The following is a 72,089-nucleotide window of genomic DNA, read 5'->3' on the forward strand; positions in this document are numbered from 1 at the left end:
ATCAGCATGTTTCATGGAATTCAGAAACAAGTTTGCACAATGTGCGGAATGAAATTATAACTGCAACTAAGCATAATATGTCTCTTTCACATTTTCTAACCCATTAAGTGCTGATTTGGATAAATACGAATGTATGTATCACATTACAGTTTGAGGAAAACAAGACAACAATGTTCTATTGATCATATGTTTCACAAACCCGCTCGGACCAACAGAGGGATTGCTCACAGAGCCTTTATTTAACTGTGTAGACAGAACCATGACTGGGAGCGGGCAGAGACGTGGTCATGCAGGCAGGGTCGAAAACCAGGAGATCGGGAACAAGCGGCAGGCCAGGATCCGGATCCGTAGTCGAGGTCACAGGCAAAGGGGTCGATCACTGGGGGGTCCGTCCGAAGACACAGACAAGGCACACGGGGGACTCACGAGGAGGAAGATCGAGGGGAGGAAGGGCAGGAGGGAGGTTGAGACGGGTTGCAGGGAGAGTCGGGCAGGGCAAGCAGAGCGGAACGGAGCTATACGGGAGACAGGGAAATGAACGCTCAGTATGTCTCTTTGCATCAACAATACCTCGCACCGGGCTGCAGTGTTGTCGGGCTTTTATCTAATGTGGAGTCCCAGTATTGGTTGGGGGCAGCCGCCTCCCATTGTCGGTCCACTGGCGGGGCGAGACAATATGTCTGTGATAAACATTCTGGGTACATTATGGTATGTATTTTCCCTGGAAGACTCTGAATCCAAGTAATGTCTGCTGAACTGCACATGGAAATGTATAAGCCAGTGTTTCTCAAGCCAGTCCTCTGGGAGCCCCAGATGCTTCACATTTTTGCTCCATCCCAGCTCCCTGCCAGACAGTCCACATTTTTGTGAGGGAGCGAAAATGTGGACTGTCTGGAGATCCCCAAAAACTGGGCTGAGAAACACTGGTTTGTGTTTGTGTTCCACCTTCGATTACTAACATCTGGATAAACCTGGTGAACGTGCACTTACCGCCCTGTTTCCACTCTGGAACACACCTAGCGATATGTCAAAATTACAGTTCTCCTGGTTCAAGCATGAGGCAGCTATTGATATGGATAAGGTCACATATCGTAGGGATCAAGGCAAAGCACATGCATACACTGCAAGCAATTTATAGATTCCAGTTAAATTGAGTGGTTTTGAATTTTATATATATATATATATCTGAAGACAAGAAGACAAGACCACGTATTCTATATGAACCGGTCACTCAGAAAAAAATGGTTAATTCTTGAGTGCGTAGCACAAATTCAAACAACATGCAATGGTTTTTGATGCAAAAAAGTTCTCAAAGAAAGCTGTGCTTGAAGGATATCTCTGATGGCTGCCTTAGGCAATGAATCCATGCCCAGCTTGGTGTCTAGTGCCTGTGTCTGGTGAGCACCAGTACCTTTCAAGGAAAAGGAGAAACTTATTTAGCATCCTATGAAGTGTTAATAACAAACTGTTTCACAAAAGAGAGGATAGAGGCCCTGCAGTGGGTTGGTGGCCCTGCAGTGGGTTGGCGGCCCTGCAGTGGGTTTGGCGGCCCTGCAGTGGGTTGGTGGCCCTGCAGTGGGTTGGTGGCCCTGCAGTGGGTTGGCGGCCCTGCAGTGGGTTAGTGGCCCTGCAGTGGGTTGGTGGCCCTGCAGTGGGTTGGCGGCCCTGCAGTGGGTTGGCGGCCCTGCAGTGGGTTAGTGGCCCTGCAGTGAGTTGGCGGTCCTGCAGTGGGTTGGTGGCCCTGCAGTGGGTTGGTGGCCCTGCAGTGGGTTGGTGGCCCATCTTGGTTTACTCCCTGCTTGGTAGCTCCGCACCCCCATAACCCTGCAAGGAGGTGTAGAAATGGATGGATGGATGGGTGGGTGGATGGATGGATGGATTAAGGCCTTCCTAATAAAATTACATGGCAGCTCTGAACTAATTTTGTTAGTTTATTTCTTAGGCTTTTAGCTGACTTTTACTTACTGTGATTCTTTATAAATTAAAATCAGTCTTTTTCTTTGAGTCCTTGTAAACCTCTTGGTATTATACTGTACTGTATGTTACTTTTTAGGATTGTGGCTATTGCCAGCTAGTTATAATGAGAAGATGAAAATATGTCTTCATAAAAAGCCCATTTGGTTCTCTTGCTGAATCCTCTTACAATCTCTTGTCCTGTGTTGATGATTAGTAAAGAGAAAATGTATGTAGATATAAACATCGCATTGGTGATGATGCTGCTTAAGTCTTTGTGTGGGTGTTTTATATATTTTGCTTATATTTTCTATATTTGCTTCTTTACTCACCTGCCACCAAACACATGTGGTGTCTCCAAAACAGCCACTGTGAGGCTGTACCCAGAAAATGGCCATGTTATTTCATTCTGTTTGCCCCCTGCCATGTGCCCCGTGATTCCAAAGATACGGTCCAGGGTCACTGTGACCGAGTACAAAGTGGGTAAGAAAATGAATAGCAATATGACATTTATTTTTTGTTTTTCTGCCACCCATGGATATTCACTAAAGACAGCATTATTTGAACTACTATGTAAAGCAAATTAGACAATGTGATATTGTTACACGTGATGCAGCACATTCACTTTGTACTATTCACATGCGTCTTCAAATCACAACTGGTGGCTTCATAAAATTTTGTTGGATACTTAACCTTTTCTCTTAACCTCATAATGTAAGCTTTCCTTATTTAACGCTGCTGAAATATGTGAAGTTCTATGTGTCATGAGAAATATAAAATGACAAAAATAGCAAGTGAGATTTTACTCCTCACTGATCTAAAAATTAACTGTGAAGATTTCTCTCTACAGAAACTGTTTCTGCAAAACAGTAATGAGAATAAACTGGTAATTAATTTTAATTGCCACAGTTCTACACTGGATCAGACAGTGCATACATTTATAGTGCACACATTGATATTATATTTCCATCTTGGCTGACACTGCTAGTGCCCATAATTGCACATGAAGAACTGTGGTGGATGAAAAAAGCTCTCTGGAATTGCTGCAACAAGGGCATGTGCTTCAAAGAAGAGCCTGAGACCAAGTTTAGAAAAAAATTAAATTGCCAAATATGTAGTTAAATTACAGCAATTGTACAGCAAACAGATAATGTTTAAAGAAATGTATACTGTTCTGGAAAGACATACATTTCAGCTATAATAACCTAAGTTTGCTACTCGAGATGATACTGAAGTGTGACATTTGCTGTGAGGGAAAGTCCTACCAACCCGCGTAGTATTTTCCCATAACCAAACCAGCTTTTGAGGTGTCTGATCTCTGTGCACTCGCTGAACTGCTATTTAATTTATATCCTTTGGGTGGCAGGTCCACTCAGATTAACTCCACATGCATGCCTGGCTAAGAGCAACAGGCACTCTTGTAGGTTAAAAGCAGGTCCAGAACAAAATACTCACGTCAAACAAAAGGAATCTTATGTTACTCCATAGGTGGGTCTAGAACCTACTTAGGGGGGCTTCAACCCCCCTATTTTTTGTCTCAGCCCCCCTGAAAAATATTTTTTCTAAAACCATTTAGCAGTTTCTCCCATGTTTTCTTTTATATTTGTTCCTCTTGCTTCGGCAAACTTTATCGGGGGGATCTGTCATGCCTAATCTCTTCCCCTGTCCTAATTCCTTCCCCCATCTCTTGGTAAATTTAATAATGGGGGGGGGGGGGGGTGACATCCCATATACTGCAAGATTATCTAAAAATGAAAGAAAAAAATAGCATATTATACTGAAAGAAAAGTACATTAATTAATTGCCCTGCTTCCACTGCATGCTTTTTCTCCATTTACTGTATTTTTTATTTAATATTAAATCTAAAATTTATATGGGTATTACTGTGAAGGTCCCTGACATACGACTGCATTATTGTGCTTAATTTGACCCTGCTGGAGGTGTTTCTCTCATCCCGCTTTCATCTCCACAAGGTCCTAATGAAAAGTTGTTCCTTTCAGGCTTGCATAAATCCATATAAATAATCTGATTAAGATGCAACCTCTGGCAAGCACTTCGTGTCTCTCGGTAAAGCGGAATATTCATTTGCAAACTTCCTTCCCTAACTAAAAGAACAATACATTCTATAGTTTTTAAATCAAATTAATTGAAGTTTATTATGAAATTTAGTGAGGCAGGAACAGTTTAGGTCCTTGTGAGGTACTTTATTGATTTAGTTGGATTGCATTTCATGTTCTGCTCTCCATGCAGGTGTGAAAGAGAGAAGACACATTTAGTGCATGGTGTTGGTGTGAATGGGTGGTGATCATGACAAGGAGATGGTGCAAGAGAGAAACAGGTTATTGGAAACTAACAAACATAGCAGAATACTTTATTTGGGTCTGGGATATAATCAAGCAAGATACATTTATAATAATACTGAAGTTTCCAGTAAATGGTGTCTACTGGGCATTCCAGTTTCCTGTCACAGAAATCCTAGTAAATGTAGTAAGCCAATTAAAAAACCTTTGCTTTGTTGCAAATTATAGTATAGCTAGCAAAAGAGGCATACGATCTAATTATAATGTGCCAACTAAAAACACTCCATTTAAAACTCGAGGCTCTGTGTCCTACTGGAAAACCTATCAAAAAGATAAACTGTGCACATAATGCAGTTACTGGAAATTGGTGTCCCAGAGAATGCAAAGCGTTCATCTATACAACTTTCAACAACTGCAAAAACTAAATAGATGGAGAGCATATTGTAATGCAATCTCAGAGACTAAACCCCGGAAGAACCTCACCTACATCACTGTATAATCTGTAGCCAGTCTTCTAGAGTCAGCAATATTCAACTTAATGCTTCTTTCACTGATCGGAAATGATAGTGTAAAATCATTTTTACAGTAAGTGTTATGCTATTACAACACTGATTCTATACTTAATCCAACAAAATATGGTGATGTGCAGTTGATCTGAAGATTTGTTCATGCATTGTTTTGGTAGATTTACAGCCATGGGACACAAGTCTGCCTATCAGACTTTTTCCTTTTTAACAGGTTAGTCTCTGCGTACTCAGTCCTGATGGGTGTGTAGTATGCAGGTGAGATGGCTGTGTTGGACTCATTTGCCACATTTAACAGGAATAACCAAGGATGTATGTCGATCTCATATTAGAGATTGGAGTGAGTATGACGGTGATTCAGTGGGCAGCACTGTTGCTTTTTACCTCCAGGGTCAAATCCCACCCCCGCCGTGTGTGGGTGAAGTTTGCATATTCTTCCTTTGTTACAGAGGTTTCCTCCTGGGTCTCCAGTTTCCTCCCACAGTTTAAGTAATTGGTGCTCTATGTTGCACATAGTGGATGTTTGAGTGTGTTTGTGTCCAGTGATGAATGGAAACCATTCATTACCACAGGGTCAGCAGAGCAACAGCAAACAGAACCCAAGACACTAAGTGAAACCGTTCCACAGCTCAGAACCAATCCAGGTGCAACCAGGAACCAGGAAAACTACCAAAGGCTGGAAAACCAGACCAAGAAACCAGCCCACATACAGTAGGTGAATATGACTGAACCCAAGACTGAGCAGACATGCACTGAGCAGAGCAGTGACAGATTGATAGATTAACTTAAGATGTGATTTTTCAGTGGAAGCATCCAGGGAAGTGGATATGATAATAGAAGACAACCATGAATGTGTCGGGTAACAAGCACTGGACATTGAACTGGATTTGAGACGTAGCGATATAGATGTTTCAGGAGGTTTTTATAGAAGCAAGTCCTTTGTAAAAGTATCTTCGAAAAATGGTTATGAAAATTAGAAAAATGGTTATGATAATTAGGTGAAAAGTACACTGTCATAAACAAAGAGTACAGCCCTGGTACAGTTTTGTTCCCCAAGGTACAAACAACATTAATACCTCAATGGTACAAAAATATTCCTCAGAGTCCATTTCTGTACCTTAAAAGGTATATTTACCTACAGCTAGGGTACAATTGGGAGATACTTAAGGATACAGCCCCAGTGACAAGTGATTGTACCCCCAAAGGTACAAATCGGTATGTTTTTCCGACAATGTATCAGATCTCCTCTATAAGAAGAATATATTCCCTCCATAATCCCAATTATTCCCTTCTCATCTCCTCTCACTGTATATCAGCTGTAACATGGTCATATTACAAATTTTTGCTCAGACACCTAAATTACAAGCAGGAAATGTATACAGTAAAATGTCATTACTGCAAGAAGTTATGTGTGCTTACTAATAACATTTGCAGTGAGTAATTAATAATTGCTTTAAAAATGGCTTAAATTGTATAGCAAGTCATACAATTTTATGTTATAGATATTCATAAATTTCAGCCATAACTATGCAACTGAAATTCTCTTTACATTTTTTATGCAGACAGGTGCTGCACTAACATATGCTTGCAGTCCATTAACATTTGTGTATGTCAGGTTCTTCAGTGCTGGTTATTTCTTTAGTGTGGTTTGAACAGTCTGCACCTAACTGCTTCCCCAGCTGCCAAACTGTAGAATGCAAACAATATCCTGTCAGAACCAGTGGGCCATGAAATTGCATTAATTTCACTGAGCAAACTCAGCACTGTGGCAGTGGTATATTAAAAATACAGAATTCAATCTGACTCACATCTAAGAGAACAATTTGACAGCTACACAGCTGTGTCCTTCTTCTACAATATGGTAGACTGTATTTTTGATGATATGTAACGCTTTTTCATTAAACAAGCTCCTATTATATACCTTACACACACGCACACACACACACATATATATCTTCTTGTAGTATGTTATCCATTTAATCTAGTTCTTCTGCTATCTATGCAGTTATATGAATATAAACGTTATATAAGTTTTACATAAGCACATATTGTAATTTCCATATTTTCTCTCAGATGAAATCTTCATCACTGAGATCCTGACATTTGAATCCATTTAAATACAAGGAGCATTCGTTATTTTAATGGTGTATTCCTTATTCAGAGCAGTGATAAGTGATCACCTTTGCTGTAAATGAAGTGCCATTAAATTAAATTGAAAAGCCAAATCATCATGTGGTTTTGGCAGCTGAGTAGGTGCTCAGAGGGTAGTATCTATAGGACTCTGGGTTCATATGCTACCCCTGACTCTCTGTATGGGGTGTTTGTATTTGTGTAAGCTTCGTCCTGTATTCTAAAAATACATAGTAATGTGTATCAGTGTCTCATGCAGTGTGGGGTCCAGGCTGTGCCTTGCTCTTTCTAGAAGTAGCTCCTAGTTTGCGCTGGATAAGCTATGTGGAGGATAGGTACCTTACTGTAATTGTGAAACGATTTATTTGTTTGCTTGTTTCGTTTTGTTTTTCTTATTAATATGCTCAGCATACTGTTAAGTTGAGAATATTTCATGCAATCACAATGCAAATGAACTGCCCATTGCCAGTCTGCCTCCTATTATTAGGGGGACAATACATCATAATCATAAGCAAACGGTAAAAGTGTCTGGAAGACGTTTGTACATGTCTCTCTGCATTTCAGGCTCCATCTTCGTTCCCCAGCACAGGAAACTGCTCCACTCCCAGAAGATGGGTTTAGGAAAAAGAATAGAAGCCTTACTCTCATTTGTACCGATTCTATTTCACCTGTCATGTGGCAAATCTGGATTATTTTATCACCACTAGAAACCCCAGGTGAAATCTTTTGAATGAAATAGATTACAAAGTGAAACAAAAATATTCTTCGTTTAAGGATCATCATTTTACTTCTTTTTATTCTACAGTTGTAAATAAATGAAGTCGCATTGTGCTTTTGCTGGAGTCTATTATTCATGAGTGAAAGGTTCGTGTGAGTCCTGGGAGCAGAATTGAATTCAGCCCCCCAACTTGCATGTAATTTTACACTCTGTCAGCACTGAGGGGGGCATCTGCCCACCCATCTCCCCGGAAAGATATTCTTCACATTCATTTCACTGCATTAAAACCTGAGGTATCAGCTGTTAAGTCTTACATTAATATTTCAGTTTTAAAATGCAAACATCTAAATATTAATACAATTTAAGTGTTAGTCATTCAGTTAAGTAATATTAGTGTCCCAGAGTGTTGCATACTGGATTTTCAACTGAGTTTGAGTGACAGTGACATATTGCTTATGGTATTTTCCACCCATCCACACCTCCATCTATTCTCCATGAAGATTTTCCAGTACATGTTCAAGGGAGGCCTGGAGTCTCAAGCAGCACTGGGAACACCCGAAACGAAATGCCAGTTAAATATAATCATCTGTTTTCTTAGAATCACTGCAGCTACACTGTGTTTTCCTCATGCCTGCAGACAGAAATTTGCTAAGCAAACTCCGGCATGGCGTGTGTAGGCAGGACACACAACACCTGCCCCATTAGCATATTGTTGGGCCAATCTAGCATTTATCAATAATAAACATGAATTCCTTATTTTTCTCTATAGCTTTGTGCATAAGGACATAATAATCTTTAGCTAATAATACTTTATTTTTTCATGTCACAAAGTCCAAATACTCTTGCTTTTTTAATTACAAAGTTTTTCACTAGACTATGATAAATACTTATAAATATTTTTACTTATATCATCTAACTAATTTCAGATATCAGTTAATTGTCACAGATATCACAGAGGACAATGATGGCCTTTGCAATGCTTTTTATGTTCTGTGATTATTTCTTAGTTGTCATAGTAACAGTGACCTGGCCATAATGACTTTTGTAACAATCTGGGTCTGGCTATGAGATAAATCAATGCATTTCACAATATTTAAAATAACTTGTGTCAAAAACCTTTGTGTTGTCTCCTGTAGGGGTCTCACTCTATATATAATAGATTATAATGTGCATCAATGGGCATCAATGTGGAATCTCTACAGCAGAGTTCCTTACCCGGACCATGTTTATTGACAATAGCATCATCATACTTCTCCAATCGTGGACAGGAATATAGGCATATTACTTGACCTCAGAAATATGAACAATTCCATGTCTGTGTGCGTGAACACACAGTCCACATGCGCAGAAGCATGAACCAGCCATTACTAACTTACTAAAAGATTTTGTGAATGCTCAGACCAGTGTACAACAGCGCTGAACAATTTTGAATCACATGACAGAAGTGGAAAGCCAATTTTTTTTTCTTTTTTGCCAGAAATGACTCCTATGTTGGGTGTCATGCTGGTTCAGTGGGCCTATAGCCTGGAGGGTTGTGAGTTTGGTTCCCAACCAAGTGGAATTAAAGGTGGCAAGGCATAGTACACAAAGCGGCTCTCCAGAAAAGGGGTTTTATTAGAATGACTGGACAAAACAAGAAGACAAAAGAGACCACAAGGGATTTAAACACAGGCAGGTAGAAATCAAGAACTAAATCAGGCAGAAACACAGTTCATATAGCTAAACCAGAGCAACCACAGGTGTCAACACAAAGACTGACTGAAGACTAAAGCAAAGGAAGGCATCTAAATATTTACAGTATATGACGAGGATTAACAAGAGACAGGTGTGGGCAGTAACAAACACAGGTGAGGGCAATCAGCAGATGAAGGATTAAACTAGGATAACAAAGGGTAACTGAACCATACTGCAAACCAGAACACGGAGCAAAACAAGGAACCACAGAGAGAAACACCAATACATAACTGGCACAAAAATAAACCAGGAACCATAATATTGCAAATGTAAACAAAGTAGTCCCCACTGGATGACACAGCTGCCTGCTGAGCCCATATAGCCAAATGGCAGCCCTGGGATGAGAGGACACAGGATGGGTAGCAACCTACTGGCCAAACAGTTGCTGATGCTGCTCTCTGGGCATTTTTGTTACTTTTAGTAGTGCAAAAAAAACATCTGGCGGTTTCGGTAAATTGTTTTGTTTAAAGTGTCCATATCTGTGTCAGTGTATGTTCTGTGGTGGACAAGCATGGTATCCATGGTGTCTTTCACTTACTAAGACAGACTGCAGCCCCGTATTGGAAAAGTGCGTATGGAAGCTGGACAGGTGAATGATTGCTATGATAAGCAATTAACATCTGAAAATTCAGCGAAATGTGCTCAATGACTTACACATTTTGTATTTAATACAATTCTTTTCTGTTACTATACTTTCAATGCATTTACCTGCAAGCCAACAAACTGCACGTCATATATAATTTATATAATTCAGCAGTAAAGTGTATATCAAAAATATGCCTGGTTATCTAATTGTCTCATAAAACCATGGTGTCTTGTACCATTTATTTATTAAATGCATTGTGCGCATTAGATAATATTGTCTTTAGTTGTTTACTCAAGTTTTTGTGTGTTGACTGTAAAAATTGTTTTCACTGGGAGATAAAGTACTTTGTTGAAATGTGCCCCTATTTGAAGTCTACTACCTCATTACCGTACTATATCCTCTATGAATCGTGCAGGTATTTATATCTAAATACTGTAATCAGCATCTCAATGATTAACTGCTGGTAGGGGTGGTTATATGAAGGCACTATACAACTAGTTATTTTGTCAGCATCAAAGTAATAAAAAGTAATATATAAGTAATATGATAAATCTTGCAAATAAAATTATTTACATAGTAAAATATTTTACAGTTATTACAAAAAATACCCTTAGTGTTATATTCACTAGACTCTCTGTAAATTCTTTGTCTGTTCATCTTATTCCATTTCTTAAAGTTTTTATTTTTATTATTTTTTTCCCAAACAAGGTCTTTTCTTGGGAGATTGTAGGTATCATGAAAGTAGCAGTGTAATATACAGACCAATGATGATGTCAGCTTGTTATTGACTTTCCAAGTCTGAATGACTGAGCAAAGGATAGGGGGTGGGGTGGAATTAATCTATTGCAGGCACTGACCTGCCAGGCAAAAATGAGTCCACAAGTCAGTGTGGGGGAAGGGTGGGATCCTAGTTTCCGCTGCTGGCAAAGATAATCTTTCGAATAGCCAAAGATTTACTACAGGTTTAGTATTGAAAAATTCTACTGATTTATTACAGAAAATGACACTCTACTTTTTATGCCAAAGGTGAAACGATTATTCAAATGATGTTTAGTTTCTGTTATTCCACTGGAGCATTAACACAATACATAAAGCTGAGCTTGCTTGGATATGAGAACTGTAGATTTCAGTTAACCTAGAAACTTCATTTTAAAAAATGCATTTTACATAACAGGCTGTGCTAGACATGCCTTTCAGACACTGCCATTCTCAATGCAGACTCAGATGACAGACAAAGGGTTTCATTTTCTCCTCTCTTTCACTACACGGCCTTGTGACTCCGTTTTTTGTGGTTTCAGTTCCTGTCCCTTCTTCTGTGTGTTCTGCTTTGAGTTTGACTGTTCTTCATGTTTGGGTGTGATTCCTCCTACAGTTTTAAGTAAATCGTACGTGTGAATATTCACCACGTGATGGCTAGGAATTCTGTCCAGGTTGTTCCCCTGCCTTGTGTTTCCCAAAAAAGGCCTTTCATGACCCTGTACTGAATAAGTAGTTGATGGATGGATGGATGGATGGAGTTTCTAAATTCCTCATAGTACTTGGCTGCGTGATTGTGCACCTTACCACGGGTTGTCAGCCTATATAAGGTGTCCCCTGCGTTTTGCCCTACACTTGCTGGGATTGGCTCCAAGACACTGCAGTGGGTAAATGTTCATGGAAATGAATGGAATGAAAACGAAGGGATAAATGAATGGATATCATACACAAGCATATATCACTCTGTATAGAGGTGGTTGTTTTCATTCATGTAATTATGTTACTTTGACTGTTTGCTTATGGCATTTGTTATTCAATTAACATTTTCCTAAGAAATACATAGGTCACAGTACAAACTCTATGTATTTTTCAAAAATAAAAAATAACCAAAATAACATTTGTTTCATTTTTAATTTTATTTCATGGATAGGGAGGTATGCAATGACTTGGGATGATGTATTATATCTCAGAGAGTCCACAGATTAAAATGGCTTAGTCAGCTATCAGCACCTTCATAGGCAGAAATCCTATGGAAAAAAAAATGTAAGAGAAAGTATACCTTTCTCTGGGCGGCATGGTACTGCAGTGGTTAGAACTGTTAGAACTCACACTTTCTGTGACCATGGTTCAAATCTCTGCCATGGCTTCACGTGTTTGCATGTTATTCCTGTGTTATTGTGGGGTTTCCTCTGTTTCCTCTCCACAATCCAAAAATACACTAAGGTGAATTGGAGTTACAAATTGCCCTGTAGGTGAGAGTGTGCCCAGCAATGGGTTGGTGCCCCATCCTGGGTTGTTCCCTGCCTTGTGCCCATAGTCCCCTGTCACCTTGAATAGGATGAGGAGTTACAGAAAATGGATGGATGTAATAATCTCTGTTGTGTCAGTTTCTATGCAGTGTAAGGGCACTAAAATTGAAAAGCAAAATTCCCTTGATTTTTTTTTGTTATTTTTGAGATGAAACCGCCAGTGACCTAAAGTCAGACTTCCTCATCATATACAGCAATGGGTACTCACTCAGTCCTCCTGCAATCCAATGAGGAACTTTCGTTAAATATCTGAAACTCAACAACCACACAAAAAAAATTCCTGATAATGTACCCCATAGGCTGAGGCCAGGTGATCCTATAAGCGACATGGATGGCCACTTAGGGCACCAGTTTCTGAGGTTGTGTCAACTTGCCAGCCAATTTTACTCAGACAGGGGGCAACGGTGGTGATGTGACGCTCACCTAGGGTTCCGCATCGGCTAGGACTGAGGGAGTTTTGGAAATGTATTCATCAGCTTTGAATAGCCTAATATGGAGGGAAAAGAATGTGCTTCCTTACATTAATGTGCATCAAGACAAGTGGCTTGACAAATAAGGAAATCAATAACAGAAATATTAACGTCTTAAGTGTCAAAACCATTTGACATCACCTAAAATCAGCTTTAAGGAAGGGTGCAAGAAAATAGGGTTCATTTGAGGAGAATGAACAAAAAAAGTAATTTATTTAAGTATCCTGGCCTTGCAACTGAAATAGGGTGCTATGGTCTGATGAACGATGGAGCTTTCAGGACATGCACATCAATGGATTGTTTGGATCAGAGGAGCTTATGTCAAAATTATCTTAAGTCTGCTGTGAAATATCATGAGGAGTATTAGTTTTGGGGTTGTTTGGCGTAAACCCAAATTTAATAAACTGTTTCTCATTGGAAGTGAGAGAAGCATATCACAAACTGAGGTCTAATGAAGTATCTACTATGAAATCATGTTATAATGATCTAATGTTAAACAGTAAACAGATTTTACAGAGGGAGAAATACTGGCGATGTGTACAGACTGCAATGTGTGAATATAAACCAAAGGTCTTAGATACTTGTGACAGGATTGTTACAACCAGTGTCATTGTTGTGAAAGCATGCATTCTTCTTTTTTTGAAAGAAACTATACTTCAGCTCTCATTTTCTATGTAGTCTTTTGTTCATCTTTTTTCAGTACTATGAAAAAAAACGTGGGAAGTGTAGGAAAGGTCACTGTATTGCAAAAATGAAAATAATAAAATAATATTAGGAATATCTCCATATTCTGTAAAGCACTATATGTAATTATGTAAAAATTACTGGAACAAGGAGAATGGAACTCACTTTTAAATCAATTCTGTAGGATTTCTGAAAATACATTTTAAATAATTCAAAAGATATATCCATCTATTCATGCATCCATCCATACATACATACTGTACATATATACAGGTCCCAGCATCTGGACTTCAATAGAGTTGTGGAGGGATTGAAATGATACTAACTATCTATCTATCTATCTATCTATCTATCTATCTATCTATCTATCTATCTATCTATCTATCATCTATCTATCTATCTATCTATCTATCTATCTATCTATCTATCTATCTTTGAAATAATCACTGCATGCAAAGCTATTGACTTACTGGTCAACCTCCATTCCTGCTCTCACCTATTGTTTACAAGCTTTAAGGTCGTGACCAGAATGACATCATACATACAAACAGCAGAAATGAGTTTCCTTCACATGGTGTCTGGCCTCAGCCTTACAGATAGAGTGAGGAGCTCAGACACTCAGGAGGGGCTCAAAGTAGAGCCGCTGCTCCTCCGCATCGAAAGGAGCCAGTTGAGGTGGTTTGGGAATCTATCTAGGATGCCACCTAGACACCTCCCTGGGGAGGTGCTTTTGGCATATCCAACTGGGAGGAGGCCCCGGGGCAGACCGAGGACACACTAGAGAGACTATTTCTGCTGACTGGTCTGGAAAGCCTTGGTATTCCCCTGGTGGAACAGGAGGAGGTGACTAGGGAGAGGGAGGTCTGGGCAACTCTGCTTAGACTGCTGCCCCCCGCGACCTGGTCCTGGGTAAATGACAGAAAATGGATGGATGGATGGATGGATGATCACTGCAGCTCATTTATTTTCAGTTCTGCATAAACCCTATAATCTGTAATGTCCCCCACGCCCAGGCATATGTCTTAACTGGAGATTTTGCACTTCCTCATTATAGACCATTCAATTCTTTTCTAGATAGCTGGTGACAACCAGGGGTGTGGCATATATCTTACTGCTGGCAGCTAGAAACCTGCAAAGATGTTGCCAATAATGCACCACAGTGGAACTCCCTGTTACAGCTGGCAAATGATATACTGAGAAACTAATTCATCTAGACAGTAGGGATGAGAGTGATTCTCCAATGCAATTGCTCAGTATTTAACTGTACTCTTGAGTTGCTCTGAAATTTACTATAGAATGTCTCATGATACAGTTATTTCTTGTATCTTAATTTCTGCAGCCTATATATGATAACATTATACCCTTGAAATGATTGTACGCGTATATATTTGAACTGAAAACACCAGTTATGAAGAATCATTAATGCAAGCATTTACACTTTGTTAGCAATGCTAACTAGCAACCACTAACTACAGTGTAGCACAATGAAATGAGACCATGCCTTTCACTCCCATTTAATCTTGCTCCCACATTCTCATGATAAGGCAGCTTCATGCTATTTTAGTTTATCAGCATTCTTCAGCCAGTATTCTCAGTTTTTCATTTTTTTTTTTTGCTAAGCTCAAATTCAGGACAAATTACTCACTTTGGCTTTGTATCACTTTCTTCTTCCTAACATTCAATTCCTTGGCCACTGTGATATCTGCTGGTGTCTTTAAAATGACAGATAAGGTTCATAGGCCATTTTATCTGGCGTGGCTGGGTCTTCTCGGATTTTCCTTTTGCTCCTCCTAGATGGAATCACGAAAATGTGTTTTCTCTCCCTACACTATAAAGACTATAGAATACTTACAACTATAACAGATCTCTAGTCACTAGACACCAGGGAGGAACGATGTTTGGTGTCTGTATTTCATAGCAATGTACAGTCAACATACCTCCGCATAATAATGTTTTGGTCAAACACGTACTGCGTATGGGACTGTGGTCCCAAAAGATCCGAAAAAAATAAAAATGAATAATACAAATAAATAGTAAAAAAATAAAAGTTACTGGTTTACATATTTACTATTCTGTAGTTTTTATTGTTATTTTAGAGTGTACTCTTTCTCCTTATAAAAAAGGTTTACTGCAGCCTAGGTGTGTAGCAGGCTGTACCATCTTGGTCTGTATAAGGACACTCTATGATATTCGTGCAAAAACGAAATCACATAACGAGGCATCCGTCAGAATGTGTCCCCGTTGTTAAGCGACGTATGACTGCATATACGTTACAATTGTAGTGATCATGTCAAAATGGGCCCGTTTAACATGGAGTTTCAATCTGCCCCCTTATGGTGCAGTACCTCCGATTATTGCCTGTTTTTTTAAAATATAATTTTCCTTTTAAGTAGTACTTAAACATAATAAGCAAACATATATGGGTATCATATTGCAAATGTGTTATAGCTAAGAGTTGGGTGTACAAATGGACAAAAATGAAGGAATTTTGTTTTTAAAATTTTTCCCCCAATTACAATTACAATATTAATCCGTCTTGCAAATGTTTATCCTGGTCAGGGTGGTAAGAGCATAGAAATAATGAATAATTTATTTACCTTCTTTGTGTTTATTTTTTTATCGTAGGTAATATGGTCATGTTTAGTGATGTTTAGTAATCCAAATCACAATCAGCTGAACTGTGCAATTCTTATTAGAAACAAAATGCATTTTGTGCATTCAAATTGAGGTGTAGTAGATAAAAGCGGAAGTTTCTTTTTGATATAAATTAGACAGCGCTGACAGAATGAGGTTAGGTAACAGTTGAGGTGGTATACGGAGATTATGCACTGTACACAGTGTTCTCTGTACAGCTCGTACGCACCTGCAGAAGTTGCCTGTGCCCGCACCATTTCCGCTTGGAAGGTCACTTTTCTCAGCGCTGGAGTGTCTGAAGCCTTTGGCTGCTACTGAACCGTTTGGCTCTTTCTCTGCTAGCTAACAGCTATACAATGTTCCTCAATCTTTCTCCATTATCTGCCTCTCTTTTTTAAGACTCCTCACATACTTATGATTGTATAAACACGACGCGCGTCTTTTTTTTTTTTTGCTGGAATTTAACGAACGGCCAGACTTATACGGCGTTATTTTCTTGTCATAGTCAAAAAGAATAATCCGAGGAGGAAATTCCACACAAGGAGCAGCGACACGGCGCCCTTCTTACCCGGATTATAAAGTAAGGCCCTTTTTCATCGAATGAAATAATAATTCGCTGGTGAGAAATGCGACTATACAGTCGGACCTCGGGTCCATAGTAGTGTTTTAGTGTATACTTATAGCTGACGGGCTGTTGACAATGTATTACAGCTTTGGAAGTGTGGTGGATGGGGGATGGGCAGCGCGCGCGAGTGTGTGTGTGTGTGTGTGTGTGTATATGTGTGTGAGTGTATAACCTAACCCAGCAGCTTTACAAAAATAAGTAGGTGGCTCCTTAATCGCAAATGGGTTAATATTATGAAGTGTCCGGTAGCCCAACACTAGGGAAGGGCACCCCCCACACCCCCGATACGCTGTGTTTAAACTGGTTGAACCCTGTAAGCATGCATGGCGTGCCCCGGTCGTGGGAAACGTGGAGAGCAACGGCGGAAATTGAAAGGCTCAACTTAAAACTTAACTGCTTGACTCAGTATTTAGTCATCTTGACTAGTATTGAGAGTTTGGCTGTTTCTTTCCTGGGTTAAATGTAGTAGAAACTCGGAAATATGACAGCAATGTGGCAGTGGCAAACTCATGCTTGTGGGGGGAGGGGAGCTCAGAGGCGAAGCCCGGAGATCCTGAACTCATTGACAGACTGGCACGTCTGTACGCCTCTCTCTGTTTGTCATGGTGGCGTATAATAATAATAATAATAATGATAATAATAATAATAATAATAATAATAATGATGATAATGATGATGATGATGCAGCATGCGTAATTATTTCACGTTAGTAGTTGTTCCGTCGTTGCATACGTTTTGGGGATTTTTTAAAAGCATTTTATGAAGCTTGTTGGTTTTGGTTTTTTAGTTTGTAATGGATGTATTTTTAGTAGAACAGTCTCAGTTGTTTTTCATATGGCTGATCTTGAAAATAACAGAAAATAAGTGACATTGTTGGTTTCATTATGGACAAGAATAATTTTGTAAAGGAAAGGAAATTTCAAAAGAGGTTAAAATATAACCTATATATCTAGAAAAAGTTGAGAAATATCTGCCGTTGGTACGGGGTAAATATAGTATAGTATTTGCATGGTGTGGATCTGTAATATTGTCCTACTTAAAAGAAATGCTTCGCATCAGCAAAATTGTAGTTAAATCTGAACATTTAATGTCATTAAAATTGTTTTACTGTTCAAGATGTAAATATATGCAGATTTTAGTGAGCAGGCCTATACCTGATAAAAATACTATTGTCTCCTGAGTGAGAACACCATTGGAGTAAAACATATCTTGGTTCTAAATAATTTATTTCACTAGAGTGTACATCCAGAATCCATGTTGCATTCTTCTAAATTACTGATGGGAAACACAGGGTAGAATGAAGCGTAAGAGAAGGCTGCTTTGACCTGTGATTTTGCTATTCTGAAAAGTACCCCAGTAACACTAAGATCTTTTCTTGCATTCCATGTTTATATACAGTATTGTTTTCTGTTGTATTGGTATGGTTTTGATACTATAGTAGTTCAAAATAAAGGTCTGAACTGCATAGAAATTAGTTGGTATGAAAATGTCATATCACAATTGTAGTGATCATAATTATCATAGTAAAGTGTACTGGAAATGTTTAAAAAGTACAGATAGTACAGATACGTAAACTGAATTTTTCACCAAGTTTTATATTGAAAACCACAAATAAAATTAGTAGCAGAATCCACCTTTTGTTTGGATAAACAATACAATAATAGCATAGTCAGTGCCTTATGTAAACGTATGAAAACCATATCAAATGTGCATTAACATCTCTGGAGTGTTGTCACTGCCTACCGCCATGTTTTCACTGACACAAAACAAACCCACATTGCATGCTGAGCCTGAAAACCAGTGTGTGGGAGACTTTTGCTGAACTTAGTTCATGCTGGACAATATTTAACTAAAGGTTTTCCAAGTGCGGTAATCAACCATAGTGTTATTGATAATTAAAAATTGAAACAGTAATACTAACCGTGGGGAATTTTACCGTGGTTTACAGTGGAACCTGTAGCAGTTTCACCCCTAGGTCTGCAGGCCAATTTTTTTTCAATAATAGAGATTTTTAATTATTAATATTACAGTCACCTTCATGGCAGTCTAGTGTCAGTTTGGGGTGTTTCTATTACAAAAAGAGTATATGGTGTCATCATCTTTAAGAATAGGTGTCTCAACTTCAGGGTTAGGGGGTTGAATTCCTATTGTTCTGCATGTGTGGAGTTCACAGGTTTCATCTACCCGCTCTGGTTTTCTCTGGGAGTTCAAAGACATGTAGTACTGCTAAGTTGTCAGTACTGTGGTGATGTGTGTGGGTGTATGTACATTTGTGTCCCCTAGAATGGACTGGCATTTTGTCTAGAGTGTACTCCTGCTTTTTCCCCTGTTTGTCCTACCCAGCTATTCAAAATGTTATGGTTTCCTAACTGTTTATTTTCACTTTCACAAGTTTATCTAAACAACACCTTTCTAAGAGCTGCCATTGTCACCATCTGTTGCCATTTCTATGGGGTTTGTTCTAGTATTTTGTTTTATGTTTGGAACAATGTTTTTTGTTTAAATTTTTCTGTTTAAGCTCTGTTTTAGTTTTGTGTTTAGTTCATTTTGGTTAATTTTAACAACAGTAACTTTGTGCTAAACCAATTTTGAGGCCCCTAATAGAGCCTTAGAAGTGCTTTATGGAGAGCACCTTATCCTTGCAACAGCATAGGAAAACAATTTACTATTAAGGAATTTTTTGTTTAAATTTTTCTGTTTAAGCTCTGTTTTAGTTTTGTGTTTAGTTCATTTTGGTTAATTTTAACAACAGTAACTTTGTGCTAAACCAATTTTGAGGCCCCTAATAGAGCCTTAGAAGTGCTTTATGGAGAGCACCTTATCCTTGCAACAGCATAGGAAAACAATTTACTATTAAGGAAGAAATATAATGTTAATTGTAACTATATATCATATCTTTGATTGAAACCTGGACATGCAAACTTAAGTCAGGTGATTTATAACTAGCTGACAATTTTTGCATTAATATCTTTGGCAAAGTAGATATATATATTGATTTCCTTGATTTATGTTTGGAATTTGTGCTTTACAAAAACTGGAATTGATATTCAGAATAATTATTTGGGATACACACTGTTTTGTGGTTCTGTGTTCTCTCATTTGTTTGCTAACACGTTCTTGCTTTGTGGATAATATCTGTAAGAATTGCAGGATTTTTAAATGTAGAATACATTAGCAAACAAATGAGAACATATAACCACAAAACAGTGTATCCCAAATAATTATTATTGGTTGGAATTGCTAAAATTCAGTCTAGTATGCAGTTTCAGTAAATGTCTCTGGATCTTGGTAGATGACTTAAGAAGTTGTATGTGGGTAGGGGTGTAAATTGTTGCCCACAAGGCGATGCAGTTTGATTAGGCCTATTTAGGGGAAGGATTTATTGAATTGGAAATTCAATTCGATTAATGCAATTGTATGATTATTTTGATAACCAAAATTTAGAGCTTTAACTTCATCGGAAAAAATTTTACAAATATTACCATGGGATCTTCACACACTGTTAATGGAATACAAATAAAGTAGAATCTCAGAACATACATTTTTATTGTTGTTAATATAAGTGGGAGAACAAATTGGTGTAAATTGTCAAAAAGGTCATCTATTCAATTGTACAGGAAAAACAAACCACATAAATGAAGTGCTATTTCATTGGTAGCTTTCATCTAGGTTAACTAGTGGTGCACCTATTACTTTGTTTCCACCAACACAGAGCTGGTGCCGGTGCTGGGCTGGTTCTCGTTTGGTGCCTTTTGAGAACTAGACTGCATTTTCACCAGTTTCAAAAAAGAATGGAACAGAAATGTTATGTAGGCGGAAGTGAAAGTAAAGGTTAATCTGTATTTCATTTTTTTGATTAATTTTGCCGAACTGAAAAAAAGTTTCCGGAGTAGGCCCTGTCTCTGTAAAGGCTCCCCCGTCCGTGTATATTAGTTTATTCTCGCTTGCTATTTTACCGCTATGCTTTTATGGATCATGCAGTAGTGCTAAAAAGTGAACTTTGCTGTCCGCCTCATGTTTTCTTCTCTACTGAAACCCTATAATATTTTATTTATTTGACCTGCGACATATTTGTACTTTATTATTAAATCTGGCCAACTGATCGATCTTTAGTTTTTCTCAGAATAAAAAACAACCTTATTCTGCTAATAAGCTGGCAAGTTGTTTCACTTGCAGCACTGCCATTATTAGACTAACTATATCGCTTATGGATTGAATTTTTCTGGTATATGGAAGGTTTGGACACCATCGCCCATCCCACTTTCGCTGATGTTATGGTGCCACATTCTGATCCCAGCTTTTCTGTGGTGCCATGCTGGAGTAATTTTTTTCTGGCCCAGGGCCAGTTTTTTGTGGTGGAAACGTGATACCAGTGCCGGATTGGTAAAAATTCTGTAGTAATAAATAACCAAAACTATGGAATTTGCATCAGTACTGAAAATGTATTTAATAGTAGAACTTTAAATAATATAAAATAAAAAAGGGAGTTTTAGTAACATTATAAAACTAAGTGAAACTTAAATTTGAAACTTTAATCTTTTAGTATTCCAAATTAAGCAGCAGCAGGTTGTGGTGAAGAAAACAAAGCTGCTTAGCATGCTTTCCACTTAACCTAGTTCTCTTTCTATCAAAAATTGTTGAGACTAAACTGAAATTAATAGATGCTTTAATACCATGAATAACTTTTGCTTAATTGCATATTAGATTTTGGTAATGCATTTAAATTAACAGTAAGAGACTCCATGTTGTCAGCTAACGTTATACATAACATGAGAACACCATCTCATATGTAATGTAAGTACTGTAATGTAAAGCAAGCTAAGCAGCTTGGAAGCTCAAATAAGTTCCTGTTGCAACCTTAACTGTCGCTGCTACATAACACTGTTGACACCTTGTCATTACAGGTAACATTACTGGCTCATACAGAAGAGTATTGCATTCACTAAAGAAAACATTTGCTCTGTTCTGAATTAACGAGATACACTTTTCATTAAAAATTCGCTTGGATATTTTTTTTTTCTTTAGTGAATGCATTATGCTTCCTAAGGCTCACATTATCACCGCAACAAGGTTAATTTTTCTGACATTTTCAGTACTGTAACTGGGAAAGCGGACAGGCTTTTCATTATGGAAAAAGCTCACAGGAGCTATATGGTGTTTTGCAACTTTAGTGTGTAGGACTGTAATGTTTTAATTTGGGGAAACACTGCTTTACCTTCCATCCTCAGCCACAGTCTACACTCAGTTGAAACTCCCTTCTATCTTCTTTTTTTTACTTCTTGGAGAATCACGTTGAATTTGTGTCTGAGTGTGGGGTGAGCGACAGCAAGGCTTCAGTATTGATTGGCTATTATTCGTGTGACATTAGCTAATCAGAGATTGCTGTGGGCGGGACATTAAATGAAGCACCGGGTTGAGAGCAAACGGAACAGAAGAAGAGACGGCAGCGGAGCCGCAGTAGCATACCTTGTAATTGCTTAATATCGGTGATCATTAAAATAAAATGCTGATACCGATAATTAATTGGCCAAATGCGTAATATCGGCCCCCAATAATTGGCCATGCCGATAATCAGTCGACCATTAATATTATTAGTTCTGTTGTCAGTGGTGGCATAGTGCTTAAATAACTGTGCAGGCTATTAAAGAATGGAGGCCAATGTTTTGTGATGCCTTAATATACAGACACTCCTCACTTAACAACCTACCTGTTACAGCAGCTGCCCGACCTTACGACTTGCTCTCCGGCCAATCGGAATTGTACGCTCATTTCGAATCACCCTTCTTTCAGCAGGCGGACATAGAAGCAGTGGAAAATTTATTTTGTTGACCAATTTGATGAAATCATTGAGGTACACAAATTAAGCCAAAGTTATGAAGTTGAAGTTTCCTTTACACCTTTTCCTTATTCAGAATAAATAAAAAAATGATTTACAGTATGCAAACCAAAGTAATGTATATTACAGTTGATTTCCTCTATTCTGTTTATTGCCATATTCAGTACACTACTGTATTAGCATTTATAAATATACTAAAAATGTTATAAATGCTGCAAAGGTAATATTAAAACAATATCTAAAGATGGTTGACAAAAACCCACTACCAGTACAGTGAGCTTGAAATTTCGGTAAGGGGCGCTTCTTGCTTATTGACCAATTTGTTTAAGGACCTGTTAGTAGGAATGCAACTCTATCGTTAATTAAGGAGAGTCTGTGTTTTTGCCATTTATGTTTTGCTGTATTAGAAAGCAATCTGTCTGTGTAACTGGTGGTGAGTAAATGAATGTGTTTAACTCCCCCAAAAAATTGACTGTTGGATCCATGAAATGATCCACATAAACAAGTATGAGTACAGGTATATAGGAATTCTTTAGTATATCCCATTTGACATACACATGTACAAGAGAGAATGAAGCTAATGTGACTTTTATAACACCACCGAAAATATAACAAATTTCTATTGTCTGTTGTAATAAAAATATGCCTTTTGTTTTTTAAACTTGTGAGCCAGTAGGGACACCCCGTTTCTTGTGAAAGTTGTAAGCTTGTATGTGGTGGTTGGTGTGAAATGGGAAATGAAACACAATCTTATATCACTGTGTTTCAGTCTGCGTACTCTAACATCTCTGCAGTATTTTTTTTTAGTTTTTTTTTTTTTTGCTGCTGTAAGTACAGATATTTTAATTCAAGTCTTGTCTCAGAGTAGTTTTTATTTTTTATGTTTTACAGTCTTGGTTGTTTACTGCTGACTAATGATGAGCCCTCCAGCTGGTCTTTTATGATGTCCTGTATCAATGAATGAATGTGGTGACATAGGGTAAGTTTTGGAGAAGTGCATAAAGGTCTTACGTGGCCTAACTAGATTAAAGATGGCAGTCCTAGATAACTGAACACGTAATTATTCTGTCTTTCCATAGGGTAGAACTTGTTTCATGCTTGATTTATTTTGAGTCCTTAAAATTCCAAATCTGGAACTCACAAATGAATTTGATAATAGAATGTTTTGTTGGCATTGGCAGTTATGGCAGTTATCAACGGACTCTTAGACTTTGACTGTAGCCAGAACCTTGAAGAATCACAGGCACCCTTGTCTCAGGAAAGTTGGGGTTAAAATGTATCATAAGGATTAGATTAAGGGTTTATGTGATTAATTTGTACTTAACAGTCTTGTCATCAGTAATACTTATTACCAATTTGATAAGTAACTGCCTAAGTAACCGAGGAAACAGCAGAAACCTGGTACAACCTTAACCTATAGATGAGTTATGAAGCCTTTGGGACATTGACAGAGAACAAAGACCCAAAATAATCTAGTTGTTTACATAAATTCTGTTCAGGATTTCCACAGTACAGCTGATGTACAATGGGTTGATATTCTCCTGCTCATCTTGGTAGTTAAAACTTTTTTTTTGTTTTGTTTAACTCTTATTCATTCAACTGAATAATTGAAGTTAAGGGTCCAACAGCATGATACCTCTTTGGAATGAAATGAGCATTTTCAGATTATTTTTGCTGTACTTTTCTTTCTAGCTAATGATGATTTAAATGTAAAATGCCATCTGACTGTAAGCTATACTGCCATGTTTAAAATGGTTTATCTATAGTCATTCATAACGATTATAAAGATTTTTATAGAATATTTTTATTGGATCAATATTTTGACTGGCTTTTCAAGCCATACTATCTCAGTGTGTGTTATGTTACTTGTGTATTAGTTATGTAAATGACAATTCTTTCTGCGGCCTGTTTACCAGCAAATGACAGACAGGCTAACTGTAAATGGCATTTTACAATTTTCATATTTGATCAATTTTATATAGCAAAAAAAAAAAAAATTGTAATTTTATAGATGAATTTGGCAATGGAGGCAAACTTGTCAATGTTTCATACCACATATAAATGGAAAAATTTTGCCTTGTATTGTTCAACTCAATCGTTATTTTACTTTGTGTCTGTTTCATTACATTTTTTCAGTGTATGTCATATGTTATTCGACTTTCAAATTCCTTGCGTACATAAGTCGTTAAGCGCAGAAATTACTATTAGCCAGTGTAAAAGGTAGAAATGCATTGCTTATCAAAAGATCAGTCGTGCTCAGACATGTCAATAACATGACAGCTTTTTACTGACCAAGATTTGACCTGTTTGAGAACAATGTTTGCATGCCTTAAGATTGCAGTGGATTTTGTGAAGTCTTTTCTGTTATCAGTATAGACATTTGTTGTTTACGAGAGGTAAAATAAATGAATGAGATTAAATTGAAATTCCTTTTGACTCTGGAAAAAGCTTTCAAGGTTTCTTTTAACTAAGCAGAAGGATAGCCACAGTGGTGGGGAATTAAGCAGAATTGTTAAAAGAAATTGGTGATGCATGGATTTGTTAAATGATGATTTTTTTTCCTTATTCAGAGTCCCCAATTCAACATTTTGTATTTTTATCAGTAAAAAGTACCACACTTGATGTACATTAAAACCAGTCCATCTTAAGACATTCATTAAAATAAAACATCTACAAAAAGTAGAGCTGGGCTGATCCACATTTTTTTCTGTTCCGATCTGATTTCAATACACAACTTCCAATACCGATTCCAATACAAGAGCTCTTTTTACTTTAATATTTTAATATACTTTATATATTAATACTTTTAAACTAGTAAATACAGATGAAAAAATGTATGCCAAAAACATCTTTAATTAGGCTACTAGAAACATACATAACATACTGTACCTCATTTGTGTATCTTGTTTTAAGCGTTTTTGAGGCATTTTGCTGCTCTATGAATATCTTCCAAGGAAGGATATCCAAGTGGCAAATGCTTAAAATGCCCCACAATTGTTCTCCCACTGGCACATCGTCACTTACACTTCGTTGCGATAGCAGCCACCCCTGTGTCACAAGCTGTAGCGAATGCACAAAACAGCCTAAGCTATCAACCCCCAAGTCAGACGTTGCTTTTTTCATATTACTCGCATTCTCGCACAATTCTCGGGATTTTCCACTAAACGGTACTCCCACCTGTCAAAACTTTGTTTTTACAAAGATTGCAAATCACTGTACTACTAGTTGTTAAAAGCGTAACGTACTTCCGTTTCATCACCCTCTTTTCTGATTACGCTCCTTGTACTGCAAAGGGCATGCACATGATGTCACAGCAGGCAGAAGTCACTGTTCTCACATGCACTGAGTACTAAAAAACTGAGTGGCAGTGTTAACGTTCAGCTGAATGTCACAAAAAACACATCTAAAATGGGAACGAGCTGTTGTGTGATCGATTGTACAAATTGATTTAACATGAAAGAGACTGCCAAAAACTAAATAAGTAAGTATCAGACGTGGATCGGTCACATATGGCTGATACCTGATCCGTCATATCGGTCTTTTGTAGAGCTGGGCAATATGGCCTAAAAATAAAATCTCAGATATTTTTTCACAATAAATCCGATTTTCGATTTTAATCGATTTTCCCCTCCCCTACTCAAAATCAAACTACAGGTTCAAAACAAGTTTTAATTTTATTTTGTTTGTTTTTTTTTTTTTTTTACTTTAGAGTTAAAGTGCAATCTGACAAGCCAAAAAAGATGCTTGTAAGTGAGATGGCAGACCACGCCATTGTAAACACTTTTAGAAACCTGTAAAAACTTTTAACATGTTAATGAATCCCGGCTTTTCCACAGTATATATGGGCACCATGTTTTTTGCAATATACACTGCTCAAAAAAATTAAAGGAACACTTTGAAAACGCATCAGATTTCAATGGGGAAAAAATCCTGCTGGATATCTATACTGATATGAACTGGGTGATGTGTTAAGAGTGAATGGATGCCACATCGTTTGATGGAAATGAAAATTACAAACCTACAGAGGGCTGAATTCAAAGAAAAAATGATGCAGCAGGCTAGTCCATTTTGCTGAAAATTCATTGCAGCAACTCAAAATCGTACTCAGTAGTTTGTATGGCTCCCATGTGCTTGTATGCATGCCTAACAATGTCAGGGCATCCTCCTAATGAGATGATGGATGGTGTTCTGGGGGATCTCCTCCCAGATCTGGACCAGGGCATCACTGAGCTCCTGGACAGTCTGAGGTGCAACCTGGTGGCGTCGGATGGACCGAAACATAATGTCCCAGAGGTGTTCTATTGGATTTAGGCCATGTGAACGTGGGGGTCAGTCAATGGTATCAATTCCTTCATCCTCCAGGAACTGCCTGCATACTCTCGCCACATGAGGCCGGGCATTGTCGTGCACCAGGAGGAACCCAGGACCCACTGCTCCAGAGTAGGGTCTGACAATGGGTCCAAGGATTTCATCCTGATACCTAATGGCAGTCAAGGTGCCGTTGTCTAGCCTGTAGGGGTCTGTGTGTCCCTCCATGGATATGCCTCCCCAGACCATCACTGACCCGCCACCAAACCGGTCATGCTGAACAATGTTACAGGCAGCATAACGTTCTCCGCAGCTTCTCCAGACCCTTTCACGTCTGTCACATGTTCTCAGGGTGAACCTGCTCTCATCTGTGGAAAGCACAGGGCGCCAGTGATGGACCTGCTAATTCTGGTATTCTATGGTAAATGCCAATAGAGCTCCACGGTGCCCGGCAGTGAGCACAGGGCCCACTAGAGGATGTCGGGCCCTCAGGCCACCCTCATGAAGTCTGTTTCTGATTGTTTGGTCAGAGACATGCACACCAGTGGCCTGCTGGAGGTCATTTTGTAGGGCTCTGGCAGTGCTCATCCTGTTCCTCCTTGCACAAAGGAGCAGATACCAATCCTGCTAATGGGTTAAGGATCTTCTTTGGCCCTGTCCATCTCTCCTAGAGTAACTGCCTGTCTCATGGAATCTCCTCCATGCCCTTGAGACTGTGCTGGGAGACACAGCAAAACGTCTGGCAATGACACATCCTGGAAGAGTCGGACTGCCTGTGCAACCTCTGTAGGGTCCAGGTATCGCTTCATGCTACCAGTAGTGACACTGACTGTAGCCAAATGCAAAACTAGTGAAAAAAACAGTCAGAAGAGATTAGGACGGAAAAATGTCAGTGGCCCCCACCTGTTAAACCATCCCTGTTTTGGGGGTCGTCTCATTGTTGCCCCTCTAGTGCACCTGTTGTTAATTTCATTAACACCAAGTCAGCTGAAACTGATTAATAACCCCCTCTGCTACTTAACTGACCAGATGAATATCCAAGAAGTTTAGTTTACTTAATGCTATACTCTGATTAATAAGCGTTCCTTTAATTTTTTTGAGCAGTGTACATCGCGACAGCGTTTATCGCCTTCCACCGTGCCCCATTCTTATCATATGGCACACAATTCGAAAACGTGTAAGGGATGGTCGCTTGCTTAACTTTGGATGTTGTGCTGGTGCTGCGGGTATTTTCATTTTGCTGGGAGCTGTACTTCTCCCACTTCGCTGTGTGCCTCTGTTTTAGGTGCTGGAATAAATTTGTTGTGCTGCTTCCTTTGGTTGCAACAGTTTTTAAACAGACTTTGCAACGAGGACTTGTTTGGTCTGTGTCCAACGGCACAAAACCGAACCATTGCCATGTTGTTTGTGAATCCGCTACAGTGTTTGGGTGCGCCGCACTAATGTACCCGTGAAGAACGGTGCGTCGCATTAATTCCGCTTTTGGTGCTCGCTTGTAAAATAAGTAATAAAATCGTTATTCATAAAAACACATTGTCCTGAACTGTAAATTCGAATTAATCGCTAAAATCGATTTATCGCCCACCTCTAGTCTTTTGCTATATTTATAAAATAAAAAAGCAGTTGAAAATGTACCCAAAATGAAGTACAGCCAAGTATAACTTTTCTACTAAAAGAAGTTGGTTGTGTTGTCATGATTTGTACCAACAGACACTAAGCAGTGCCAATGAATCACTTGCTTTTGCTCAATATCGTGTTGATTGAATCCGAAATATTTGCATGTTGCAGAAGATGAATGTCTTTGGTAACCTGTTCTTGTTTGCGTTTCTCCTTCTCACTCATTTTTGTAAAATTTCTCACTGATGTGCCACAGTGTCTATGAATGAGTCCAACGGCAAACATGAAAATATCTGTTTGGCAGAGCATGCAAAAACCTATGTAAACTTTAGACCGTGGGTGTCAAACTCCAGTCCTGGAGGGCCGAAGCCCTGCACATTTTTGGGTTTCCCCTCATTTAACACACCTGATTCAACTTCTTTTGCTAATTACCACACAGCTCTTGAGCTGAATCATCTGTGGTGGAACAGGGAAAGAACTAAGCTACACAGGGCTCCGGCCCTCCAGGACTGCAGTTTGAAACCCCTGCTTTAGACTGATTTTGTTACAATCTAGATAATATCGAAAAGCTGCAAGCATTAAAAATGCAAGTTGATAAATTGACAAAACATAAAAATATTTTGGTGTAATTGATGGTCTCAACCCAACGGACTTTCATGGTGCTTCTGATGTGACAACTGCAAAGTATGGGGTGTTAAAATATGATAATGTGTGCAATGTTGGGATGGTTCACCCACCTGAGAGGCAAGAAACCTAAATTACTTTTGTAGTCATCAGCCTACAGTAATACTTCAGTTGAGAATGCCTGTTAAAATATCAGTGTTTACATGATAGTTGACTCTCATATAAGCTACAAAGATTTCTTTAGCATAGTCTGAATCAGTCTCTTGATAATTAAATGATTTTGTGAAAGAAAGAAAAAAAGCATTTTGTACCTTTCGGTAAACACAATTGCAGTAGTGATGTTAGTTTTTAATGTCACACATATTCGAAGGAAATAGGAATCTAAATATAGTAGGCTTTGCGATTTGATAATATGGGTAATCAACGATAAGTGTCAGTATAGCAATTAGACATGACTGCTAAAGTAATGTAAATTACTGCACTGGATAATCAGCCATTTTCTGTAGTGGAAGTCAAGGGATTATTTTGGATCATTCACCATTCAGAACAGGGTTGCCACTATTTGTCTGGAAAAGTAAAGGGGCTTTGCATGTTGAGATGCTGTGTAGTTTTATCAGGGGTGTAATGATACCGTTTGCGCTTGATTCAGCGCAAACGACGATTCAGGGCCCTCGGTTCGATACACTCATAATATATTCAACAAAACGAGACCAAAAAAACTAAGATCAAAATTCATATTACTTTTTAGGCATGCACATTTACAAAAACTTGCAATCTCCTAAAGTGCTTTTTTAAAAACAAGCTAGTCCCCACTTTCTTGAAACTAAAAGGAAAAAATAATAAATAAGAATGTCCTTAATGTATAACCGATGTTTGAGACTGAAAACAAAGATCTCACTGTTCTTATTTATTCCTTTTCAGGCATGTACATTTACAAAAAAAGTGAAACCATTTATTTTTTTCTTGCTGTTCTTTTACCTAATTTTGTGGATTCTAATGTAAAATTCAAAAATAAAATTTCAAAGCAAAACTGTAGTTATGCCTATTATGCCCTCTCCCATTAATAGCAATGAATTATTTCATGCCACTGTGCATTGTCACACCCCTAACTTTTATTGGTAAGGAAATGGTCCTCTGCTTGTAATGAGTAGTAAGGTAGCAAGCTTTATACTTGTTTATCATGTCACCATTTCACATAATATTGTACTGATAGTTGCCCTTTTAGTCAAAATATTTGCATGTGTATTGATTAATACTGATAAGCGACGGACACTCATACTGTTATTTGACACATCACTTATTACCAAGTTGTCTAGCTACCAGCAAGAATTTTAGTACCTGATGTATTTGTTGGATAATTTTGTTTTTGGCTCAATAGGCTTGTATTTTCAGTGTTTGTAATCCCATTTGTTCCACTGTCAGAAACACCCCTTATAAATATGAAAAAAGCACGGTGCAGCTGTGCCCCTGGATTTTTCAGAGCTGAGGTAAACAAGCTGGCAGATGTCTGCACTTCATTTAATTCATGCTGAGCAAAAGAAGTGTACAAAACAGATTTTCTGAGAATTTCATACACCTGGATGATGGGCATAGAGCTATTGTCATATCTAGAGTTTCATAATTAGTGACCAGTTATGTACCACTCTGCTGTGAGTTCTGCAGTGGTTTCCACCTGTTCCAGTTCTTTATTATGAGTGTGAGAACATCTTTGTTTGAGGTTAGATCGGGATGGGGCCGGGATAGTAGGGGCATGATAAATGGCTCATGGGATGGAGCCATTGAGTCTGAATCATTTGAACAGGCAAGATTACAGGTTTTGGGAATGGCTTCAAAATGGGGTCCAAATTACTGCCTGTGAAACAACATATATAAACACTGGCGTGAATGAGAGGCAGGTGGACCAAACCTATATCAACCTCAGTCATATGACTCTCCCTCCCAAAACAAATGGTAGCTGTGTATTTTCATCTGTAGATGCAGTTGTCTGCGATTCTGGATGCTGCTTCAAAATGGAGTAGTTACAGCAGTCAAATTTACATTTACTAACTTTTTTTTGCTGAAAGCTGTAAAGTGTGCCTTACATTAAACAAAATGTATATTTTTGAATCCCTAGGTTACATTTACTTGACTGATTAGAAAATATGTGAAATGTAAATAGCTTGTAACAGAATCACCAGGGCACAGTAGGAGGTAGGGATACTGTACTTTGATTATTTTTTAAGGTGTGTTTTTGAATTTTAATATAATTTCTAATTATCACTCATGTCCTGAGCACATCACAGAAATAGGTATATAAAGAGGCTTGTTTGATTAGTAATTGTCAGTATAATTTATCCACACATTGCCTTCTGTTATAATGTTTTTGTTACAAATTTTTTGTAAAGCCTGTATAAATAATGATTATTGACCATAATTTTACCCATGAGCGACACAGACAATACAGTAACTCAGTGGGTAGCATTGGCTCTCACACCTCTAGCATTGGGGGTATGTCTTTGACATGCAGGTTTTCTCCAGATGCTCCTGTTTTCTTCAAAGTCTAAAGACTTGCACTTGCAGGCTAAACGTGGCTGTATACTTCAAACTATATTAATGGAATCAACATCATTTCAGCAATACGATGTTGTATTAGTTGTAATCACTGTGGAGATCACAGTTTCGATTCGCCGCCTGTGCAGGGTCCCCGAAGCAAGCTTTTTTGCCCTGGGGACTAATTATGCAGTTACCAACATCGTTTGCATCACACTGCATGTATCTGTAAATAGTGTAAATTAATATGTGTATTTCTGTATTTATGTTGTAAATAGTAAATGTTGTAATCATGTAATGTTTGCTGCGGAATGTGTGTGTTTTGTTAGTGTGTAACCATGAGTATTGTTTAAATTGTTGCATTACCTGTCTGCCGCTGCTAATATTAGACTAATAATAGCTGTTAATCAAGAGAGCAGCTTTTATTTTAAAAGAGCTGTCATCTCCATTATTAAAATGACTCGCATACATGCAATAGAACGTCTATTTGCGCTTTTTATGTGGGTCTGCTGCATCAAAAACGTTCTGCGTGCTGTAGTCTTTTGGGCTGACATTGAATAAACAGGCCGGCAGCGTCATTTTAAGTATGTGACAGATTGTTTGCGTCGACATGTTCAAATTCATTTTGTCTGGACATTGTTTGAAGTATACAGCCACCTTAATTGGTGTCTCTGTAGTGTGTTCCATTAGTGTTTGATTTGTTGTGTTGCTGTGTGCATGTATGTGCCCTGGCATGGACTGCCATCCTATCCAGGATGTACCCCATGATTGTGACTAAGATGTCTGATTAATGGGTGGATGGACACACATAGACAATGAACATAGTGTTATAGTGTCATCAAACCCAAATGTCCATCAGGAATCTAAATGTTCAAATTTATAGAGTCTCCCTTCAAGCACATTCTCATGGTAATTGTATGGGTTTGGTGGTAAAATATGTACTAGATGAACTATAAATTCTGATGAATTAACAAGGCAGGTTCCATCTGTTCTCACTCACAAGCTGTTAAGAGCCAGTGCACGCTTGTGGAAGTAGCACACGTCAGCATATGGTGATTTCTCTGGAGTGGGTCTAGGGACTGTCAGGCAGTGTGCTCCTTAGATTCATGATTCATACAGTCTTCCTTTTATGTTGCACGGTACTGGAGGATTGGTGATGATTGGCATCAAGCACATCTGTATCTGTCATCTTTTTGCCATGAGCTGATATTGTATTTCTTAATATTGTTTACTTTTTACTTGAATAATCTTAATGCAACTCAGTTATACATATCAGTTGAATATTATTTAGCACATTTCTAAAGTATTAGTTACCTTTTTGACATAAAGGAGTATTCAGTTATACATTCACAAAAGATTGCTGTGCTTGGGAATACAAGGGCAATACAATTGAATTAAACTGCCTTTTTACCTTTAGCTTCATCAAACCAGTTGGCCAAGATTAAAAAGATAGCTTGTTAGCTAATCGTGAAAGACAGCTGGTGTGATACCAGGATTCCTTTAACCCATCACTGAACAAATTGACTAAAGTACTGGTATTAACTACCGTGACAGACACTGTTCTGATCAAAAATACAGTATTCCATTTTACACTGTGCTTTTCCTCTTATCCTTACATCACTAGATGTCATTCACTGTGTTGAATGTGAACCAATGGGGAGCCACTTCAACACCCACCTGGATGATGCAACAGCAGCCATTCTGCGCCAGTGCATTCTTCTCACAGTGGTTAAGGTGGTAAAGGGGAGGGAGAGAACTCATCAGTTAGATGTAGTGGATAATTAGGAGTCCAGATTTGAAAGGGCCATAGTGGGCAATTAACCAGGGCATCAGGGTACCACCCTTACAAAAGATGCCCAGGGATCTTTTATGTCAGTGAGTCAGGACCTCGGTTATACATTTTCTTTTGAAGGATGGCGCCACTCTTACAGCACTGTATCTCCATCATTGCACTGGGGCCCCAACAGACCTCAGGATGGGCTAACCTGTTGGCCTCACCAACACCTCTTCCAGTAGCAACTCACTTTCCTAGTTGGTCTCCCATCCAAGTACTGGCCAGGCCCAAACCTGCTTAGCATCAGATGTATTACCTACTCTGAACTGCAGGTAGTATGGCTGCTGACTGTAGGTGTAATGCTTGATCAGCACCAGAGCCTCTTGGGAACAAAACATCTGTTCTATTTTAAAAAGCCAATAAGTGCCCTATTTTTATATTGGGGGGATTGTGGTAATGACCTTCATGGAAACATTGTCACGAAAATACTCCGAGAGCCTTGATGGGGACAGCCGGCTTTTAATTGTTTGATTTAGGTTATCTGTAAATTCAGATGGGGAATTCTTTTCCATTTAAATGTAAATTCCACCAGCATCGCTAGAAATGAGTTGTATTTGTTAAACTTAATTTTCAGTTCTAATGATTGTTCCTTCAGCCTGCCATTTTTTAAAATAGAAATGGACAACAGTATAATTTTGGATAAGCAAGGTGTGATTATTCATCAGCGTTGAGATCCCCCTTCCTCCTTTTACTGTTCTTATTAGATGGTTTGCTGTAGTTGGTGGTTGTTAAAAACTCATTATAAATGAGGATGGATGAGGAGGAAAGTGAAGCTTACTATGCTGGTGTAAATTAAGCATTTTCATAGGAACTGATGTACCTATGCTGTGGTGCAGTACTTATGTATAGCTAGTAAATAGAGATAGGAAATGATTCTATTGATTACAATGCTATTGACATCTAATGCTGAATTAAAACAGTCCCCATATTTGCTGGAGCTTTGCTGAAGCCGAAGCTTAAAAATTAAATATTTGAATTTTATATCAATGTGGTTGTGGTCTAGTGGTGGTGAAGTTTTAAGTTAATGTAGCTTGTCGACTCTGAGCCAAGTCATTAATGCTGAAGGTCCCTTTCGGAGCCATCGGTGAATATTATGGCGTAGACATTTACTTTAATTTATAGATAGTAAGTAACACTGGAAATTACAAAAGAATCCCTAAGAAAAAATGTCCTGGATTACTTTGAATGACCATAAGTGTTCTAGAGGTTTAGAGATTTAACATCTTTTCCTTTGAGGAGACTTTGGCGTCAGTGACACTTCAGTGACCACATCAGTCTGACTGATGAGAATGAAGTAACTAGGAGGCTCGAGGGCCACTTCTGTGGTTCTGTTTTAAGAAGTCGCTCTGCTTCATTAACCGTCAGACTTGGTGTTCGTGTGGCGTGTCACAGCAAGTCCTTTAGTGATGAAGCCACTGTTAACCCCAAGCAGACCAGTCATATTGGTTTAAAAGTAATGGCTTAAAACTATCACTGTGAACTAAGCAGTTTAAGTTGAAATTTAAATTGAGGTATTGATGTTGAACAGTTATAGACTTGGGGAAATTGTATTCTGCCTGATCCAAGCCCAAAAATTCTGACTGAAATTAAGACAACAACTGCATGTGACAGCAGTCCCTGAAACATGGTTATGTTTTATCACTTCATCATATAAAAAGTGTTTAAAACAATTTTATATGTGATTGGGGCGGTGCAGTAGTTAGCATTGTCGCCTCCCACCTATGGGACCTGGGTTCAATTCTCCGCCAGGGTTCCATGTGTGTGGAGTTTGCATGTTCTCCCCGTGTCATCATGGGGTTTCCTCCGGGTACTCCGATTTCCCAATGTGGTCCAAAAACATGCTGAGGCTAATTGGAGTTGTCAAATTGCCTTTGTGTGTGTGTGTGTGTGTGTGCGTGCGTGCGCGCGCATATGTCACTGGTGTGTGAGTGTGCCCTGTGATGGGTTAGCACCCCCTTCTGGGCTCTTCCCTGCCTTGTGTCTGTAGCCTCTGGGATAGTCTCCGGACTCCCCCCCCCCCCCCCCCCCCAACCCTGAATAGGACAAGCAGTTTGAGAAAGTGGATAGATGGACTCCATGTGATCCCAACTTGTGTACTTGTGTGAAACACTTAATTTAAGTCCATTGGGAGCCATCAGGCTCTATTTGAAAATTGGTAGAGAAGTGATCATATAAGTAATGCCAAGGGAGAGGTGGTTTATTTGATCTGAAGGTTTATCTGACCCCATCCTCAGTTTAGCTAGACTTTTGTCTTTCTGAAAGTGAAATGTTATTCTTAGTTTTGTCCTGATACTTATTCTGTAATTTCTGAGCACATGGATGCAGATTCTTTGACAGCTAAATTGTCAAATCATTCAACTGGTTTTTATATTGATTTAATAGTGTTTTTTGCAATTATTAAATGTGTGTGGAGTAGTACTACATGCAGTTGTGATCTTATATGAATGAATAAAAGGACACTGTTGAAAAAATAATACCTCCTTTGACTCATATCCCTCACTAATGATGTTGATCCACTATACAAAGGAAGTTTAATTGGAATGATTGGGAACACTTCTGACAGTCACTATGAACTCATTTACTCTGAAATCCAGTATTACATTTGAAATAACTATTAAATTACTTCATTGCAAATTGCATGGACTTAAGTTCACAGGAAAGCAAGATGTGTGCTTTAATAATTAAGATTATTTTATTATTGCTATGTCTTATTTTACTGGCTAAGAATTCAAAATATGTGGAATGCTTAGACATTAGTTTAATGCAGTTCTCATTCCTTTTCTCTCCAGACTGAAGAAATATGATTTCTCTAGTGCCTTGAGGTTGTTTGCCACCATTTGAATACTGGATCACATGGTAAGCAATAAGTACTAAATTTAAATTGAGTGCTTAAAGTTCATATTTGGCTTTCTCTCTGCTAAACATGACTGTAAATTAACCTGTAACTGCACTGTGAGATAAAGTTATCCAAAATTTCCGTTTATTCTAGGGCTGCCGTGATTAGTTGAAGTAGTTGAAGACGTCGACACTGAAATTCCGTCTATCAATACTTTAAATCAACACATTAAAAAAAATTGTAATGATATTACTGTTATGATTTCTAAAACGCTACATTCTAACAATTGTTTTCCTTTAATATCACGTAATTATGAGAGTAGTTAAATTATCACTTAATAAAAAGGTGGTTTTACACTGCACAACGTTTTGATGGCATACCACGGCAGCACTAGCACTATGCACGAACACCCGAAGATAGAACGCTGAACCGCTAGAGCAGACAAAACAACAGTGTTATCTATTTATGTTTATTAAATTACCATTAGTACAGAGGGCTTTTTAATATCTTTTGTCCTTGTAGCTGCTAAATATCAGGGTTCCCGCGGGGTCTTAAAAAGTCTAAAATTCAGAAAGTTAAATTTAAGGCCTTAATGTCTTAAAAATGCCCAGATTTTCATCCTGGTCTTAAATTTAATTTACCCAAGTCTTAAAATTCTTACCTCCGTTCATTCCCAAAAAGCGTTGTCCGCAGCAAATAAAATTGTAGAACGCTGTAAAACTAATCCGTTGGTTGTGTTTTTTGGTCTGCACCGGTGTCTGCGTGGTAATAAAACTACAAATCCAATTGCGTGATCACTGCAGCTAGGCAAACAAACAGTTTGAGAAGGGTCTGGCTGCAGAACGTGCACTTTCAGCCACTGACGTCAGGTGCACGCTCAGCCACAACAGGAAGTGCAGGGGAATCAAGCGCTAACTTAGTTCTTGAGGCCAATGTGAACGGTATGTTGTTTTATTATTTGTATTACTGAATGACATACTTACAAGTTTGTTTCATGCCATACATTATTGCAATGTAAATGTTTTGATGTAGTAACTTTTTTCTCTGATGACTGGAGTGAATTTTTTCAGTTAAAAGGCAACTACTAGCCAGTTGGCTCACGTTATCTTAAATTATAATTAAAATAAACACATTTCTACTTTTACAGAGCTTTTCATGGAGTTACCTTGTGAATGTCTTAGTTTCCAGCTCCTTCCGTGTGCCACGCCCCCTCGTTAACCCCGTGTGGAATCCCCGTGTGATCAGCTGTTTCTGGTTGTTGTCCTCTGTATTTAGTCCACGTCTGCGTTTTGCCTGCCTTACCTGTAATTAAACCCCGTATTCCCCGATACCCTGACGTCTGCGCCTTTGTCTCCGGTCTGTCCCCACTCGGCACAACAATATCATTATAATTAAACGTATTAATGGTTTATTATTAATATTAAAGTAATGAATAAGAAATCTTTATTTTTAAATGTAGTTTATTATATTATAATAATTAGTGTTACTGTCTATCATTGTCTAAATGTATTTTTACTGTCTAAGTATATGTATTCAGTTAGTGTAAACTTGCAGGATGCTATCATGGCGAATGCAAGGCTGAGACTGAAGCGTTACCCTTTGTTTCCGCTGAGAGACGTGCCGTGTGACTCATTTCCCCGCGTGTATAATTTATCTTAGGTTGGCGTTCACGGTTTGACTTCTGAGATTCAGATCGAGCTCTAGGTATTTTTTTTTCAAACTGGTTGGTTCGACTTTTAAGAAATTTGAGATCTAATGAGTTCAAGAACTGAGGTATCACATACACTCACCTAAAGGATTATTAGGAACACCATACTAATACGGTGTTTGACCCCCTTTCGCCTTCAGAACTGCCTTAATTCTACGTGGCATTGATTCAACAACGTGCTGAAAGCATTCTTTAGAAATGTTGGCCCATATTGATAGGATAGCATCTTGCAGTTGATGGAGATTTGTGGGATGCACATCCGGGGCACGAAGCTCCCGTTCCACCACATCCCAAAGATGCTCTATTGGGTTGAGATCTGGTGACTGTGGGGGCCATTTTAGTACAGTGAACTCATTGTCATGTTCACGAAGCCAACTTGAAATGATTCGAGCTTTGTGACATGGTGCATTATCCTGCTGGAAGTAGCCATCAGAGGATGGGTACATGGTGGTCATAAAGGGATGGACATGGTCAGAAACAATGCTCAGGTAGGCCGTGGCATTTAAACGATGCCCAATTGGCACTAAGGGGCCTAAAGTGTGCCAAGAAAACATCCCCCACACCATTACACCACCACCACCAGCCTGCACAGTGGTAACAAGGCATGATGGATCCATGTTCTCATTCTGTTTACGCCAAATTCTGACTCTACCATTTGAATGTCTCAACAGAAATCGAGACTCATCAGACCAGGCAACATTTTTCCAGTCTTCAACTGTCCAATTTTGGTGAGCTCGTGCAAATTGTAGCCTCTTTTTCCTATTTGTAGTGGAGATGAGTGGTACCCGGTGGGGTCTTCTGCTGTTGTAGCCCATCCGCCTCAAGGTTGTGCGTGTTGTGGCTTCACAAATGCTTTGCTGCATACCTCGGTTGTAACGAGTGGTTATTTCAGTCAAAGTTGCTCTTCTATCAGCTTGAATCAGTCGGCCCATTCTCCTCTGACCTCTAGCATCAACAAGACATTTTCGCCCACAGGACTGCCGCATACTGGATGTTTTTCCCTTTGCACACCATTCTTTGTAAACCCTAGAAATGGTTGTGCGTGAAAATCCCAGTAACTGAGCAGATTGTGAAATACTCAGACCGGCCCGTCTGGCACCAACAACCATGCCACGCTCAAAATTGCTTAAATCACCTTTCTTTCCCATTCTGACATTCAGTTTGGAGTTCAGGAGATTGTCTTGACCAGGACCACACCCCTAAATGCATTGAAGCAACTGTCATGTGATTGGTTGATTAGATAATTGCATTAATGAGAAATTGAACAGGTGTTCCTAATAATCCTTTAGGTGAGTGTATATAAGCTGTCCCTTTCTTCACCACCACTTCAGTGTTTATTGCTTCCCTGATATAGCAAAACGGTAACAGGTGGTACTCCACTAATCGAATTTAATAAGCATAAAGATACGGCGAGTTTATACAGATCACTAACTTTTGGGCAACACAATATACATCTCATTAATATTTTAGACATTCTACTAATCTGTTTATCAAATTGTGGGTGAAAATAATGTATAGGTAAGAATGTGTGTTCAATAGCCTAGATAATAGATATTTCAATAGAAACATATAATAACAGTGTAACTGTTTATATAGTTTTATATTGGGCTGTTTGGGGGCTTGAACTCCCAGTGAGAAATTCAGTTTCACTCCTGCCCTGACTACTTTGCTCCTTTTACTTCACTTGTTCCAAGTCAGACATATATATATATTCAGCATATCAGACAAAACAATGAGCCTCTTTATTGAAATTTTCACAAATTTTGAGATACAGAAATTTTGAGCTTCATTGGTTATGATTAAAAGCTGAAATATTATCATATGGCTGTCAACATAATGCATTACAGACTGAACCCTTTGCCCTTGAATATAAAAGCACTAGCCCACCCTAGTTATATCTTAGTACTGAAAGACCTTTTTAACACGTACATTTGTAGAGTGTTGGCATGGTAGAAAAATGCGGTATAACGTGAAAGGTTGAACTTTGCTGTGAAATATAGTTTGATTTTTTTCAAGTAATCACATTTGCATTATGTGAAAATAATTCAAAATGACTGTAATGAAAATCACAACATTATTACAAAATACAGTTTAAAGATTATACGTAGAAGATAAACACTATGAAATATGATACCTTTAGGGAATTATTTCAAAATAAAGACACACTAATCATTGAAATATTCATTTATTTTTAGATGTTTTTATTTATTTCATTTTGAGTATTATGGCGTTCCGTACAAACATTTTAGGCGGCTTGGTTACCCTGTTCAGCAGATTCTGCATATGGAAGTGATTTACATGCTTATTTAAATAAGTTGCAGGAAACAGATCTGATTACAAGCAGTCAGTCGAGATACATATGGAGACACATGTTAATGCCAGGTGTGAATGGACATAATTAGCGCTGTCCACGTGTGACCAAATCACCCAGGACGCATGTTAATACCAGGTGTGAACTGGGCCCTAGTCTTCAATTTAGGTGCAGCTTCCTTCACTCCTGAATATGCTGTTGCATCTTGGCACAAGCCCCTTCCACTTGCATCCCGGTGTCTGTTTTGTTTACATTGGTCACCATTACCTACATCCTTTCTGACTTGCATACTTTTGCACTGAGTATAGACAGTTACTGAGTAGTGTAATTGAGCACATACTTGCATTTTCAGGGCTGTAAAATGCCAGCATACTGATGCTATTTAATTAAAAGTCCTCTGATACTCTATTAAGTAGACTTTGAAATAGAATAAACAGTTATGTATCATTGCATATGTATTTTCACAATTGTAGTTTTTAAACTTTTTTTTTTGGTACATTGTTATGGAGTTCTGGCATACCACATACCTGTATGTTTCAGTGGACACTCCAGAGCATGCACATCCGTGTGGTGGAGAATGCATAAGATGTGGAACAATTTTTGCCTGATTCAAATTTAAACCTACTGGGAAAATACTTTGTTGTGATTTGGAGGCCATTGAAGAGGAAACCAGTTTACGTTCTGGTTAGAGTTATAGTGGCATATGTTGATCACTAGTTATGACGTCTGCAACAGATACATTTCCAGACAAAGAGTAAAGATTCAATCAAAGTCATGTGATCTCTTTTGGTGAGAGGAAATGGTTAAGCATAGGAAGTACTTCCTAACTTATGAAAAGAGCAAATTCAAGTTTAAGTGTTTTAGGTACAAGAGTATGAGCTTGGTAATGCTTTAATTACTGTGCTACTTTTTGTCTTTTTGCAAGCTGGCAGTTGGTCCAAATTTTTATTAGGTGTTACTTATCAAAGTCATATTTGTAAGCATCTGTAAGAATGCATATGTGGGAATTTGAAACAAGTGCAATACATTTTGAAGTTTTAAATATTTTTAAAATAGAAAACATTAAAATTACTCCGTAATTGGATTAAAAGTATATTCAAATTTTGTAACATATAAGCAAAACAAAATGTGTTCAATACATTTGCATGAACAAGAAAGGACATTCAGATAACATTGCAAGCATGATTTGATTAGAGGGGAAAGAACAGACTGAGAAGCGGATTACTTCAGTAATGAATACATTGGTCTTTGTAAGTATAGAAAAGTTGGTAGAAAACACTGGACCACCGTTTCCCCCTCAAAAGCTTAGATGTAATGACTCAGTTGTGTCCCAGTTTGTCGCTGCTGTCAAGGTAACCAATGCCTGGCAGCACATATGCAAAGAATAACCTTTAAGTTCCTGCCCACACGATTAGTTAAGGTGAAAGGTACAGGAAGCAGGACCTGCATATTATCAGCCTTGGCCTTGTAGATTACATTGTGAGAGAAAATAAGACTGCTGCTTTACTCAGTTTTATTTTTGCAAGTTACCATAGTAAATTTTCTGATTGGAATTGGTTTTACTAACAGCATAAATGTCCTGAATATAGGTCATGGCACTGAATACTCAGTCCTTTTAAGGAGTTAAAATGAGTTTTGTTCAAAGGAACAGTGTTTAACAGTTATATACAAATTAAACCAGAAATGCAGTTTTATGTGTGTAATGACAAAATTAATGTTCTCGTGAATGTTTAGACACTATTTTTACATGGCTTTTCTGTAGCCAGTAACTTCTGTATTGTCAGTTTTCTGCATAAATTGTTTTGTTTTGAAAACTGACATTTGAGTTAATTTAGTTCTTATTTCTTTAGAATAATGGCTTTCTGTCTTCCTGTATTATGTAATGCCTGTCTCAATTTGTGTACAGAACTGCATTGTGTTTTATAGTACTAAATGGCTTATGTTCAGCTCTCAGTGGTGAATGGACATATTTTTTTAGTGTACCAGGTCTGTGATCAGGAAAACGTATTGGTGTTGTTCCCAGGGGTGAAGGACAGCCAACTCACAGAAACTATGCATTGGTTAGCTTTTACTTATTGACCGCTCCACAAAAGGTCTTTTAGTTGAAAATGTATGTATGTTCAAATATTCACACTTAAAATTGCACGTGTGCTTTATAATGGTACATAAAAGTTCAGAGTTCAGTGTTCTTTTTTAAAAAAACAAAAAATACAACCTTGCAGCCTGAAAATATGGCTTCATAAATAATTATACAATTGACCTTCCTCATCTCAGGGGTTAGACGCACCGGCCTCCCGTGATCTGAAAAAATCGTGGTAAAACTTTTTGGTTCCCTTGGAGAGCAAAGCAAAGCTTTTTGGATTTAAATACAATTCAGGATACTAAAGCAGCACAAAATGATACGGGAAACGCAAAGATATACACACCTGGAGTCTGCACTGTACATATATTTTATATGTTTGAATTACTAAACTGTGTTGTCTGCTGGCCTTTGCATATTGTCTGTGGCTCTTAGAAAACTCCCAAAAAATACTATTTAATTTCATCTGCCGGCCCCGAGAAATATCACAACTTCGGTCTGAGTCGCGATGGAGAAGGGTAGCAACGGTTCCCACATAATTTCCTCTGGGATCAATAAAGTATTCTGAATCTGAATCTGAATAAAAATCAGTTGGTCCTTACCAGGTTTTAAAATTATTTAAATCTAACTTCAGGTGTAAAATAACACACAACTGATTCCAGTGTCAAAATTTATTTAACAAAAATGAAGCCAAAATGGAGAAGCCATGTGTGGAAAAACTAAGTACACGCCATGATTTCAGTAGCTTGTAGAGCCCCCTTTAGCAGCAGTAACTTGAATCATTTTCTGTGTGACTTTATCAGTCTCTCACATCATTACGAAGGAATTTTGGCCCACTTTCCTTTACAACTTTGCTTCAGTTCATTGAGGTTTGTGTGCAGTCATTTATGCACAGGCCTCTTACAGTCCCGCCACAGCATTTCAATCGGGTTGAGGTCTGCACTTTGACTGGGCCATTTGAACACCTTGATTCCTTTTTTTCAGCCATTCTGTTGTTAGATTTGCTGGTGCGCTTGTGATCATTGTTCTGTTGCATGCCCCAAGCTCAGGCCCTGTTCACACCTGATACTAACATGCTTTCCGGGTGATCCGGTCACAAGTTCACAGTGCTAAATATGTCTGTTCACACTTGGCATTAACATGGATCTCTCGACTGACCGCTTGTGAACGGATCTCACTTTCCTGCAACTTACTTAAGTACATAAATCACTTCTGTATGCAGAGTCTGCGGAACATTAAAAGGAGAAGAAATTAAAAGCTATTTGTGCATTTCAGGGTAAGCAAACCACCTGAAATGTTTGTTTGTATGGAATGCCAAAATACTCAAAAATGTCTATAAATAAATGAATAAATAAATAATGTCCTTTTATTTGTAAATAATTCCATGAAAGGTATATTTCATATTTGTCTTCTACGTACAATCTTTAAATTGTATTTTGATTTCCATTAGTCATCATTATAATATTTCACATAATGCAAATGTAATTGCTTAAAAAATTCAAACTATATTTCACAAATAATTCAACTTTCTACACTGTAGACATGCATTTTTATACCACGTCAACACAGTACAAATGTACATGCTAAGAAGGTCTTTCAGTACTAAGATATAACTAGGGCAGGCTAGTACTTTTTCTATTCAAAGGCAAAGGGTTCAGTCTGTACTGCATTGTATTGGTTGCCATATGACAATATTTCAGTTTTTAATCATAACCAGTGAAGCTCAAAATTTCTGTATACAAAATTTCCACAAAAAGGTTCATTGTTTCACTGGAGTTGGACTGAATTTCTGACCAGGAGTTCAAGCCCCCGGACACTCCACTATAAAACTATATAAAAATATATACTTTTATACTATTATATGTTTCTGTTGACAATTCTATTTTTTAGGCCATTGAAAACATCTTTAATAAATTACTTCTTACACAATTTATTTTTCCCGAATTTGCACAGAATAAGCCCAAATCATCACCCCCTCCACCACTGTGCTTGACAGTTGGTATGAGGTGTTTGTGCTGATATGCTGTGTTTTGGTTTCTGCCAAACATGGCGCTGTCACAGGACATTGTTCCAGAAGTCTTGTGGTTTGTTCAGATGCAACTTAGCAAACCTAAACCGGGCTACCATGTTCTTTTTAAAGACAAGAGGCTTCCTCCTGGCAACCCTTCCAAACAAGCCATATTTGTTCAGTCTTTTTTTAATTGTACTGTCATGAACTTTAACATTTAACATGCTAACTGAGGCCTATAGAGTCTGAGATCTAGCTCTCTGGTTTTCTCTGAGCATTGCATTGCAAATTCAGGTGAATTTGCTGGGACGTCCACTCCTGGGAAGAGTGGAAAACATTGGTCATGTTTTTTTTTCCCACTGTAGAATGATGGACTTAAAATTATTGGAAATGGCCTTATAACTCTTCCCAGTAAAAATTGCTTCTCTAAGCTCATTGCTGATGCCTTTCCTCCTTGGCATTGTGTTAACACACACCTGAATGCTCCGGATAAGCAAACTGGCAAAGCTTCTGCTTTTATAGAGATGGTCACACTTGCTGATGATCAGTTAATCAGGTGCATTTGATTAGCAGCATCTTGCTGCTACTTACCCTCTTAATTCCTATGGCATACTTAGGTTTTCACACACTGCTTCTGCATTTTGGCTTAGCTTTTGTTAAATAAATAATGATAGGGTGTAATACATCATTTGTTGTTGTTCATCTGAGGCTGTATTAACCTTTTAAGATCTATTTAAGCCAGGGGTACCCAATCTTATCCGCAAAGGGCCGGTGTGTATGCGGGTTTTCGCTGCAACTCCCTAATTAGATTACTAATTAGAGGACTGATTGGCTGAAAGAGTCTTCACACCTGGGTTTGAACAGCTGACCTACAGGTTATCCCAAAAACCTGCATAAAGGCCCTTTGCGGATAAGATTGGGTACCCCTCATTTAAGCTCTGCTAAGGACCAGATGATTTTTTATAATGTCTTGATATGTGAAACCTTAGAATTGGCAAAAGGTGTACTTTCTTTTTCACATTACTGTAAGAAACACAACAATCTTCATGTAAATGTCCAAGTTCCAAATATTAATAGAAATTCCACATAATTATATTTGGAAGTAATAGTATAAACAATAATGTAAAAGTATAAGCAGTAATGTTTAATTAGCAATACAAATAATGTAAATTATGTCTTTGCAGGTGCTCCAACTCGTGGACAGTTCTGTTATAAAAGCTTTCTGTTGTGGAAACGTAACGCAGATTTTTGTGGTAAGTGTGGAGATTGAAACCAATGTTTCATGGAAATCACTATGCTTTTGTTGCCTGATTTGCTTTTTCAATATACTATGGTCGTTGGTACACCTGCTTCTTCAGACAACATATCAGGTGGCTGAAAATTAATACCCACGGTACACAGTAAGGGTCAAGAAATTCAGTCACTTAGGGTGCTTTACCACTGCACCAAGTACTGTACTTTGTGCTTTCCCTTTTACATTGACTTCCAGTCAAGTACCAGTACCAGAAGTGCCACACCAACTGGGGTACTACTTTGGGGTGGGACTTGAAGCGCTTTCTTTGTCGATTGGTTATGCACATAGCCTGTCTTCAGGTTTCTCACGTTCTTATAGCAATGTGAACGCGAATGTCTTAATAATATATGAGATATTTTGATTATAGATCTTTTTCTTCAGGGAATTTAGATCTAGTAAAGCAGAGAAAATGCAGTTTGTGTTTGTGTTTTTTTTTTATAGTCAGGTGCTTGCAAAATGCACTCTTTTTATCGAAACTAGTAGTATTTTGTTTTTCTCCATTTTATTATTGCTGTTTTTATCAGGGTATATTTGAAATTAGTTGGCGTGACAGCAATGAATCGTTGTAACTTGACTAGCTGTTTCTGACGTCAGCACCACTTTATAGTTAACACCCCTGTCAGGGGAAAAACAACAAATCCAGCCTACACGGAGTTTGCTCAGCCTTGTTTGGCCTTGTTCGTGCTTTACATGCCCCTGCATGCTGCTATAGTAGAAAACAGTGTAATATAATGAACATCCATATCTGAACAATGAGTTCAGTTATTTAAAAAGTTAATTTGTTAAAGAATCAAATGAATACAGCTGAGTCATATGATGTATCCTTAAATACTGTGTATTGCTGTGAGTAAATGGGAGAGATCTGGGGATATCAATTTTTATGCAAAAATGTCATGATTGATGAATTACTGTTAATTAAATATCAGTAATTTTACAATAGAGACAGAATGGGTTTGTGGTGGTGTAGTGGGTAGCACCGTGCTCTCACATTTCCAGGATTGGGGGTTCAAATCCCATCTCTGCTCTGTATACGAACTTCCTTATGCAGTGAAGTTAGCTAAACTCTGAATTGTCTCTGAATAGTCTCTGAATTGTCTATACACTGCAAATGGGTGTGCGTGTTTGTGTCCTATGCGCTTGATCTCATACAGAGTTTTCCCAAGGTTTTGTGCCCTGTGCTGCCTGGGGTAATATACAAAGCTGCGGTCATTTTAAACATGCTGTCTATTTGGAATCAGATTTTTCTTACTGGGTCAGAGACTTGCATTAAAGTCTTGGCCATCTATCTCAACCTGATGAACAGTCTCTAACTGCGAAGGTGTTTTGCTTGAATTACAGATTATATAGTGGCAGTTCGTATGCAGATAATGGATCATGTGTGGTCAGTTAAATCAGTAGTTGGTATCAGCTTATTGTTAAAACATAGGAATATGTACGGAATCGGATGAAAAAGATGGAATCTTATTTGTAATTTGTCTGTTTTTGTATTTCGAAGTTTAAACACTGTTACTTATGAAGTAAGATCAGTAAATTAATTGCAACCACATTACCTAATTCAGTTAAAAGCAATTGAAGAACTTGCATTACCTATTAACTATGTTTTAAATGCCTTGTGGTTTATTCTGCCTCACACCCTGATGGAAGCTTTTCAGCTGTAACCTGTCAGCCGTTTTTTAATTTTGTTGCCCATTTAAATGATGGTCTTCATATACTTTTGTCCACTGTAGTGTCTTGGATTGTTCTGTTGTTCTGTAAATTTAGTGTAAATGTACAGAATCTTGCTAGGGAATGAATAGTAGGTGGTTTGCACATGCTCATCATACTTGGTAATGGTGCAGACATAAATAGCTGTGGTGCTGCTGTCACAAAACAAGCATGACGCTTGGTCAAGCTACTGGACGAATCTGTGCCGGCAGCGTATCTGTGTGTATTCCTGCTTTTTTAAGTAGTCTGGCAAGACCTGTGTGTCTAGAGTAAACAAAGAATATGCACTAGGAAAGCCTTGTGCAGGTAGCTAATGGTTCTGACGTTTTGGCAGTGTGGACATTCTAGGTCAGTCTTTAGCATGTTTGTTTAAATATATGAACTCTAGGTTGAGGATTATAAGCAGTTGAAACATCATTTCTTTATGGATAAAAACAGGTGCTTGGTTTATGCAGGCTTGTGATATACTCTAAAGTATTCTTAACGATTTTTTTTCTCTAAAACTGATGTTTTTAAACGGTAGCATTTAACCTATATTGGATAGTTGTTCTTGATTTCTTTGAGCTATTCAGTATAGAATGATGGTTAAACTGCTGTGTGCTCAGTGAATGGAGCTACAGTCCATAAAGATTTAATATTAGTTAATAGTAATGGTGTGTGCCTGTAAATTTTAATATTACAGAACACAGCATTTGCACACACATGAATGGATGTTCCATTTTATTTCAGTTTAATGGCAGATTTGGCAATTTAAAAAGAACCAGACCAAAATGGCTTTAGGAAATCAGCTATCATCTTTGTTTTCACCTAAAGCAAGGATTAGCTACGCTTTAGTCTTTTCTGGGACTCTGTGATCTTCATTTACGCTTAATCATGACCAGTGAAGTATAACAAAATGGGTACAAATAATATTTTTATTATTTTGCTTACTACAGTTGAGTGTTCTTCACTTTATGACTTAGGCTGAGCACTAGCTTACTCCGCCAAACTTGTTCTGTTTGTTTATGTGGCTGAGAATGCTTCATTTATACTGCACCACACAAACATATACAATGTTTATGGATTGGTTCTGTCGGTAGCAACATTCAGTTATTTGAACAAGTTACAGGCCATTAAAGAGCTGAAAAAAGATAAATATTTTTAACATAAGAACATTTCAGAACAGAGTTTCACTATGGCAGCACATTTTTGGAGTGCTGGTGTTGTCAGATAAACATGCTGCACTGGGTCAGCCTTGTCTTTCAAGGTCAAGGGTTAGGGTTGGGCTGTAAGCTGCAGAGGGCTCTCTGTGTGATTGCTGCCAGCAGTGTGCTCTCTGTGTTCCTGCATTTGATAAGGCTCGTGTTTGTAGTCTAAACACCGACACATTCATCAAGGAGAACCTCTGTGAGACTGCCCCAACCAGTTGGCAAAGTGCATCATGTATCGTGTTCTTGAAGCAAGAATGGTTTGCCAGAGCATTTTCTTCCAGTTTAGATCCTGCAATTTTGAGTACTTGGTGTTGCAAGTAATATTTTGGTATGTAGGTTCTTAGACAATGTGCTTCAGTTGTCAACTACAATAGAAGTAAATTAATGTATAAACATTAAGACCATAACAGCCTGCACAATCTGGTTAGCAGGTCTTGAGAATTTACACTGATGTTTTTTTTATATCACAAAAATGTCCAAAAATGTACTTTCTGATATTTAAAAAAAATACCTTTAAGGTGACTCTTATAAAGACATTATAAAGGCAAATGTACTGAAGGGGAAGAGACCAAAAATATTGGATGAAGCCTCTGAGCACTGCCTACTCTACAGATAGTCAATTGTAAAATAAAGGAAGAAAAAAATGAAAAGAAAGCATGGCAAATGTAGTCTGTATTTGTGTCCTTCCATGCTATAATTCTGGCAGAGCCATGTCGAGGAGAAACGTAAACAGCTTCTCACGATTCTTTTCTATCTCAGCCTTGGAGGAGACATCAGCATGACTGATATCGCCTTGTTAGTGGTACAGGTGCAGGTGATAAACAGTTCATTCCAGATGCAGTGACAAAAGAGATTTAGATGTTCTTAGAGAACAAGAAACTGGGTGTCTGGGAGCGGTTCTCATTTGATTCCGACTGGAAAGACCGTAAGTCGTCCCCCAGAACTTCCGAAAATCTGCCAAGAACTACTGGCAAAATGCGACCCAAGCTGATGTGGCTGCTTTTAGCTGTTATTGCTGCCAAATGTGCCTCCGCCAGCTGTTGAATTCAGGGGATATATCTGCCATCAAAAATATTTATAATAACCATCTATCTTCCAACTGCTTATCCTGCTCAGGGTATAGTGCTCAGGGTCACCTGGAACCTGTCCCAGGCAGAATAGGGGACACTAGTCAGGGGGGGGATGCCAGTCCGTTGCAGGGCATATGCACACACATATCATGCTCCACACTGTCTACAGGCAATTTAGAGATGCCAGTTAGATGGGTCTGCAGGAAGAAACCTGCACAGCAGCATGCAAACCCCACACACCGAACAGAGATGAGACTCAAACCCGGATAATGCTACCTGCTGCTCCAGTGTCCAGCTACCCTCAAGCCAATGAAGAAATTTATATGAATATGTAACTGCTTGACTGTTTAGTGATATTTTCTTCATTTTTTTCACAATTAGCCTAGATATTACAGCAAACTTTTTTTATTTATTTATTTTTTATATATAAAGTTTGCATAATTGTTTTTAGTCCCACGATCCTCAGTCAGTTATGTGGTGTGAAGAACGTGAAGATCGTTTTGTAGTTTCTACTAAATGGGACACTGGGAGGCCCTGAATTCGTTTGCGAGGAGCTTTAACAAGCTTGGAAATTGGATTGCATCTCAACGTCTGGGTTCTTACTGAAAATACCGCCACTATATTAACCTACTGTAGCTATGTAAGTAAGCATTGTCATCCTGTCATTTTGCTCGTAAACTATTTTAAAACCCAGACTTCTGACTTTACTTCCAACATTGATGAAGTAATTCCAAGATTAGGGAATACCAGGATCTAAGGGACTTATTCAATTTGACCCTCTCTTATTAGTTTGGAATAAGCTGACTTTAGAATAATAAGCTGCTGTTGGCTATTTTAGGTGCTCTTGTGAGTTTCTGCTTTCAATGACGTATTTAAGAATCAGGTTGAAGTTCAGTCAGGGTGTTCCAGTACCCTAAAGCAGAATGTTTCTCTTGCTACATTGAGGAAGCTGTTCCTGTGGAACAGCTACAAGAGGCACGTGGACGCTGGAACTGCCGCAGTTTTGTCCAACATTAACCTGTGTCAGATGACGAGTCTGTTATTATGAAAACGTCTTGGGCAAAGACCTTTTGAATACTATTTAAAGAAAATTGGACTAATGTTGAGTAATGGACATTAAAGCCTGTTCAGAATCAATTTAACCACTCCTAGTTATGATTAATGACAATAGATGATGACAAAGAGGAATAAAATGTTTTTTTTCCTTTTTTTTTTTTTTTTTTCCTGCATGTAGGCTTGTGTCCTCTGTGCTGACCTCATGGTTTAACCAAGAATAAAGATGAGTATAAGCAGTGATGAGGTTAACTTCCTGGTGTACAGATACCTACAGGAGTCTGGTAGGTTTGGTAACAAATATAAATTTAATGACCAATTCCTTTAGCAATGTTTGTCTTTTGAAGTTTTTATTGACTCTCGTAGTTTTGCATTTATTTTTAATAAGTTGCAAGCATTTACATTTTTTTTTTTTTTTTGCAAGTTTTCACATGCATTATTTTGATTTCATTGCATGAATACAGACTTGAGTGCACTTGCTGAAGCATTTTTACGTTGTTGCCAGGGTTTTCCCATTCCGCGTTCACGTTCGGCATAGAGAGCCACATCAGCCAGTCCAACATAAACGGCGCCCTGGTGCCCCCTGCTGCTCTCATCTCCATCATTCAGAAGGGCCTGCAGTATGTAGAGGCAGAAGTCAGCATCAATGAGGTAAGCACCGCAAAAGGCAACTTAATCTGTGGGCTGTTATCTTTAATAGTCATATGGAAGATTGAATCTGAGCAAAATTCCACATTAACACACATGAGATGCATCCATTGTCAGCAGATATACCCAGTTAAATAGTGACTAAAGCAGGTATTACAGGTGGGGTTTCTAAAAGCTGCCCCATTATAATTTAAAAATATAAAAATAAATATGAAAATAATGATTTTAAATTCAGTATATTTCAGAGATGATTTCTACGACATTGTTCGGATTTACTTCCTCCAAAATTATTCCACCATTAGAGAGGAAATGTTGCCCTTTTGAGTCTAGAAAACCAATTAAGAAGCCCTGTTAAAGCAATTATCAGTATTTACAGATGTTATTCTATGATTCATGGCCAGAAAATTGCTGGCTGTTGAACAAATAGCCATCAACCATATTGTTTTAATTAAAGCTTAATAAGTCTTGCAGGTGTATGCAGTGCTTGACAGTTTTTTTATGTTCTAAATTGTTCTTTGCATTCACATATAAATTACTTCTGCTTTACTTGAAAATTTAAGCATAGAGAAATCTGCCAACTCACACTGACTTTGATTTGAGGTACAGGTTAAAACATTCCAGAGACTACTCCCATTAATTAACTTTTAAGTCTAAGTTTTGATAAGTAAAATCAGTTTATAGGAATGTGCTTGTATCCTGGACTTGCTGAGCTGCTCTTGTGTTTCCAGGACGGCACCCTGTTTGACGGACGGCCAATCGAATCGCTGTCGCTGATTGATGCAGTGATGCCAGACGTCGTGCAGACACGCCAGCAGGCCTATAGGGACAAGCTCGCTCAGCAGCAAGCCGCTGTGGCCCCCCCTGCTGCCACCAGCCTGCAAGGCAGCACCAAGAATGGAGAGAATGCCACTAATGGGGAGGAGAATGGAGCACATGCCTTACCTAGTATGTCATAATGCACAGAGAAATGACATCATGTGTCCTGGGTGCAGTGCTGTAGAGGAACCTGAGGGTGGCGGAGTGGTTAAGGCTGAACTTGCTATTGATGGTCACAAATTCGAATAAGTTTTGGCTAATCAGTATCTGTGGAAGCAGTTAAGATATTGTTGTGCTGTGTTAATATATTGATTTTGCCACAAATCCTTCTCTGCCCTGTCAGACAACCATGCGGACATGATGGAAGTGGACAGGGATGTAGAAATTCCCCAGAGCAAAGCCATGGTGCTGCGTGGTCACGAGTCAGAGGTGTTTATATGCGCCTGGAACCCGGTCAGCGACCTCCTCGCCTCTGGGTTAGTTTTCCGGGGGGGCCGGAGCCTGTCTGCCTTCGAATCCTCATTACCTCAGATCTGCCTGTCTGGCGGAGCCAGATGTACGGCAGATAATCGCCAAGAGCTGATTCACCTTGACAATTCCTGGGAATAGCTGATTTTGTTTGAACGTTATCTGATTAAGTGTGTTTTTTTAATTCTATCTGAAAGGACTTCCTAAGGTGACCCATGGTGTCAAAAAAAGTTAAAAGGTACATATGGGTGAATGTTACTCCTGACAATATGAGCAACAGAAGGGCAAAGCCCTCTCTAAATGAGAGGTATACAATGGTCCCGATGGGTAGCTGCTGTCACCAGTGTCAGCGTGAATGTCTGATCACACTTCCCCCCGCGGTGATCCCACAGTGCTGCCTCTCCCCACAGGTCCGGCGACTCGACAGCTCGCATCTGGAACCTCAGTGAGAAGAGCACCGGCAGCTCCACTCAGCTAGTGCTCAGGCACTGCATTCGGGAGGGAGGGCAGGACGTGCCCAGCAACAAGGATGTCACATCATTAGATTGGAATGTGAGTCCTGCTCCATTGGCTTTCTAGCATGTCTTAACTTGGTCACTTTTTAAATGCCAGATACCCAAGGGAACTAGTAAGGCTTTATTTTTCATATCTGAAATGCAGTTTAGAGTTTTAATTAAACTGAGTTGGACTCAATTTATATGTATGTATATATTAGTCTTGTGAAGTTTTGACTTGACTGTTTCTGTGACAGAGCGAAGGTACACTACTGGCAACTGGCTCTTATGATGGATTTGCACGGATATGGACAAAAGACGGTATGACTTTTCCTTTCTGGGATCATCTGAACTTGTATTGAACATCATCTGTTTGCCCTCCTTTAAGTGATTGATGTGATTTGCAGGCAATCTTGCCAGTACCTTGGGTCAACACAAAGGTCCAATTTTTGCCTTGAAGTGGAATAAAAAAGGAAATTTTATCCTCAGCGCTGGTGTCGATAAGGTAAAATTAATTATTTCCTATGCTTGATGTGTGTGTATTAAATTAGGGAACTCGTATGCAACTATGTGCCTGTTGTATGAATTGGACTACAAAAATGGTGGCTTCATTCACCAGTAATTTGCTTTTTGGAGTCAGCATGCTTAACAGAATTCAATGACAGTCTATATTCAGATTCTACCTACTTGGTCAAAAATACAACTGTACCATCACTGCAGACTTCCTGTTGATTAAATTGATATCACAAGTTGCTTTGCTGTTTCATACATATTGAGTTAAATCCATAGTGAGTTAAATATAATTTTTACTTAAAAACCAGTTTTAGAGAAGTTATTGATGCAGTGTCTTGTAAACTGTGCGCACACATTCTGTGATGTGAAGGAAATGAAAGCAAGATTGTGTACATTCAAACTTTTTTTGGTGTATTTACATTTAGATAATTCCGTAATGTAATAGTTTTCAATGCTGTTTCATTTTTATGATCTTGTCAATTCAAGACTGGCTTATTTTTATGAAGAATTTGGGGGCTTTTGCCGGTAGTGAATATCATGTCTTGTTTTTCGGTTTCATCTTTGTAGGTCACATTGAATTAGGCCCTGTCAAATACAAGAAATACGAATATGCTTAATTTTAGGGAGAATATCCTGTCTTTACCAAGATAAATGCATTACTGAACATCACGGCAGTCTGACCTTTCCGTTTTAAACAACTTTTCTCATCCTTTGCCTAGCTGAAAGATAACCTAATTAAATGGAGAATTTGAATAAATATATCTTCAACCAAACCATTTGTCAAACCTGTCTAAGAGATTGAGCATTTATGTGTTTTTAGGAAACACTTTAGGAAAGCACTTCAGAAGATGCATGTTCATAAATATGCAGCCTTAAATTTGTAACAGCAAAATAAATACTAATATAAATAAAGTAAATACTGGCTTGATGGCGATGATTCGCCATGGATTCTGTTGTAGAAATGCTTTGACGTGCAATATAAATATCCATAGTGAGTTGAGTGTGTGTTCTTCCAGACCACAATCATTTGGGATGCCCATACTGGAGAGGCAAAGCAACAGTTTCCTTTCCATTCGGGTATGTAAACAAACGTTTCAAGTGAATGTTATTTTAACATTGTGGCCTTTTTTCGGTCCCCACAAATTTTTTCTGGTTACTTATGGTTAAGGTTAGGTCTGGGTCGGGTTAAGGGTGTCATTGTTGGGATTGGGGTTTTTTTCCATAGAAATGAATGGTGTGTGTGTGTGTGTGTGTGTGTGTGTGTGTGTGTGTGTGTGTGAGAGAGAGAGAGAGTGAGAGAGACAGACAGACAGCAATCATTTACTGTGCATGTGTACTGTTCCAATGCACACAGTATCCTTGTAGATATATCCATATAATCCCTGACAGATAAAACCCACTCTTCATCTCTTTTGTCCTTTTCCCAATGGTAGCTCCTGCACTGGATGTCGACTGGCAGAGCAACAACACATTTGCCTCCTGTAGCACGGATATGTGCATCCATGTGTGTAAACTTGGCCAGGACAGACCCATTAAGACATTTCAAGGGCATACAGTACGTATCATTGTATACTTCTGGGAGTACTCTGTGATGTGGCCAAGGTCAGTACACATGCCTAATTTTAACCTGCCCTTTTCAGAATGAAGTCAATGCAATCAAATGGGATCCAACTGGCAATTTGCTGGCTTCCTGTTCTGACGATATGACTCTGAAGGTAAAGTTTATGTATCGCAGTCTGTGCAGTGTTTAACTTTATATAATTTCTAATTAACCGATCAGTTTCATTATGAGAAGGGTCGAAGCTCTAAGCTAACAAACTGCAAATGCTGTGTCAGAAGATATACTGAAAGTTTGGGGAAACTTTTTTATGTGTGTGTGTGTATGTATGTGTATTTATAGGGGCTTTTCTCTGATAACTTGCATTGATTATCTGACAGATCTGGAGTATGAAACAGGATACCTGTGTTCACGACTTGCAAGCACACAGCAAGGAAATTTATACTATTAAGTGGAGCCCTACTGGTACTGGAACCAATAACCCCAATGCCAACCTTATGCTTGCGAGGTATGGCAGTATGGACTACGTATGATTTTTCTTCCCTACAAAATTAAAATAATTTGTTCAGTGGATTCAAAGTTGTCTGTTATTGGCAATGTGACAGCAGCTGTGTATCGATTCCTCACAGTGCATCCTTCGACTCCACCGTCCGATTATGGGATGTAGACCGAGGAATCTGCATCCACACACTGACCAAACATCAGGAACCTGTGTACAGTGTTGCCTTCAGTCCAGATGGCAGGTACCTGGCTAGTGGCTCCTTTGACAAGTGTGTCCACATCTGGAACACGCAGGTAGGTACTGCTTTGCACATCTTGTTGCGAGTTTAGTCAGTTAAATCCAGGGCGATTCATATTACACAGTTTAATATCTAGGATTTCTACCTAGATCTGTTTTTGTTCTCCTACTCCTATAAATGAATGAATGCATGAATACCCGTGTTTGTGCTGAGATTAAAATGCACAGTTTAAAAACAGTTTTAATGTGCTGCACTGCACCTTTGACTCCCTAAAACCTTTAAATTATGTCCAATTCTCTGTTTACAGACAGGTGCTTTGGTTCATAGCTACCGGGGAACAGGAGGTATCTTTGAAGTTTGCTGGAATGCAGCTGGTGACAAAGTGGGAGCAAGTGCGTCGGATGGATCTGTAAGTGCTTCACGGTCTTCATGCTATTAGGCTTCTTTAATAACCCTCATAAGGGAGGTGGCGATCTCAAGGCACAGGCAGACAAAAAGCATTTTATGGGTGCAAAACTGGGTTTCTAAAGCAGAATTTCTTTGAACTATGTAATGGTGTACATGGTGTTGCGTCATGCGGTATCAGGATGAATATAATTCTTAATTATCAGCAAGTTTTTATAAGCTATGATTTGTGAAGAGTCTTTTTAAAAATACATTCTTGCTTCAGTCTTGAAGGAATTGGTCATTTTGAAGTTTTTAAATATGTCAAATATACAAATACACAAAAAGACATCTTTAAACTCATAAGAATCCCACATGAAGAATATTCTTAATTGAACAGGCATATAATTTCAAGGTATTTGAAATAAGTTATAGATACCATGAAGTAAATGAGTACATGAAACACTGACAAGAGGTCTAGTGATGTCTACATAACTTGCCGTGTGTTTTGCCTACTTTCTGTATTGTGACAATAGGACCACATGTTAAAAAAACTCATTGAAACAAGAGCGATTATTACCATTTTGATAACTGTGAAACTTTAAGGGAAATGGTTTGTAAGTCTTGTCAAATGATTTGTTTGTTGCAGGTTTGTGTATTAGATCTACGGAAATAATCGTGCTTGTTGCAAGCCATGGACCGACTATGAATGTGTACATAGCCAAAACGACTGTCCCCACCACACTTACTGCTACAGTCCCTGAACCATGGCCAGCAACTGCAGCCAAAACAATCGTACCTGAGGGACAAGCTGAGCCCTCTTTCTTCAGAAGGAGGATTCCACCCACAGATGTGAACCAGACAGTCAGAAAGAAGACAACTAGAGCCCATATTTGGACCAAAATTTGAAGAAAGGAAAAAAAAAACAAAACCTCTTTTTTTTGGTTTGTCAAACCAAAATCCAAGGATTTATACTTTTATGGGTAGATAACTCTCTGTGCACTTCATTCGGCATCAGACATTTCTGTTCTACTTTTAAATTTATCATTTTTTAAGCTTACAGCTGCATGAATTGGAGGAATCAAACTATCTTCCTCAATTTCATTTTTACTTGGACAGTTAGCAGTTTAAAAAGTCTTTGGCACTGTATGTTTTATGGTTCAGACATTGGGGACTCTGCTGCATTTCCCCCCTGCGCCTCTTCCTCACTTTTACCTACTCCTAAATTTTTTTTTTTGGCTGTACGGTTTTGCTGTTGACATCTAGGTGCAGCAGATTCTTTTAAGGGGATATTTATTCTGTGGAATATAGAGGAAAATAAAAAAATAATGTGGGCACAAAAATTGGGAAGATGCATTATGCATCATTTTGCTTTAAGACCATAATTATGGTTCAATAGTGCACTATTGATAAAGCGACATGAAAAAATGTTCATTCATAGAACATTCTGGACAAAGGATGACTGCTGTAAGTGTATTCAGGAAGCTCCATTGTTTAGTATATTTCTGATTACTTGTTGGTCCACACTGAAATTAGAAACCAGTATTAATCAATCATTATTGTATAGTCTACAAATAAATGTGCATGGCACAATTTGTTAAATTTTTAACACTGCAGTTAGGGAGAATCAAATCCATATACTCCACCAGAAGGGAAAGTTTCTTTAAGTTCTCACTAAACTTTAAAACTCCTGATCCAAATAAAACTTTCAGTTTTTTAATATTAGCTGTTGGTAGAAACAGTACTGCAGCAACAGCCGTGGTTGTTTGTTTTAATATTAATAATAAAGCGAGTCTGGGTGTTGGGCACATCACAGAAGCTGCAGCTGCTGCACGTAATATGGACCAGACATGACTATGTAAACAACTAAAGGAAATCATTTAATACTCATACTGAAGCTTTTTTTTTTTTTTAAAAAAACCATGTGAAACATTTGTGTTTGGTCTTAATTATGTGATAAGGGATGTTTCTACTAGGCAATGGGAAAGTTATGTTTTGTCCATTCATAGAATTACCATTACCATTAGATCATAAAAGAGCACTGCATTTTTCAGATGTCTGAAAATGGAATGTTTTTATTGTGCAAGTAAATCAAGTATTATCCATAGAATTTTGTCTTTAAAGTATAGGCTTCGAAATAGCTTTATTCAGCGTTACTCAATTATCCAGCCATACAGGACAGCTGCAGCAATATTGTTTGTCAATGAAAAAAAATGGGATTTTTTTTTTTTTTTGCTAGAATGGGGAAAAACGACTAATATGCATCCTAACACAGACTTTTTGTGTCTAATGTAAGTGCATTGTATCACTTTGGACACTATTACATGGGCTGAAAATGGCTTAGTATTTTGTTTTCTGGCTCAAAAAATATTGTCCAGTTCCCTCCCTCCCCCTGCCCATTAATGTCACAGTTACCATAACTCAGAATCAATCCTTTGTATGTGTATACCTCCTGGAGGTTTTGTACTATTTGCAAACTTTTGTAATTCATATTTCTGAATAGCTGTTACAGCAATGTGAATGAGAATGAGAATTGGACATGCCACAGTATCCTGGATCATTTGTATGGCACGGTTTGATTCGGGTTACACGCTGCATCATAATTGCCCAGACCCATCCCTTGTTTCCTTGCTAAATTGGATTTGTTGGACTCAGATTTTCTTTCTGTTGTATTGGTCTGACTGTTGTAATTTGAATCAGATCGGAAAAAAAAAGTCCAGATTAAAATATATTTTGATATGAATGCTTCAGCCTTTTTTTAAAATGTAATTTTCATGCATTTGTATTGCTACTGTTAGTTATTTTTATTTTTATTTTATTTTTTTTTACTTAAAACAATTTAAATTGTTAACTGTTGCATTGTAGGGGGAGGTACTGATTGCTAAATTACTCTTAAGCTGTCCAAGAAATATAGTGTTGATCAGTGCAGTTTTGTTGCATTTGTTTTTTTATAATGATAATCAATCCTTTATTGTCCCCGTGGGGAAATTCTTTTTACGCCTCCCTCAACTTGCTCCTTGTAGGGTAAGTTGCCCGCGAAGGGCAGCCACCTGTCGGGGCCCCCAGGGAGCTGGGGGTTAAGGGCCTTGCTCAAGAACCCACAGACATGCCGAGGTGGGGTTTGAACCAGTGACCTTGTGATTGATTGCACGCACACAAGCTTAGCCCACTGAGCCACACCTTTTTAACTTGTAGATTTGGGAAATTGCACGTAGGCCACATTCGCAACACAGTTTTTCTTTTGTTATAACACCTAAAGCAGTGTTTTTTAAGAATTAATTTAACAGTCCATTCCATCAGAGTAGTTATCGGCACATAAGTTTTGTGATCCCAGTCAAGAAAAGTTCCTGAAGTTTGGTAAGTTACCGTAATTGTTGCCATAAATTTAGAAATGAATTGTACAACCTCTTAGCATATCCATGGCTATTTTACTACTGAGTCTTACAGGGATACAAGGTATTATTTCTTTTTCTCTTTTGTAAGTTGAATTATTAGCTTTGTTGTATTGTAATTAACTGTTTATAGCACTGTGCTGTGAAACAGATCGGAGGGTAATCCCCAACCTTCAAATGCACAGGATAGCTAATACAGCAGGAATGATTTTCAAATTGTTGTTGTTTTTTTCATTGTTTGATATATGCTCTGCTTATTATTACAGGGATCTGAAAATCAAGACTCTGAATCCTGTGTTCCTGTTGGGGTGCTTTTACTGATCAGGATGAATGTGTCACATGACCATACCTGTTATTAAAGTAGAATCGATTGTAATCATCCAATATTTCTGCACAGAAATCATGCATCTCCATGAATCTCAGAGGAGAGGTGAGTTGGATGGTTAATAAGGGATCCTGGGGGTATTATACAAAGCAAGATTTCATTTGCCAGATAAGCCACATACAAGGATTGTCCAATAAGAATGTCACTTGCCACTATTGGACAGTTTTCACATTTTGGCTTAAGTTATCCTGCTAACTGGGAAATTCTGCTTTGTGGAATACCTCCTTGGTCTTTGTCACCCTGGAAATGTTTCTAGTGACATCATATCCTGTTTTGTGTCTAGTAGTGTGCTTTCAAAATAATATAACCACCTTATGGTAGACCCTCACCTGCAGCGGGAATGTTTTACATGTAACCACAACTCACAAAGACACTTTTACACCTTTTCCAACTGATAAGGTGGATGCTCCTGGTCCCCAGGGCACTACAGAATGTGCCATGCTTACATTCTGCACCAAGTTGGAGTAATAAAAGTTTTATTCGTGCCATAAATTTAAATGATTGTTCTGCGTGTGGCTGGCTAATAAATGGTAGCGGCAGTATCTCCCACGTCATTGAAGAAATACCCTTTTAACTTGTGTTATGACCCCTTGCATGTCTAGGGGGACTAAACGATGCCGAAGTTCTGTTAAACGATCTGGCTCAATCACACACAAATCCAAGCAGAACGTAAGACTGACATGAAGTTATGTAACAAATATGGTGGCTCAGTGGGTAGCAGTGATGCTTCACCTTCAGTGTGGGGGGTTAAAGTGTCACCTGGTGTGTGTCTTCCCCGTGGGTTTCCTCTGGGCACTCCAGTTTTCTTCCTAAATTGGCCAGAGTGTATGACTGTGTGTGTGCCTTGTAATGGCCTGGGATCTCTCCCACGGCCGTGTTCTCCAGCCCGGTCCTCTGGGACTGCCAGACAGTGCAGTTTTTTTTTTGCTCCATCCCAGCTCCCTGCCAGACAGCCCAAAAACACAGGCTGTCTTTGAGAGTCCCTGAGGGCCGGGTTGAGAAACACTGACCTAGGATGTCCTTCTTTCTCGTGTCCTCTGGCTCCATCCCCCACTCCACAGCAACTGTGGGCAAGATCAGTGGTTGGAGGATGGACTGATTTATCGCTATAGAGGACAGGAGTTTAGTGAATAGAAATCATGTGAAACATGGCACGCCACATGTTTCTAGTCGCAAATTAATATGAACCACTGAAAAATATATCTAAAAAAAAATGAATCTAAGGAGTCAAGTGAAACTTTGTGTCACAGGAGCTTTTACTAGATATCGATGATTTTCTGTTAAGTAGCTTATTTCCTTCATGATTTTTATATGTTGGAGTGCCTTAATTACCCATCCCTAAAAATGAAGTGTAATGCTTTTAATGTTCATTGCGTGTGATCGCTGCACACAATGCAGTGAATCATATCAGAGCCACAGCTCTCGTGAGGGATTGCAAAAGCCATCACAGCCCCGTAAAGAGTGACTCAGCAGTGCAGTAAAGGTACTGTTTAATGTGAAGGTAAGTGTGGGGAGAAGTGACAACGGGAGAATGAGGATTTCAAGCCTGGGACATGTGCTACGGGATTTGTCTGAGAAGTGCAATTGAAAAAGACTTGTGTTTATAGAATTTGAACCTGTTATTCAATGTCCAAATGGAGCCTGATCTGAGATTGAATACAAAATTTATATGGATTTTTTTAAAAACTTCCAGGCAATGGTTGAAAACATTGTCAGTCAGGTTCTGAGATTCTGCAGTTTAAGTGCTCACTAATACAGATTTGAAAATGAGGCTTTGTCACTGCAGTGAATCACCTTGTAAAGTATGTATTAGCATGCAGGGAAGTACTTGTATGTTTAACAGCAGACCCTGTCACATGAAATTACAGTGTTGTACTCCGAGGTATGAAAAGTTATGAAATTCTGCTACCCAGAAGACCTGACTGCCTCTGATCAATGATCTACCAAAAATAAAACTATTGTATACTTATGGGAAAATGACATTAAAGTTATACCACAGGAAATGTTAAATTATACTTATTTAAATCCTCTTGCAAAGCTACATGTAGTGTAGAACATTACATTCAACATTATTTCTTTTTCTTTAGCATCGACCACATTAGCCAATACAAATGACATGAACTCCTGTAACACCAATGTCTCATCACACATAAAATTAAAACACTACCCTGGAATTGCATTCACCCTGTACTCCAGCAGAATTATGAAAACAATGTATACATATGCTTTGAATTAATTGAAATTCTGATTTGTTCAGTCAAGTTGCAATACAAGGAAAATGTCTCAAAGTGCAATGACAAATACTGACCACTGGATGGTAGCCAAGATCTTCAGAAAAAGATATATAATGCCTTATAGTTTTAAAAAAGTTATATTGGCACATCTTTGTAAACTATATAATTCAATTTAATCTGCACTCTGATAAAATCTGTTCTTTACACTAAATCTGTCCACTTTAAATAGGGGACAGCTGTGTGGATCTGGTTGTTATAGTAAGATCTATTCAAATAGGTGAAGTTGTAAAGTTTGTGGTATTTTATAATGAAACAAAAGTTAGTAAAAAGTCAGAGAATCGCTAAGAATGTTGTGGTGTGTCCATAAGTATCATAATTTTTAGTGTATTTGAAAACTATAATATGTGAAATACAACAGGTGCAGCAAACAAGCACTTATATATTGTATATTGATGTATATTCAAAAAATTGCATGCAATTATGATATTAAAGACCTTTATTTGTGATCACAATAATAACTTAAAATTGCCTCACACAAATGACTACTAGTTTGTAGTGTACAGGTGCTGTTGATTTCTAGAATATCAAAGATTTTCAGATGCATACATTCCAACACTATTACACTTTAACATTGTCAGTCCACAAACAGCAGTCCCCACTAAGAAAAATTAGCTGCTATTTTTCCATTAAATATCAATTTGATACCTTAACCCTAGATTTCTCTGTATTACAGGAATCAAGTAGTACGGAGGACAGTCTTAAATCCGCGTCTTAGTTTTCGGTGTTCGGGGCTGCAATGTGGGCAGAATAAGTGCAGGATATTAAACCGTAATCTGTATGGCACATTGCCTCTAGGGCAAGCATTGAGACACTGCCATGAGGCAGAAAATTTGTGATCTAATTTAGAGGCAGCGAGGCGTTTAGCCTTCTCTCTGTGGACTCCTGGCAGAGTCCACTCCATCCCCTTTGTTCTGGGGGGGGGGATCAGTTTTTGCCACATTTCAAATGCATCCTTATCTGCACCATCTGGGTCACATGTGACATGTTGTGCATGTTATGTTTTTATTGCATTTCTATTTACGTCCGCTACGATTCTTTCCAGAGTGTTGTTAGGTGCCGTCCAGCCATTGTCAGTTCTTGGCAATCCTGTCAACTGCATCGCATCAGAATGTTCTACCTTCTCTCTGGGTCTCTCAGGCTTCTCATTTCACTGCCAATGGTTTTATTTTATTGTCAAAGTAGCTTTTAGCCACAGTTTCAAAAAGTCCAGGTGGAAGATGTTAGATTTTTCTGATTTAGAATGGGTACAAATATCAGCAGACACTGTCATTTCATCACAAGCGCAGTTTGATAAATATCTCTTGTAGGATAAAGCAAAATTTCCTGCCATCCATTCCATCACTGTTTGTATTTTTATAGTTGGGAATATCTCATTGCAGTGGTTACCATTCACAAAAACCCAGCTTCATGCTAAAATATAGTAAAAAAGTAACTGCATGGATTGGAAAAGTACCACTATGAGTTTGCAAGAACAACAGCTTCGAAGGAGACGAATTTCATAGTACCAGACATCTCTTTGCAGAAAATCAGAAGTCTCTGTGGAACAGCCTTGAAAAAACTGGAGTTCTTAAAGAGAGCACTGATAGAACGTGATCTTTCTGGTGCACCTACGGTACAACAAGGTTCCTCAGTTCAGATCCTGGAGGGCCGGTCTACGAGACAGTTTGCAGATTTCCCTGCTCAGATGCACCTTGTTCAGGTCACCAGCCAATAACCAGGTTTAGTATTAGTTTAGTTTAGTTGGTGTCTGTTAGACGGGACTGGCCCTCCAGGACTGGAAGTAGGGAGCCCTGTTATACAATATGCCATTCATGCTCCATGGTGTATATTTGGTCCAAATCTAAATTTCGTAAATTGCCTATGTTTCAATTTAAATTCTCACAAATTGGATACAAAACATTATTCTAGACCAACATAGTGCTTTGATGGTAGCAGTTCAATGTACTCTTGTTAACCAGTTTCCTTCCTGTCTTACTGTAGGTTAATGAACTGGAACAGTAAGCAGTCCAGTAAGCTCATGAAGTCTACAGTAGGAATCTTTCTCGTTCCGTTTCTACGTCAAGATTTTATTTTGCCAGCCAGAGCACCACACGCTTGCTGTTTTCTGTTTCCTTATTAAAACATAATCCTAGGTCACTGACGCAGCTCATTCCCACTACATAGCTAGCATTATGCTTCTACTGGGATCTCAGTCAAGTTGCATTAGTGATTAAGAAAGCTTAAGTAACAAGTGTTACTTGTTTCCTTCCGTTCTTTTTAAGTTACTTTAGAACAGACAGGAAAAGAAGTTCCTGTTTATTTATATTAAAAATATATTTAAAGAAGTATGTGACTACTGTAAGTGGTACGAAAGGTGAAGGTGAGACAAACTGTTTTTAACTTTTACTATTGAGGGTGTACATTAGTCTTTTACTCAAATTTATTTCACTGCCACAAGTATCCCCACGTAAATCTTGGTAAATATAATAACAATGTCAAGGCTATGTAAGATGATATTCATTGGCGACTCAATGTACTCTGGTTCGTTTGCTTCTGTTAACGGCAACTTCCAATGAAACCGTGCTGTTTTTGTTACACCTGCTCCATAAATTTACCTATTCCTTCACAAAGTCACAAAGAACATGATACTCTACTGTTGCATTACTACATCACCGTATCACAAAAACTAAATTCAGAACAGGTCAATGTAGAACTTCTGATTTCTTAAAATATTGTTTTTATATTATTACAGTTGATAGTATTATCTTTAATACTTTCATTAGATAAATTATGTCATTTGATTTACTGCATCTAGCATAGTGCTGATCTAAACCAGGCAAATGAATATATTCATTATACTTGGGAAAATTACTAGGTTGCTAGGTAACTGAAATCTATTTTTCTATCATTATATATCCATTTCCTTTTATGTTGGCTACTATGGTTAGAAGAGATCCCAGGGACTTTGGCAGAGTAGACGCCGCTGAAAGCTCATTTGGAAGGAGCTTCAGTGATTAAAAACTGTTCCACCGGTGGACGTTTTGTGAGGAACGAATCTAAAGCGCTGATGGCATAGCAGACTGTGGACAAACCTCAGCCAGGCTGTGTATGACTGAGATGCAAGGCAAAGAAAAAAATAAAATGTCAGCGTAATGTGTAAGGAGATGGTTTCATCAGTACTTCACTGGAGGGTACCCTACAGCCGGGCTATAGCGCATAAAACCCTAATTATACATAAAAATGTTCTTATGTTTAAACTTACGCAAGGAACTGAGCAGTGGGGAATGATTCACATGGTTAAATGAGTCATTTGTCACATGGTTTTCAACAATCTTGGGGTCTCTCTTGTAGTGCAGGAATTAAGTCTGCTCTGCTTGGAGTACCCAGAGGAAACTCCACAATGACATGTGGAGAACATGCAAACTCCACACACATGAAACCCTAGTAGAAACTTGAACCCAGGTCCCACAGAAGAGAGGCCACAGTGCTGACCACTGCACCATTGTGTCACCCATAGCGGTAAATACCAATAAATACAAAGTGATTCGAAGTTCTCAAAGTATATAATATGACAATTCTTAACATGAATGCCAGAACACTACAAAAAAAGTCAGGGTAATTCACCTTATTTAGTTTAGCTGTAATAAAAAAGATTTAGCGTGATTTGCCCACAGAATGCAAAGAAGACAATATTGGAACACACCTTTTATCATTGAATTTCAGGTGTTTCATTCAGACCCATTGCCACAGGTGTATAAAATCAAGCAGTTATCCAGGTTTACAACATGGGTCATTCTGAAGAGCTCAATGTATTCAAGCGTAGTACTCACATAGAACACCACCTTTGCAAGTCAGTTCGTGGAATTTTATTCCCTGCTAGATATTCCATGGTCAACTGTAAGTGATGTTATTGCAAAGTGGAAGCATTTTGGAACAACAGAAACTCAGTCACTAAGTGGCAGACCACTCAAAGTAACACAGCGAGTTCGCCGAGGGCGGAGGCACACAAAACTACTGTCACAATGTATATGCAAGAAAATGCTGTAAACAGGAACTGGAATAGTGTGATCAGAGCATTGCACATCTAATACACAGCTCACACTATAAAGCATCTGTGATGTTGTGGGTCACAGACTTTCCTGTACGTGATCCTGACTATACCCACTGCGCAGATGGCATGCAAAGCTACATTGCAGAAGTAAAGCATGGCACAAATTGCTATTTGTATTCTGTGTGCATCCGCTTGTTTCCCAACTTTTAAATGTCTACTGAACCAACATGGCTTGGGGACTGATTGCTGTGACCCACTTTCAGGTGCCAGTAGTGGTGAATATATTTAAAAAGTGATTATAAACTATTAGGGTTTATCCCAAAAGGTTCCCTGAAAACAATTTACCTAGAAAAGACTTGAAGCTTAAACTGGCATCACCACTTCACTTATCCTGTCAAACTAAGATATGTACCCCAGCACTAGGTCTTACAGTGGATTTCCACATGTTTAAAAAGGTATTCCAGAAATATGGCAGTAATCCAATAACCAATACTAAAAACATTTTCATTACTTTTACAATTTGTATAGATTTTTTGCATCACGAGAAACTTTTTAAACGGTCCCTTAATAGATATTATGCAATGTAATATTATAATGACAAATAATTTTCATTTTTGTAGCATATTTACAATATTCACTGAGGTGAATGGAAGCAAGAGATGCTTAGCAGGATGTTACAAATGAGACGATAAGCATATGCAAATAAGTAAATAACCACCCCTTTATCAAATCCTTTCATTCAAGTTAATAGTAACAGGGACATAGATAGTAGAAATTTTTCGAAAAATTCAGTGTGAGCAAAACAATAGTCATTAGCAAAGATTTATTAAGTTTAAACACACATGAAGTCATGTAATAAATTTGTCTTGATCACGTGTTTTATATTTGAATTTCTCAATATGACTATTATCCTAATGAACAAAATAATGTTTTGGTGTACGTAACCTTTTTTGCATACTGTATTCTCAATTAAAACTTACTTAGCAGATGCTTTTACCCAAAACAACATGTAATCGATATGGACAGTACAAGCATTCAGCTGATAGGAGCAAACAAGGCAATGATGGGACAAGGCAAAAATAGCAACAACATTCTAAGAGAGTAATTCAAATCAAAGCCAAGAGTATTCAGGATACACAAAAAACAGCAGTCTAAGCTTCCTCCTGCACTCCAAAGAACTGCTGATGGATGAGAATGATTATTATTGTTACATTGTTGTTGTAATAACTATAATCATTGTGACTATGTCACTACACAATAACACAAAATGTATAAATCTTATAGAATTATCAAACAAAAAATCAGCACAGCAAAGTCACCAGTGTTAAATCAACTCTGAAGGTGTTAATTTCAATCTCATTCCAGTGTTAGACATTTAACTCTACGTCAGTGTTGTTCTGTTAGTGTTTAAGAAGAAACTCTGAAAAGTGTTGTTTTGAATCAAAAACTCTGGAAAGCACATTAGAAACTAACTCTCATTAGTGTTGTTTTAACAGTGTATGAATGTGAATCATATCTATGAAAAGTGAATAAGAGACTCTAAACAGAGTAGCTTTAACAATGAATAAGGGTTTATCATATCTATGAAAAGTAAACGCAAACTTACGTGTCAACACAAAGTGTGAATCATGTGAAAAAGGCCTCAGGAAAACACCCATTTCAAACCTTAAAATCAAACTCCCCCATCATAAAGGCCAAAAAGGAAACGTTGAACTACTTTTAGTAATTTTATTTATTAAGCCAATTGAATAAAAAAGTCACTTTTCACCAAGATTGTTAGCAAGTTCACCACCATCAAGGCAAGTGAAGCATTCACATAATGGTCCCAAACATGCATGTGTACCAGTATGAAACATTCCATTGTATGATAATGTTACAAACATTTGGATTTTGACTGAATAGTTCAATCTATAATAAAACTTGACTTAGTAATTCAACTTAACACACTACAAACCTGTGACATACATCCCCTGCAAATAATACAGCAAAAAATCGAAAACTGAGCAGGTATTATATGCTTGGGGTTGCAAGGCTTTCAGCTTATATCAAACAATGGAGGAGCACCACATGCTTGCTTTCATCTGGTCCAAACAAATGCTGAAGATCAAACGGTATAAAAACACAAACTATGCACGTCAATAACAATTTCCTATTCTTCTCCATAACATAGTCTGGAGGGATGGTGATGCTCACAAATAATCTGTGACAATAAAATAGATACATTCATGTGCCAACAGAATTCTTTTGATTCTGGAAAAAGACTGGAAGCTCATGATTTATCTCATTACAAACAGTAAGACCAACTCTATATTCTATGCCATCAATTTTAACACAGTTAATGTTATATAAATTTTCATGTTTTGGAATTTTAAGATTGTTGGCCAACTCATCGCAAAGACACTACAAAACAGTACAAAGACACTGGCTCATACTCTTTGTGTTGTGTTGGAAAGTTAATGTGTCCCAGTGATGCCCAATAGACATCTGGTGTTTTTGGCTAGGGAATTTGTGATATTATTAAAGTTTTTGAGAGTGTTTTTGAAAAGTTTATGCTTAGCCTCAAATCTCATACCCCATGTATGTAAAAGAGAACCTATTTTCCTAATGCATGAGGGAATAGTGTATCATGAAATGATCCTTGGGTATTAAATTTTGGTCTTGGTACAGTACAACAGCTTAAAAAGTTGGCGGTGCTCATGAATTAAATGATTAAGTGCAACAGTCATACCATAATTAACATGGGGAGAAAAAAATTGTGTTCATTATTTGTAATAGGAGAAGCAAAAAATTCCAGTTTTGATTTGCAAGTGGTACCACTTCCCCAAACAATAATGGGGTGTTTATAATGAGGCATAAAGTTTGAATTGAATCCAACCCAAAACTGTTTCCATGGTGATCGAAGTTTACATTCATTGGATGGTTTTTACATTCCAAGGATCCACAGTCAAATGAAATGATTTGTGAAAGTAGCTCTTGCTTTCAAACAAAATTTTCAGTCAAAAGCCCAAACAACTTCAGCTCATTTTGAGCAGCTCCTTCAAGAACATCATGCATAATGTCAAATATAAAATTGTGGCACGTGAAAAAAGTGTTCAGTTTTTTATTTCTCTTGACCCCATACACATTGCTAAGCTGGGGGTCTGACTGAAGCGTTTCACAATGCATTTGGACACTTTGCTCATCACGAACTATGACTCCATGATCATACTCATGGGTCACATCCTAAGCATCTGATTTACTCAACAAACATAAATGACGGAAACACTGCCCACTGACAGATTCTGTAAAGCCAAGAATGGAGTGCAATCCTAAGTTATTGCCTGTAATTTGACTTATTGTGCCATATATTCTTTCCGAGGATATAGGCAAATGTTTTCTTTTACTTTCAAGTGTTTTAAGGTCCATAATCAAGGGCTCAAGAATCGAATCAAAACCATACTTCTTCAAACTTGTTGTGGGGGGAGGGACTAGCCACCCCCCCCCCCTGTTTGAAAGACCACCAGCAGCCACTGAACTGACTCCAAACATAACAAGGTAAAAATGGAATAAAAAACAAGCAGAGAAACATATCTATTCAAGTCCCCCTTATACGCACACCAAGGAGTAAAGAAGGATAAACATTACTGGGTAAAATTGGCTTACCCATGCATCTCTACCATGTGTCCAACAGTATGTTGACAAGAACTTGTTTCACTTGACAGAATATTTTTGGACCTGTACTCAGAAAGTATGGCATCACCACCTGCTGTTTGATGTAAGGCAGTAAGAATCACCTTCAAGACAATTAAAAATGAAATATGAGAATTTATCGTACATTAGAAATAATTTGTACAAGCCAACTCCTGTGCAATGTAATAGACTGAATTTGTGATCTGAAGGACACAAATTGTGATCCAATGCCAAAACATGATGATGCTAGAAATAGAACAAGACAAAGATGTTTGACAATTTATATTCTAAGCATTTTGATACAACTGCACTACAGAAAATGCCCACCCCCTAATCCAAAGCATACACACATAACATACACACACATGCACAGCCTATTTGGCTTCAGTTGTTAATTCATCTGCTTTTTGGACTTCTTGGCAAGATGCTCAGGTGTTTGGTCCTGGTCACTTGACAAACTGCTGGATATAAACAAAGTATCTGTACAGGAGCTGATTTGAGCTTCTGACAGCACAAATTATAAAAAAAAAAACCAATTCAAGGAAAAAACATACCATCATTGTGGTCTCTGACTATTAACATTATGTCAGGTTTTGCTTGAAGTAATTCATGAAAAATGTCCTCCTCAGTTTCAGTGTCATCATAAATGCGCAGAACAGTCCCTGAAGACAGTACAAACTTAATGTGAACTACAAACAAAGAATGACAATTAGACCTAAAAATCATGCAAAGATCATTAATGTAAAGAACTCATATCAGAAATGAAAATCACCTCCATTAATGATGTCAGCATACATAAATTTATCCTGAAGCTTATGGAGTTTTTTTGAAGTTTCACCAGCATGTTATATCTCAATAAGAAACAATGTTATACAGTGACAAAAGAACTCTATGAACACAAGCCACCAATGATCATGAGTGCTATAGTCAGTTACTCCCAGTGTCTTACGGACAGGAGGATGCACACACCTCCAAATCTCTGCCACAACACCCCCAGATTAAAAAAAATTATTACAGCTTCAAAGCTAATGTTACTTGTTTAATTTAACTAGTAAAATGGTAGCAAGTTAACGTTAGTTTACCAACTAAATTTAAGTTACTGCAAAATGTAACATTCATTCATTCATCGTGGTATCCCTTATGAAAATTCACTATGGTTTCCTATGGTTTTTATGCAGTAACCATAGTTTTACTATGGTACCTCATGGTACTTTGGTACTACCCGTAGTACTACCATGGTTTATCCATAGCACTTCATGGTAACTGTGGTACTACTATGGTTTTAAAAAAGACCCAGCCAATGTGCCCTTATGGGGCCCATCCGGGCTTTTGTCTGGAAGTGTCTGTAGCGAAACCATGATAAAACCATAGTCATGGTTTCCATAGTTACCCAAAAAAACATGAAAAATGGCAAACCATTGTAAACCATGGTTATTTAATCATAGTAAAACCATGGTTAATTTTCCTAAGGGATATAAATGCATCTAAATAACACTGTTTAAGGTAAGTTTGGATAACATTTTGCAAAATTTTCTTAGGTGAACTTGCCACAGTAGACGCTTATTTGTAATACATTTCACAAAACATTACCTATAGCAGAATATTCAAATGAGTATAATGGTTCATTACTGTGCTTCCTGAAAATCACTTCTCCTCTTACTGCACCTCTTATCCAGTAAGGGAAAGAAGTGAGGAGGGGCCAGAAATAACTCCCAGTGAATGTACCCTATTTTAAACACTATAAAACAACCCACTCCTTACTGACGTTTTAATTACATAGGTCTTAATAACATTATAACAAACGCTGGAATAAACTCCAGATAATTCTGGAGTAAGTAACACTGGAAAATCAACACTGGTGATTTTGCTGTAAGATTTTTAGAGGAATGGGTTAAAATTACCTTTGATGCATCACTTTTCAAATGTGTTCACAATAAACCATAATTACTTATTCCTTTATTTAAAAGGCTCCCAGATTTTATTCAAAGCCTTGAAATTGATGAATCGTGTATGAGGTAAAAGCTTAAGATGTAACTCTGTAATTTTGCATGTC

At 38.1% G+C, this 72,089-nt stretch overlaps 1 protein-coding gene across 3 annotated transcripts; it reads left to right on the forward strand.

The window, feature by feature from the left end:
- The first annotated feature begins 16,298 nt into the window (after window positions 1-16,298).
- On the forward strand, window positions 16,299-59,009 carry LOC111860499 (TBL1X receptor 1). 3 transcript variants are annotated; one of them, XM_023844249.2, is made up of 17 exons: window positions 16,299-16,598; window positions 36,181-36,247; window positions 45,519-45,587; window positions 50,827-50,929; window positions 51,151-51,296; window positions 52,022-52,238; window positions 52,453-52,585; window positions 52,988-53,129; window positions 53,329-53,392; window positions 53,479-53,576; window positions 54,601-54,661; window positions 55,018-55,139; window positions 55,225-55,299; window positions 55,523-55,650; window positions 55,772-55,937; window positions 56,190-56,291; window positions 56,916-59,009. In XM_023844249.2, the coding sequence occupies exons 4-17, from the start codon at window positions 50,872-50,874 to the stop codon at window positions 56,940-56,942; spliced, it is 1,539 nt and encodes a 512-aa protein (XP_023700017.1). In that variant the 5' UTR covers window positions 16,299-16,598; window positions 36,181-36,247; window positions 45,519-45,587; window positions 50,827-50,871; the 3' UTR covers window positions 56,943-59,009. The 3 variants fall into 3 exon arrangements, with proteins under 3 accessions (XP_023700017.1, XP_023700021.1, XP_023700020.1); XM_023844253.2 differs by lacking the exon at window positions 45,519-45,587; XM_023844252.2 differs by lacking the exon at window positions 36,181-36,247.
- Window positions 59,010-72,089: the final 13,080 nt, after the last annotated feature.

The sequence above is a fragment of the Paramormyrops kingsleyae genome, chromosome 15, assembly GCF_048594095.1.
Source record: "Paramormyrops kingsleyae isolate MSU_618 chromosome 15, PKINGS_0.4, whole genome shotgun sequence".
In the NCBI taxonomy this organism is placed as follows: Eukaryota; Metazoa; Chordata; class Actinopteri; order Osteoglossiformes; family Mormyridae; genus Paramormyrops; species Paramormyrops kingsleyae.

Excerpts from the sequence above, each read along its gene's own strand:
- LOC111860499 (XM_023844249.2), top strand. The coding sequence starts at position 50,872 with ATGAGTATAAGCAGTGATGAGGTTAACTTCCTGGTGTACAGATACCTA. Across the intron at positions 51,297-52,021 it reads CAGAAGTCAGCATCAATGAG|GACGGCACCCTGTTTGACGG; the intron begins GTAAGCACCGCA and ends TTGTGTTTCCAG. Across the intron at positions 55,651-55,771 it reads GCCAACCTTATGCTTGCGAG|TGCATCCTTCGACTCCACCG; the intron begins GTATGGCAGTAT and ends GATTCCTCACAG.